Raw genomic sequence first — 72,089 nt, forward strand, 5'->3', positions numbered from 1 at the left:
GAGAATCGCGTGGGACACCCACAGTCTCTAACCTCGGTTTCCTTGCCATAAACTGGCAGAGACCGTGTGAGCTGTGTTCCTGGGGCCCAGAGATTCTAAGAAGGAAAACCTGGGTTTCCAGGGACTGGGATGAGGGCTGGAGGCCGGAAGGGGAGGGGTATGTGGGGACGGCTGGGGGGCAGCCCAGATAAGGCTTTCAATACTGGGTACCAGCATCTACACAGGCGAAGATCCCCGCATCTCACTTCCCGCAGGGCTGACCAGTGGCCAGAGGTGGGACTGGCCAGGCCTGGCCCAACCAAGTCTGGGAGCAGAGGACACTGAGTGAGGGATCCCTGGGGCCACCCTCACTGGCCTGTGGCTCTCCTGACACCACAAGAGAGGTCCAGGAGCTGACCTTGGGTCCTAATGGGGGACATCTTCCTGGCTGCAGGCTGGCAGGGTGGTGTGGTGGTCAGTGTACTGGGCTCTGTGTCTCCGCCCCTACCTGCTGTGTGACGGTGGGCCAGACACCTAACCTCTCTGTGCCTCTATTTCTTCAATGGCGAACAGGGACACTAGCAGCCCCCACATCCAGGCACAGTGGCCTGAAGGTTAAAGGCAAGGGTGGCACGAGACCTACAGCAAGAACTCTGAGCAGGGAGAGCAAGGAGCTGCCCAGAGTTCCACCACCATCTCCCCCCTGGCCGCCGAGGAAACCGAGGCTCATGATGACCTGGCCCAGGTCTGTTGGACTCACAGTTGTTCTCATCCCCAAGATCAGAGGGCTGCCACCAGGGAAGGAGATGGCCCCCAGACACAGCCCAGGAAGCACACAGGGAAGGATGCCCTGGGGACTTCGGTATGTTATTGCAAAAAAAAAACCATTTATTGCTATTTGAACCCTGCTTTCATGCCTCCATTTCCCAGAAAATGAGCCACGGGAGACACCAGGAGAGGGAGGAGACCATCCTCCTTGCACAAAACCCACTCCCTCGGATGCTGTCCTCAGCGAGGGTGGCTGGGGGCCAACCAGGGGGCCCACCCGCAGAGTGGCAGAGGAGGCAGGTTGACCCTGTGGACGTTGAGCTCTGTGGCGAAGGTCCTGGCCTTCTGGTAGAAGAAGAGCGACTTCTCACGGTCCAGGAGGAAGTTGTGGGAGATGGCGGCCGGCCGCGTGTAGATCTTCAGCTGTGCCTTCTTGTTGCCCAGGTCCACGGCGGCTGCCAGTGCCAGCTGGTAGTACCCGGCTGCATCAAACAGGTCCTGAAGGGGACAGGTCATGCTCAGCAAGAGGGGGACTTGGAGCCCGTCTTCCCAGAGGCCGTTCCTGTCTCCAGGTCATTCCACATGTCCAGCCAATGCTGGCTCACCCCATGAACCCCGAAGCCTGTGACACTGCTGTGGTCTCAGCTGCAGGAGGTGGGGACGACACTGACACCCCGGAAGCCTTCCTGACTGCCCCTACGCCCCACTCACCCCAAGTGTCCTGCCCCAGTGCCACCCTCTCTGCAGGCAGTGGCTGCTTTCCCCATGGGCTGAGGTCAGGGCAGATCCTGCCTGCTCTGAGAGTTCCATGCAGGGCCCGTGGCTCCAAGCCACAGCAGGGGCACAGCGTTGAGTGACCCAGGCTCCCCTCTGGCCCCTGTCCATGCTGACCATTTCCAGGCCCTCCACGGGACAGGCCAGGTACAAAACCATCTCACAGGTGTTCTATCTGGCAATGTTCCCTGAAATATTGACGGAGTGTGACTCCCCAGACATCCACTCCCATTTTCAATGCATCTTTGGCTCAAACTCACCATCCCTGGGTTGGGATGCCGTCTCCCAGACCTCCTCCTTGACCCTCCCATCCCCCACCCGGCTTCTCCCCAGGCGCCTCCTCCACATGGGGTCACCCAAGGGACCTCTCTAAGACCCATGCCTAGCCTGTCCCTCTACCATCTCAAGATGACTCCCAGGGCCAAGGACAAAGTCCAAGATGCAGCAGTCCATTCCCCCACTGCCCCGCCCCACACACGGCGCAGGGGCGTGAGAAGGCCCCGAGTCACCGCCACTGCTCATCCAATGCCCCTCGGCCCAGCCGAACACTGGGCTCTGTGCTGGGTGCGTGGCTGAGCCTAACGTCCTTGCTCCCAGTCTGAGGGACCTGGGAGTGAACACTGACCACACAGGGTGGCCCGGGCTGTGGCAGAGGGAAGCCCAGGAGCCTGTGGGGGGCCCAGGAGGCCCCAGACTCAGCCAGGGGTGGAAGGCAAAGGCTTCCTGAAGGGGTGGGGACATCCCAACTAAACAGGAAGGAGCCAGCCAATGCATATGTCTCTGCGTGTGCCTGTGCATGTGTCTGTGCATATGTGGGTGCCTGTGTGTCTGTGCGTGTTTGTGTGCCTGTGTGTGCGTGTCCGTGTGTGTGCCTGTGTGCATGCCTGTGTGTGTGTGCGCGCCTGTGTGTGCGTGTGCCTGTGCCCGTGTGCATTTGCGTGTGCATTTCCATGTGCCTGTAGTGTGTGCAGCAGCTAGTGAGTGGCAGGCTGAGCCAGGACACACCTAATCCTCCCTATTCCAGGGCTCGCTCTCACGTGTAGACTAAAGGGGACCCCTTTTTAGAGGCAATTGGCAAAGATGCCCATTTACCCCTGCCTCTCTGCCAGCCTTCCAGGCCCCATGCAGCCCGGCTTTTTCTCCTACTCCTCTGGGCCCTGGGTCCAGAGCCTACTATACAAGGAGGAGGGTGTAGTCTTGGAAAGACAGCCGCCCTTGGGGAATTCCAAGTGGGCCTCCCTGTGGGAAGCTGGCCTGCGCTGACAGCATAGTCACGATGAGGCCCAGAGGGCTGTGCATGGGAAGGAGGTGAAGGAGGGCTGTGCATGGGAAGGAGGTGAAGGAGGCCTCTGCCCCTCAACCCCAACCGTGGACTTTGGCCTCTCAGGTACTACTTGGCCCTTTCCTTCCTCCTGGGCAAGCGGAGTGGGTGGCAGGCTTGACCAAAAGAGATAAAGGCCTCTTCTGGGAGGCCCGTCCCCCTGGGTCCCAGGCGAGCCCCTGAGCGGTGAGCAGCGTCCCTCTGGGTCTGACACTTGGCACCTCCCTGTCTGGCTGGGACTTGGGAGGCCACAGGGACCACTTCTGACCACCAAGTGTCGCCAGCACTGGGCGGGGGCCTCCCGGGCAGCCCCAGGCCTGCGGTGGGGGATACGGGGTGGGGTCTTAGGGCTGCCCCAGCTCCTCATGTTGTTCTAAGGCCCCCAAGATCTCGGCCCCAGGACTGGAGTGCCCTGGCCCCTCAGCCCATAAGGAGCACTGACGCGGTGCCGGTGCGATGCTGAGGAGGGGCGGTGCCTGCTGGGCAGAGGGGTGGAGACACCCCAGGTCTGAGTCTGACAGTCCCAGCTCTCCACCCCTGCAGGGCTGGGGGCAGAGGGAGCACAGCACCTCCCCTCGAGACAGACCCGACCCAGCAAGGCCTCAGCCTGGCTGGCTCAGGCCCCACCGCACCTGCCCCGAGCTGGGGTTTCCCTGTCTGTGAACCCAATGGTAAGACACTGGTCCCACCCCACCCTTCCTGGGTGATGTGAAGATTCAAGGTGTCTCGGGGCTCCAGGAGGGAGTTGCTCAGTGCAGGCTGGCACCCTGGGCAGGCTTCCTAGACGAGGCGCCAGGATTTGGGTTGGATCTTGCAACGTTGATTCAATGTGAGGATGATGCCGTCCTCCGAAATGTCCTTCTCCCGACCCTGTTTTCTTTGTTAAATGCAACTTGACACTTGACTGTCAAGAATCAGCTTTGGTGTCATCTCCTCCAGGAGGGCCCCCCGACTACAATCCTCCTTCTTTACCCAGAGGACACCATTGCCCACTCATGTGTCAGCCTCCCGGGCTGAGACTGAGTTCTTGAGGGTGGGGCCTGGCCAGCTTGGGAGCTGGGTTGTATCTGCTGACCTTGCCGGCTCCTCCAGCCACGTGCAGAGCTCCAGGGAGGCCACTGGGCCATTCCTAAGGAAGGCTGGAACCCAGGCCTCTGGGGTCTGGGTGGAGATCCCACTCCAAGGGGGCCAGGAACACCCCAAGCCCTGCCCCTCCCCACCCACCTTCAGGTCGTAGAAGATGATGTCACCGAGCACCAGGTACACCTTCACGTAGTAGAGGGTCTCCTCGTCGAACTCTAGCGGCGAGTTGCAGAGCTACAGGACCTTGAGGTAGAAGTGCTTTGCCAGCTTGCCATGACCCAGCTGATGGTGCAGGGCGGCCAGCCGGTGGTAGGCCATGCGCTCGTTCAGCTGGTCCCCTGGGGTGCAGGCCAAAGGGGCAGGTGTGAGGACGTGGCTCCCTGGGGCAGGGAGGGCACAGGCCCCTCAGGAGCAGGTATGCAGACCCCAGGCAGCACACCTGGCTTGCCTCCAGGCACCTGCGGTCACCTGGGCAGCTCTGGCCAGTCCCTTCTGGGTTCCCAGACTCACTTTCCCATCTGCAAAGCAGAATTAATAAGGCCTGCCCCTGTCTACTGTGAGGCTTTGGCAAAGTCGGACTTGGATGGCCCAGCTCTGTGCCTACACATAGCCACCTGCCTATGCTCACTGGTTTTAACCAGGGGAGCCCAAAAGCCATGCAGTCCAGGTGCTCCCAGGCACCCCAGCTCCAGGCAACCCACAGACATAACATCCGACTCCTCCTGGGTGTGTCACAATCAGAGCCCCCTACTTTGGGGAGTCAGCTGCACACCTACTGTGTACTGGGCCACAGGGCACAAGGCGCTGGGGCATGTGGCCTGCCTAGGGTTCCCTGTCTCTGGAGGGGGACAGATGACCCTGGCACAGCACCAGGGGATGCCCGGCCTTAAGGGGCAGACTGTTGGAAGGGGAACTGGGATTTTATCAGCCAGAGAGCTGTGTGGTTGATGAGGGTGGGAAGGGTACAAGAGAAAGGGAATATGCCACTCGGCCTGGCACATACAGGGACCAACGAGATGCCTGGCATGTCTGGAAGGCAGAGGGCACACTGGGCGGCCCTTGTGGTCAGCAGCGGGAACAGGCAGAGGAAACAGAGCTCAGTCAGGCAGGGAGCTCTGCGCTGCGTGAGAGACCTCGGGCAGTGCCCCACAGCCGGACGGGGAAGCCAGTTGGGTAGATCTGCCTGCCTGGACAGGAGACCAGGAAAATCCAGCAGCTGTTTCAGCTCCTGCCCTGCAGACCTGGAGGCTGGGCTCTGGCAAAGTGTGGGTCCTGGCAGGGTGGGGGCTCAGGGGACTTACCCAGAGTGATGCTGAGTGCTAGGGCCACGTAGGCAAACTCCAAGCACTCCTGGGGATTTTCCAGTGTGGCCAGCAGTGCCACCAGCTTGTTGCACAGCTGTAGCTGCAGCGCCGCCTTGCGGTTGCCCGTAGTCATTGCCAGGGCCAGGACCCGGTCCTACCACACAGGCAGGTGGCTCAGGTTTCCCGTAGCACCCACCTTGCCCAGCGCCCTCCTCAGAGCTCAAACATGTGCTTGGAGCTTCCCACACCCCAGCTACCCCTGCACCTCCACACAGCTCTGTGCTCTGGGATAACACACAGTTCAGACACCCAAGTTGGGGGCTGAAGAATCACCTGAGGCCCATCCAGCTACACCCGGCAGCCTCAGACCCGTCTCTCCCACCTGGGCACCGGGGGTCTGACTCAGGGGAGCCAGCACTCCTCTCTGCTCTAAAAACACCACATTTATCTGTGCCCAGGGCTGAGCCACACCGTGAGCTCAGAGGAAGGGAGAAGCCATCCCACTTCCGGGTGCATGCAGACCTGGGCCTCCCACTGACATGCTGTGTGTCCTCTGACATGTCCCTGTGCCTCTCTGAGCCTCAGTTTCCTCATCTGAAAGATGGGGACAGAACTTTCCGCTCATGGTTGCTTGAGATCATCAGGTACAAGGGTAGAGCCATTGTCACATCCAGGCCCCGAGCGTTTTTCCCGGGCAGGGGCACGGTCAATATCATGCCCGGTGAGACCACTTGGAAACTAGCATGTGCATGGGTGGCCCTGCCTCCAGGTGGGAGGCCTCTGCCCTGCCACACCTGTGCCTCAGCCCTCCAGGTGCCCCCCTGAGGCCCACCCACATCAGCCCACAGGCCAGCTCACCCACATCAGCCCACAGGCCAGCTCACCCGGTAGAAGGACACAGCTTTCTCCCGCTCCCAGGCCCCACTGACGAAGATGTCTCCAGCTGCCTCAAACAGCTCCAGCCCCAGGTTGGGGTCGCCTGTGTACAGGAACACATTCTGTGCCACCTGAAAGGAGACAGAAGTTCCCTCAAGACCCACACCTGGTGAGGTAGCCACGCCCACCTTTTCCAGCCTCCTTCCTCTCACACACTACAGGTACACCTGAGCATTTTTCAGACCCTGTGCATTAGGGCTGCCCCCACCACTGGCATGAGGACAATGAACTGATGCACCTGAGTGCCAGGAGATGACTGAGCAGCTGCAGCCCAGGAGCCCGACACCTGTGAATCCTACCACCAGGGCTAGCCGTAGCCCACTCCCCCTGCACTCAAACCAGTCTCCGTGGCCCCCAGATTGCTGGGAGCCCATCCCCTGGCTCCTTTCTGCGTTGCCACATCCCTGCCACATCAACAGTGTTTGTGGGTGGGCCTGGTCCCCTCTTGGCCATGAGCTCTTGATCCCTCTCCTCAGCTCAAGGAGGTATACAGCAGGTGCTCAGTAATGAAAGCTTCACCAGGCTTGTGGGCTTCACAATTTGTTCCAGATCACACTGTGTTTGGGAAAGCCTCTGAAAACAGCCACTATGATAGATTCATTTTGTAAGGAAATGTGCCACCTGGTGCTTGGAGCAAGTTCTTCTGTGTGTTAACTGAGTGGTCACATTATTTGAGCATGTGCTGTATTTGAGCAGGTGCTGGGCACTGTGAGGGGCCGCGCCTCTGCCCTCAGGGAGAAGATGCTGGCCACTGGGGGAGGATATGAGGGAACCAGTTGGAGGGAGGAAAAAGGCACACAACAGGTGCTCAGCAGTGGCTTAGGAATGAGTGGATGGATGGATGAATGGATGAGGAGATGTAGACACATGGATGGATGGATGAGTGTGTAGATAGATTAATGCTGGGATGGATGGATGGATGGATGGATGGATGGATGGATGGATGGATGGACGGACGGACGGGTGGGTGGATGGATGGGTGGATGGGTGGATGGATGGATGGATGGATGGATGGATGGATGGATGGATGGATGGGTGGAATGATGTGTGTATGTCTGTATGTATGTATGGGTGGGTAGATAATGTATGGATGGGTGGAGGGTAGATGATGTATGTGCATATGGATGGATAGATGGTGGATAGATGAATGTATGGATAAACAAACTGACAGATAGATGAATGGAGGGATGGATTAATAGGTAGATTGGTGGGTGGATGGATGAATGATGGATGGATGGACGAACAGTGAATGGATGGATGGGAGAAAGGATGGATGATGGAAGGATGGATGGATGGATGAATGGATGATGGATGGATGGAAGGATGAACAGGTGGATGGATGGATGATGGAAGCATGGATGGATGATGGAAGCATGGATGGATGATGGATGGATGGATGAATGGATAAAAGGATATGTGGATGGATGATGGATGGATGGAAGGATAAACAGGTGAATGGATGGATGATGGAAGGATGAACAGACAGATGGATGGAACAACAGGTGAATGGATGGATAGACGGGTGAATGGATGGATAAAAGGATGGGTGAATGATGGATGGATGAATGGACAGATGGATGGACAGATGGATGGATGAATGGACAGATGGATGGATGATGGATGGATGGATGGATGGATGGATGGATGATGGATGGATGAACAGATGAATGGATGGATGATGGAAGGATGGATGGATGAATGGATAAATGGATAGATGGATGAATGATGGATGGATGAACAAGAGGTGAGTGGATGGTTGATGGAAGGATGGATGGATGACAGATGGATATATGGATGAATGGATAAATGGATGAATGGATAAATGGATGAATGGATAAATGGATGAATGGATGAATGATGGATGAATGGTGGATGGATGAATGGTAGATGGATGGAAGGATGAACAGGTGGATGGATGGAAGGAGGAACAGGTGAATGGATGGTTGATGGAAGGATGAATGGACGGATGGATGGATGAACAGGTGAATGGATGGATAGACAGGTGAATGGATGGATGATAAATGGATGGATGATAAAAGGATGGATGATAAAAGGATGGATGGATGAATGGACAGATGGATGGATGATGGCTGGATGGATGATGGATGGGTGGATAAATGGATGGATGGATGGATGATGGATAGATGGAAGGATGAACAGATGAATAGATGGATGATGGAAGGATAGATGATGGAAAGATGGGTGGATGATGGAAGGATGGATGGATGGATGAATGGATAAATGGATGGATGGAAGGATGAACAGGAGGTGAGTGGATGGATGATGGAAGGATAGATGGATGATAGATGGATGGATGGATATATGGATGAATGGATAAATGGATGGATGGATGGATGAATGATGGATGGATGGAAGGATGAACAGGTGAATGGATGGATGATGGAAGGATGGATGGATGAATGGACGAACAGGTGGATGGATGGTGGCTGAATGAATGGATGATAAAAGAATGGATGAATGATGGATGGACGAATGGATGGATGGATGGATGGACGATAGATGGATGAATGGAAGGATGAACAGGTGAATGGAAGGATGAACAGGTGAATGGATGTATGATAGAAGGATGGATGGATGGATGGAAGGATGAGCAGGTGAGTGGATGAATGATGGAAGGATGGATGGATGATGGATAGATGGAAGAATGAACAGGTGAATGGATGACGGAATGATGGAAGAATGGACGGAGAGATGGATGAACAGGTGAATGGATGGATGGATGATAAAAGGATGGATGATGAATGAATGGATGGATGGATGGACAGCTGAATGAAAGCATCATGGATGGATGGAAGATGGTTGGATGGATAATGGAAAGACGGATGGAAGGATGGATGGAAGGATGGACGAACAGGTGAATGGATGGACGAAGAGGTGAACAGAAGCATGATGGATGGATGGATGGATAGAAGGATGAACAGTTGGATGGATGATGGAAAGATAGATGGAAGGATGGATGGATGGACGAACAGGTGAATGGATGGATGGACAGGTGAATGGATGGATGATAAAAGGATGGATGGATGATAGATGGATGGATGGACGGAGGGATGGATGGATGGACGGAGGGATGGATGATGGATTGATGGATGGATGCGTGGAAAGACAAATAGGTGAATGGATGGATGATGGAAGGATGGAAGGATGGATGGATGGATGATAGATGGATAGATGGAAGGACCCACAGGTATATGGGAAGATGATGGAAGAATGGATGGATGATGGATGGATGGATGGAAGGATGAGCAGGTAAACAGATAGATGATGGAAGGATGAATGGATGGGTGGATGGACAGGTGAATGGATGGATAGACGGGTGAATAGATGGATGAGAAAAGGATGGATGAATGATGGATGGATGGATGGATGGATGGATGGATGGACAGATGGATGGATGGATGGATGAACAGGTAAATAGATGATGGAAGGATGAATGGATGGGTGGATGGACAGAGAGTGAACAGCACAGGGGTCCTCCTGCATCCCTTGCCACTCACCTGGATGTACAGGTCCACCAGCTCGCTCTGCTGCAGGCTGTAATAGATCTTCCCTGCTTGCAGCCAGGCACGCGCCTCCTTCTCTTTCTTCTGAAGATCAATGAAAATCCCCAGACTTCATTTAGTGTAGTCCAGAGTGGATTTGTAGGCCCTGGAATCAGACACAGGTGTCAGAACAAGGGCTTTCATCCTCCTGGAACCAGTCTGCCTCCTCCTGTGGGTCTGGTGACAGATGAATCTGGAATGTGCGGACTGGGAACGGCCCTCTTGTGTGTGCAGTGTTCTGCCCTTCCCAAGCTGCTAGGAGGGCCAGGGTGAACACACACAGCATGGAAAAGATGAAGGACATCCTTCTGAGGGAATTGAGCATCATGCTGCCCTGTAGCAGGAGGAGTGTGCTAGTCCATCTCCCCTGCCTCCCAGACATGGCCTGTGTCTTCTCCACACGCACCAGGAGCCGTTAGTGTTCAGAGGCTATCTGGGCCGATGGTTCTCAAGGTGTGCAGGTATCACAGTCACCCGGAGGCCTGTCCCTATAGCTTGCTGGCCCTGCCCACAGAGCTTCCGGCTCCACAGGCCTGGGGCAGGCCCTAGAACTCCCACTTGCCACAGGCTCCTAGGTGACATAGATGCTGCTCTGCTGGTCCAGGGACTACACTTTGAGAAGCATGGCTCTAGCACACTGGCCCATTTTCCTTCTGTGAACCTGAGACCAAGACTGGAGCCAGTCTCCCAGGTCCCCATGGAATCTGGCTCCTTCCCTGCTCTCTCAGTAAGTCCGACACTCGAGGGGGTGTGACTGCAGCAATGTCACTGGGCCCTGTGGGTGGGGTGGCCAGGGCCATGGTTACCCCACCAGGTCAGGATGCTTGGGGGAAGCCGAGTAGGCCACATATGGGATGTGAGACCTTGAAACCCTGCCCCAGGGAAGCAGGTGACACAACTAGCTCTGTCTTCTGTGGGAGAGAAGCCACAGGTGGCTGCTGTGGTCACATTTAAGGGGACAGATGAAGGCCAGGAGTGAAGATTCAGGGCAGGCAGAGGTCAGATGACAAAAGCCACCATAGTAGGAAGAACAGCCCAGAGTGCACGTACTGCCTCTGCTGGGGTGGAGATGACCTTTGACCCAACAAGGGAGGCTCAAGCTGGGACTCACGGGCCAGCAGCAGCCCTGGAACGACCCCAGGCCCACCAGCTCAAAGCATCTGATGCCAAGGAACCAAATGATCAAAAGGAGAGGGGCTGCTAGGGTCCTGGGCCAGCTTTCTTGTGCCCCCCTCCCTGCCCTGCCCGTCCCCACCTCCACCACCGCAAAGCCAGCCCTTACCGCTCGGTACCCAGGGACAGGTAGAGCTGACTGATGGTCTCCAGGGGCTGCCCCTCCAGCACCTTGTCGGCCACCTTGCGGGCCAGGGAGAGCTGGAGCTCATGGTAGATGACACACTGGGCCTCGCTGGGCATGACGGTGCCGTAGAAGTAGCACAGCCGCTGGACGGCCCACAGCTGGCCTGGGCAGAAGACAAAATGGAAGATGTTAGTCTCCCAGCGTCGAAGCGAGGCTGGCTGGGCTCGGAGGCCCCTGCGCCATGCTTGCCTCTTTCACACCTCTGTGAGCCTGGGCCCCATAGGTGGGGAGACTGAGCACAGACAGGCCATGCACCCATTTCAGGACAGATTCCGAACACACAGTCACATGGGCACACCTTGGTGCAGATGCTCATGGTAGAGGCCGGCCTTCTTTACAACTCCCAGGGCCGAGGTCCTGGCCAGGCTCGGCCCCTGCACCAGGCCATCTATTTCTGCTTCACAAAGCCTCTCTGGCCAGGACCACGGCCGCCTTCAGCCTGAGCTGATGAGGCCAGGGGCACAAGTAGCCCCTGTCGCAGATGGAACCCTGAGAGAGCAAAGCCAAGCGTCATGTCTGCCACATACGGCATCATGTTGGGGGAACGGGGTTCAAAGCTGGGCCCTGGCGGTGGAAAGCTTCTGATTTTCTAGTGCCAGAAACATTCCGGAGATTAACACAAGAAACCAGGTACGCCGAATGGACATCTGTTACACACACCACCCAACAACAGCTGAATACACAGTCCTCTCGAGCACCCATGGGACATTCCCCATGACAGACCATGTGCCAGGCCACAAAATGAGCCTCAGTGAATGGAGAAGGTCTGAGACCAAAGCAGAGGTGTTCTTCAGCTGTACTGGCATGAAACTGGAAATCAACAGTGAAGGAAATGTGAGAAATTCAAAAATATGTGGAAATTACACACTCCTAAACAACCAGTGAGTCAAAGAGACCATCAGGGAAACTGAAAACTAATTTGAGAAGAATGCAAACAAATGCACAGCCCGGGCCAGCGCGGTGGCTCACGCCTGTCATCCCAGCACTGTGGGAGGCCGAGGCGGGAGGATCGCTTGAGTCCAGGAGTTTGAGAACAGCCTGGGAAACATGGTGAAATCCCGTCTCTATAAAAAAATAAAATATAAAAATTAGCCGGGTAGGGTGGTGCACGTCTGTAATCCCAGCTACTCGGGAGGCTGAGGCATGAGAATGGCTTGAACCTGGGTAGAAGTTGCAGTGAGCCAAGATTGCACCACTGCACCCCACCCTGGGCAATAGAGCAAAACTCTGTCTTTAAAAAAAAAAAAATAGCACAGTGTACCAAAAATTCCAAGATGCAGCTAAGGCAGTGCTGAAAGGGAAATTTATAACTGTAAATGTCTACATTCAAAGAAAGAAGAAAAATCTCAAATCAAAAACCTAACCTTCCACCTTGAGAAACTAGAAAAAGAATGAACTAAACCCAAAGCAAATAAAAGGAAGAAAATAATAAACATGAGAGTGGAAATGGGAAGTAAAAATACAGAGAATGGAAAAACAAAAGAGATAATCAACAGAACCAAAAGTGGGTTTTTTGAAAATAATAACAAAATTGACAAATCTTTCACCAGACTGACCAAGAAAAGAAAGAGGGACACAAATGACTGAAATCAGAGACTGAGCACCATGGCTCACGCCTGTCATCCCAGCGCTTTGTGAGGCCGAGGTGGAAGGATCACTGAGGCCAGCATTCAAGACCAGCCTGGGGGAACATGATGAGACCCCATCTCTAATAAAAAGAAATAAATAAAAAATTAAAAACCCAAGTTTCTAAAATGAGAAATGAAAGAGGAAACATTATTGCCAACCTGACAGAAATAAAAGGATTCCATGAAAACACTACGAACAACTCTACACCAACAAATCAGACCATCTAGACACAACAGCCAAACTCCTAAAATGACACAAACTACCAAAAATGACTCAAAAATGACCCCAAGTAAGCATGTGGGGTATCAGCCCCGCCCTCGGTCTCCTCGACCGTTCAGCGCAGGGTGGGGAGATAGGGAAGCATGATCCCCGTTCCCTGGCCTGCATTTCCAAGTCTGAATCCCCCAGCACCCTGGGGAGGGCCTCGTAGGAGGAGGTGCCACAGGCTATTGTGCCAGGAGCCACGGGAGGCTGCAGTGGGGGTTGGGGCGCTGGATTCCTGGAGGGTCTCCTTCCAGTCAAAGAATGCCCCTGGGGAAGAAGCCTGGGTCTGAACCTCCCAACCCTCCTTGGGCAGATGTGTGGGACCGGGGCCCCTTCACACGGTCCTTCCCAAAATCTCATCCCTCCTAGGGCCAGGAGTGGGTGCCAGGCCTGTGCTGGGAAATGGGCAGATTTGGCCACAGCCCCTGGGGCTCTGGTCCAGGCCACAGGAGGCAGCTCTGAGTGGTCTCACGATGCCATGACAAAGCGCTGCAAGGCAGAGGGGACCCACAACAGTATCCCTTGTCTCGGCCATTTCCCTGGACTCAACTTCCTCATCTATCCTCTGCGGCCTAGATTTCGGACAGCCCTGCCCACCTACTGTCCATTCACTGCTCAGTCTGCAGTGACTATTGGATAGCACTCCATGGCTCCCCAGTGCTCTTGGGGAAAAGGCCAAGCCACAGCCTGAGGCCCCAGGCCCTGCTTAGCTCTCCAGAAGAGCTTCTCACCATCCAGCACCCAACCCACGCACTCCTAACTCTGCACCTCCCTGCATAAGCCCTGCTCACTCACCCCCGCTCACACCCCACTTATCCCCGCTCACACTTCTGCTCACTCACCCCAATCACACCTCCGCTCACTCACCCCCACTCACTCATCTCCACTCACACTCCCGCTCACTCACCCCATCACACCTCCGCTCACTCACCCCCACTCATCTCCACTCACACTCCCGCTCACTCACCCCCATCACACCTCCGCTCACTCACCCCCACTCAGTCATCCCCGCTCACACTCCTGCTCACTCACCCCCATCACACCTCCACTCACTCACCCCCACTCACTCATCTCCACTCACACTCCCGCTCACTCATCCCCACTCACTCACCACCGCACCCCACTCATCCCAGCTCACACTCCTGCTCACTCACTCCCATCACACCTCTGCTCACTCACCCCCACTCACTCATCCCTGCTCACTCACCCCCATCACACCTCCGCTCACTCACCACCACTCACTCATCCCCGCTCACACTCCCGTTCGCTCACCCCCACTCACTCACCCCCACTCACTCACCCCCACTCAATCACCCCCACTCACTCACCGCCGCTCACACCCCCTTCATCCCCGCTCACTCACCCCCACTCGCTCACCCCTGCTCACACCCCACTCATTCCCGCTCACACTCCCACTCTCTCACCCCCATCACACCTCCACTCACTCACCCCCACTCACTCATCCCCGCTCACTCACCCCCACTCACTCACCACCACTCACCCCCACTAGCTTATCCCTGGTCCTTCACACAGGCTACACCACCAGCCCCTCCCCCACCACCTATTACTTGACTAAATCCTCTCAACCCTCTGGTCCCAGACTAAGAGTCTTCCCTAACCCGGGGCCAAGTGCTGCCCCGCCATCACGCCACTCACCCTTTTGTGGCTTCTCTGGCCTAAAGCTCACATTCTCACGCTCAGTCCCTGCCACCCGAGGACCCCACAAGCCCCATTTATGGGTGGGGCCTGGCACACACTGCACAACGAGCTGCTTTTGCATGAACTGCTCTGCGGCTTTGGGCAATCACCCGCCCCATGTCCTCTGTGAAGTGGGATGACAGGTGCGCAGGCTGCCAACACACCAAGCAGATAACACGGGCACAAGAACCGGCGTTCAGGGCCTGGCTCATGGAGGGGCCCCAAGTCCCAGCTCAGCAGAGCCTGTCTTGATCCCAGGGTTATGGCTAGGGATTCCCAGCATGCAGGACTTTCCGTGCTCAAGGCAGCATGGTCCCTGGGCAAAGTGGGAAGAGCTGGCTGCCCCAGTAGGGCAGAGGGCCTGGCCCTGCGTGGGAACCGCCTGTCTCCAGGGCGCTTGCCAACATCTGCTGCTGGCCATGACTCAGCACTTTCGATGGTAGAAAAACCACCACTTGTTTCTGAATCACAAACCCCAGGTGTGCCCTGACGCGAGTGGCCCCGGAAGGCGCACAGGAGGAACCGGGGCACTCACTCTCCACAAGGCCCATCTCCACAGCGACCAGAAGGGCCCACTCATAGTAGCCCTTGCCCTGCTGGGCCGGACCCTGGTGGGTGCAGAGGTGGCCCAGCTGCAGGAGCACGTGGGTGAAGTCCCGGCCACACTCCCTGCAGGGCAGCCTCGAGAACAGCCTCACGGCCTCCAGGAGGTGGTGCTGGGCCAGCCTGCTGGCACCCGCGTGCAGACATAGGGTCCCGAAGTTGGCCAGCACCACTGCCTGGTTCCTCCGCTGGCCCAGGTCCTGAGCCACCCGCAGGGTACGGTAGTAGCCCTAGGCTGCCTGTCTCATCTGGCCCAGCAGGGCAAGGGCTACTATGCCTTCAGAGCCACGTCTCTCTCTTGTCATCTAACCCATTTAAACTCTCCTTTCAAACTATATGCCAGACCTAACCACTTCTCACCTTTCTCATCATTTCCAACCAGGTCCAGCCCTCATCAGAGCGCTCTGGGTTACTGCAAAAGCCTCCCAATCGCCAGGCACAGTGGCTCATGCTTGTAATCCCAGTACTTTGGTAGACCAAGGCAGGTGGATCATCAGAGGTCAGGAGTTCAAGACCAGCCTGGCCAACATGGTGAAACCCCTCTACTAAAAATACAAAAAATTAGCCAAGCATGGTGGTGGGTGCCTGTAATCCCAGCTATTCGGGAGGCTGAAGCAGGAGAATCACTTGAACACAGAAGGCAGAGGTTACAGTGAGCCGAGATCGTGCCATTGCACTCCAGCCTGGGTGACAAGAGCAAAACTCCATCTCAGAAGGTTTAAAAAAAAAAAAAAAAAAAGCCTCCCAACCTACCTCTCTCCTTCCACCTTTCACCCTGCCCTGCATTCTACCTTCCACTCTCAAACATTTCAGAAAAAAAAAAAAAATTATATCCACAGAGAGAGAAAGAGAAAGTGCAAATGGGGTAAAATGTTTGGGGAATCTGAGGGAAGAGTATATGGGAATTCTCTGTACTATTTTTGCAACTTTTCCATAAGTCTAGATTATTTTGAATTCAAGAGTTAAACAAAGAAAAAACAAAAACCAAAACAAAAACAAAACACTATCTCCCTTTGTGAATCCATCCTGTCTTTCCCCTGGCAACTGAAGGACACTCTCAACTAAGCACATCTATTTTTTCATGAACACTAAAAGAACCCTTGACTAGTTTTGACTTTCTGTGCTTGGCAGTAGAATTTCATATATATGTGTGTGTGTACATATATGTGTGTGGTGTGTGTGTATATACAGAAAGGGAGAAATATATATGTGTATATATATATAAATATATTGTAAATTTACAATGGTAATGTGTATACATATAAATATATGTGTGTGTGTAGATATATATAATACATACCCCATAGCCTGTCCTTAACCAGTTCTAAACTTAGTCGGAAAAACACATACCTAAGCAGAGAATTTCAAAATAATATGATGAACATTTTGATAGAGGGATGTGTTGCTATGGAACATGCTGCTAAGACACAAAACCTCCTAGATGGGGCAAAGAATGAACGAAGTTTTGCACCTATAGGCACCCCCTCTGATATCCCCTCAAACGTTTATATTTATATGCATTTGTTTCCCCCAGGACCCCCGTTTCATAAGGGTTAGTCCTAGAGCCTAGCAAGTTCCTACTACAGCTGGCACACATATGCCATTCAAGAAACAGTGGCTGAGTGAATGACGAGTTAAGAACCATTTGTCAGCCAGTGCTCAGTAATACAAAATGCACTGGTATGCAAATTATATTTTTGTTGAAAGCAAGGGCAGGATCACAAATTATCTTTCCAGAGAGAGCAAACCTCAAAAGCTTCTTTACCCTACTAAAGCACGTTATAAGAAGCTCCCCTTATATAAAAGAAAACCTCCTCATTCGTTATCAATGGCATGGAAACCTAATAAGCCTTCACCTCTGATGACATCTCTTCCATCCCCAGGGCTAGAAGAAGGAGGTTCCGGAAACCCTGGTAGTTGTGAAGGTGGCTCCCAGCTCTGACAGTCTTGAACCCTGTGGGTGCGGGGGTCACACAGCAGAAGAACAACAGAGGGAAGCATCATCAGGCTTTGAATATGTTTGAACCAGAGATGGCAAATAGGCTGCAGCCAACTGAAAACACCAGAGATTCATGGTGGCCACCTGAGGGGTTGTGCTCTTAAAAAACAAAAATTAAAATTAAAAATTAAAAAATTAAAAAAGGAAGGGGTCAAGAATCCATCAGGTCTGACTGAGATGTGTATCAGTGACTAACACCCCATATGGCAAAAGTACTCCGGTGCGCTTTGGGTACTCACAGCTTCAGCAGTATTCAAAGGCGTGTGCTTCCCTAAGACTAAGCCACGGGAATACCCCCAGCAACAATGCCAGGAGAAATGTCTAACATGGATTTGGCTAGAAATACAGTTGTCTTTAACAAATTAACACTGAATAAATCCTGACTTATTAGAGCCTGCGAGAATGACATTCTCAATGATAACAGTTATCACTACAATCTCCAAACATCTGCGATCCTGCGAGGAGGAACTGTGACAGCGCAGGCCACGTGTCCAGACTGCTTCCCAGACTGCCTGTTACAGAATAAAAGAAATGAAACCCCCCCTAAGAATGTCTTCACTCACATTTAGCCAGTTGTTCCTTTGTGTGCATCTCTGTGCTAAAATGGCCATTCTTCCCCACAGCCTGAAGTCATACGCTAAAATAAATGAGACTCACATGAAGCCAGAAATGTGCAGATGCCAAGGAAACCAACACAAACAAAATGGGCTGGAGAGTGTGGCCAGGAGGATGGTACTTCCCAGGAAGCAATTACTTCATCTCTGCCCATGAAGCAGGCAGCTGTCACTGTCCCCCAGGCCCACGCCAGCCACTCGAAGTAGGTTCTAACCAAACTACCTCCAACAATCAACATAAATACACCACACAATTGGCTTCTGAAAGGACACCTTGCAACCAACAAGAAACTGCTAGCACAACTTTGAAAAACTGTGCAACTAAAATCCTTGGAAAGGGATCAACACTGCCACATTTTGACTCAAATACTGTTTCGTGGTAGCACTGCAATAATTCACTGAAACAAAAGAATGAATGAGGAACATTATATAAATGAATATAAAAGAATGAATGAAGAATGAACATTATATAAATGAATGTTTATATAGGAATCAGAGGAAGCATGACTAATCATTTAAAGAAATAGGTCAAGAAACTGCTAGGTTCAGATGCTACCGTGAGACACTGTCAGGGCCTTAGGCAAATTCACTTCTCTTGGTCCTGTTTCTAGGTTCATCAAAAATCAGCTTCGGATTAGGGAATCTGTTGCTTTCCAATGCCTTCCTTCTGCGATTCCAGCCCAGATTTTAGGACTGCTCTCCCACTTGGTATATGAAAGCACTTTCTATGTATAATAGCAAGAGTACATTTCTGTGTTGAATGCGGTTTGGGACCTACTCTATGAGGCAGAATATCATCATATAATTTTAAGCATGACAACAAGACACATTCTAGATAAGGATAACACATAAGGCGTGGCCATACACCTGTGCGTGCCTGGCAGGGAGATGGGGAAGTCTCATTTAATGAAGCCGGGGTGCCTGTTGCACCTTAACATCCTCAGTCCACATCAAGTTCACAACGTCCTTCTGACATCAAACCACAGGTATCACATACTTTTCCATACTTTCCACCCAAGATTAAAATATGCAGAGCACCGTGATAAACACACCTCCATCCCCAGCATGTGGGCTCACATTCTGTAGAATTACATACTTTCGGGGCAAAATGGTGACCAGGTTGTAGCGGCAAGCAAGACTGGGCTCCGTGGGGACAGCAGGCCCTGCAGCAGCCATCACTCCTGTCGCCACAGTCTGATGCAGCTGCAGAGAAGCTGTGGCTGAGGCCATTCACTTTGTGAGAGAACCGCACAGGAGGGAAAAGGTAGGGAAGAGGGCAATGTCAGGCTTCTGAGCCCAAGCCAAGCCATCGCATCCCCTGTGACTTGCACATATATGCCCAGATGGCCTGAAGTAACTGAAGAATCACAAAAGAAGTGCAAATGCCCTGTCCCGCCTTAACTGATGACATTCCACCACAAAAGAAGTGAAAATGGCCGGTTCTTGCCTTAAGTGATGATATTATCTTGTGAAATTCCTTTTCCTGGCTCATCCTGGCTCAAAAAGCTCCCACACTGAGCACCTTGTGACCCCCACTCCTGCCCACCAGAGAACAACCCCCCTTTGACTGTAATTTTCCTTTACCTACCCAAATCCTATAAAACGGCCCCACCCTTATCTCCCTCCACTGACTCTCCTTTAGGACTCAGCCCGCCTGCACCCAGGTGATTAAAAAGCTTTATTGCTCACACAAAGCCTGTTTGGTGGTCTCTTCACACGGACATACATGACAGGCAGGTGCAGAGCCAGGGAAGGATCTGTGATGAGAACAGAAAGGAATGCGCCTCCCTGTACACACACTCGGATTTTATGACAATGTGGGTAGGGGGCTGAACTGGATGCCTGAGAACATTCCTCCAAGTTCCTTTGCTGATTTTCTAAATATTGGTGTAAAATCTGAATTCAGAAAATTTTTTTAAATCGCTTCAATCAACATCTTTGTCTGGTGCTCAGCATCAGGTCTACATGATTATCTAGAAAACCAACTTCAGTTCTAAGGCTCACGTCCTCCTACAGTGTCCCAGGGATTTTACAAGGGAACGCACCTCTCATTCGCATCAAGAACACACACAACTACCATTAAATAAATGCTTAATTTGCTTACACAATTTTTTAAACACCCAGATTTGAAATACAATAAAGAAGACAACTTTTTGATAGCTCTGCTTGCCAACTGGGAACTGCAGGTGGAGAAAATAACCTGCCATGATTTCTAACCAGTCAACCACCTGTCTTCCCTGGCTGCAGTAGGAGCAATCTTTCTGAGCTCAGGATGAAAAAGAACCCAGCTGGTTAAGGGACAGATAATCATCAGTTCTCAGCAGGCCTCCCAGGAATCCCCATGTGATACGTAGAAGTAAAAAGCTATCAATGACCAAGCATCTGGACGCTTATCCCACCTTGCCATCTGCTTCTCCTGCCATGCAAATATAAAATTAATAAGCCTGCTATTAGAGAACAGAGTTGGTGCTGCATCTGTCTTCCTAAAATTACGGATAATTACCAGCCCACAATGGCTTCTAATCAGATTTGAGTGGTCCCTTAGACAGGAAGCTAAAGTGCCTCAGCCCTAAACTGAGAAGAAAACAGAAACTGGAATGTTCTAGGTTTGATTTTTTCCCCCTTGTTCTAAAGTTGCTGTTCCCAAATCTCCTTCTACTGTCTTGTTTATAAAATGTATGAGAAACAGGGAAATTAAAAGACACTATAGAAATGGCCACTTTTTCTAGGTACAAACTTCGTTAACATGATTTTCAGTTGCTGGGCTTTTTCTCCACAAACTGTGAGCCTGGAGTACATTTTTCTCCCTCGTGGTTACACATTCAGAGTCAGGGAAAGTGGCTTTAGCAGTAAAGAGGGGAGTGCAGTGAGAAGTGACTGGGCACTGAGAAGGGCAGACAGGGACTCTACCTCGGTGTCCTGCAGCATTCCTGGGCCTCGGCCTTTACTTTTCTATCTGAACAAGGGATCTAAAGGCCCGTGATTCTAGGCCACGACAGCTCTTCATACACACATACGCAAATATCACACGCCTATGTGAAAAGCTGTGACACTTGGCTGATTCCCTGAAGAAGTTATCTTGTATCATTTCTACTCAAGTACTCCACCTCCTTCCAGACAAGTATCTGAGGATGATGGGCTATCCCACAGCAATGTGTGTAACCTCTCCTGCTTATGATCCCTGTTCACATAGCATTTTCCAAAAGCATTTGGTGTGAAGTGACAGAAGAAAGAAGAAGAAGGTTCTTTTAGCCCATTCATTCATTCATTCATTCATTCAACAAATATTGACTGACTACGTGCCAGGCACTGGTGATATAACAAGGAACATATATATTTTTGTAGGTAGAGACAGACAACCAAAAAGTATGTTAAAGAGTGATCAATGCTGTAGAGGAAAATACACCAGGAAACAGGAAAGAAGAATACCCCTAGCCACCCTACACTGGGGTGATGCCAGCGTTACAAAATGGAAACAGCGGCCTGGCACGGTGGCTCACACCTGTAATCTCAGCTCTTTGGGAGACTGACGCAGGCAGATCATCTGAGTTCAGGAGTTCAAGATCAGCCTGACCAATACGGCAAAACTCTGTCTCTACTAAAAACATAAAAATTAGCTGGAGGTGGTGGCACACACCTGTAATCCCAGTTACTCAGGAAGCTGAGGCACAAGAATCACTTGAACCTGGGAGGCAGAGGTTGGAGTGAGCCGAGGTCGCGCCACTGCACTCCAGCCTGGGTGACAGAGCAAGACTCTGTCTCAAAAACAGTAAAAATAAAAATAAAATGTAAACAGAGAATAAGATACCAAAAGAAAGAATGTGAACGATTAATTGTAACAAAAGCCTTTGTAAGCTGATACTTTCCTTCCTGGATCCTTGTACCTTACAAATGGAAAAAAACGGTGGGTAGGGGTAGCATCAAAATGATGGTGATGTTTTAAGATGGCTTTGGGTTTCAGATGTCTGACAGCCATACTTGAAAGGACACAAAGATAGATGTGTACCCGCCCCCCATCCGCTACACCCTTGTTCTGCTCTCTAATCTTTGCACATACCAGAGATTTCGTAAGTTCTGTGAGTACCTGGTTTTCTGCACGTACCAGAGATTTTGTTTTGCACATACCAGAGATTTTGTAAGTTCTGAGGCAAGGTCACAAGACGTGTTTAAGTAAGATAAACTCTTGCTGCCATAAACCTGCTCTCCCGCCTCAAAGTTTGAACCAAAATATCAGAAATGGCAGGAACCAATCATAGTTAGCCAAATCGCCTTGTTCAAACACTAGCCAATCATATATCTGATTTGTATAATAACTCTATGCCCACTTTTCTTAGACTATATAACATTGTTCGGAGCTGAGTGGGGGAGCTTTCCTGCCCGTCTCGTTTCACGAGCGAGGGAGAGTTCCAGGTTCGAACCTGTAATAAAGATCCTTGCTGCTTAGCTTTGACTCTGGACTCTGGTGGTCTTCTTCGGGGAATAAATGGTCTGGGCATAACATACTCATGTACTTCAAGGAGAAAGCTCTAGCTCTATAAGCCATCTGGGCAATGGTTTAATGTCTTTTTTTTTTTTCAGAGGGTTTTTAAAGTACAGGAAAACGTGTGTGTTTATTTGGCTGCTCTGTGCCTGCACACGTGCAAGCTGTGCTAACAGGTTTTTCCATGTTTTGCTGAATTTGCCAGCTTGCCATAAACAGGCTTCCATGTCTTAATTGTCTATAAATGGCACAAACACACAAAAATGCAAATCAAGACAAGCTGTCCCTTCAACTGCTGCTGCCATGATGACAGCGAGCGACAATTGGCCAAATCAATACATGGAGACTGAAGCTGTCCGGCAGAGAGCACAGGGCCGACTGCTTTTCCCATAGCATTTAAAGAAACAAGCGGAAACAGCTCTCCACACAGGACAGACACGTCCTTTGTTCTTTGAATAAATGCTGCCAATGCCCAAAATACTTTCTCCATCACACTATCTATATGGAATTCAAGTTCCTTCCAATACCATGAGTAACGCCAGTGATAGACTATGTTTAGCCATAATGACCCATTAGCATTCTTTTTCCTCTAAAATGTTGAAATAATAACATTGAGTGTGCACTCACGAGGTGCCAGGCTCTGAGTTTGATCTCGTTTAGTTCTCATTGAAATCCGGTAAGATCAGTACCATATTCTCTCATTTTTCATAGATGAGGAAACTGAGTCACAGAAAGGCTAAGTAAGTTGTCCATGGTCACAGGTTATTTAGGAACTTTTCTCCAAACTTTCAAAAGTTAACTACTGCCACTATTACAAATGGGTTTCTGTTTGTTTGTTTTTCTTTTTTTTTTGAGACAGGGTCTTGCTCTGACCAGACGAGTGCAGTGGCGTGATGATGTTTCACTGCAGCCTCAACTTCCCGGACTCAAGTGATTCTCGCACCTCAGCCTCTCCAGTAGCTGGGATTACAGGCATGAGCCACCACACCTGGCTAATTTTTTAATTTTTATTTTTTGCAGGGATGGGGCTTCACCATGTTGCCCAGACTGGTTCCGAACTCTGGGCTCAAGAGATCCTCCCAGGTCGGCCTCCCAAAGTGCTGGGATTACAGGTGTAAACCACTGTGCACAGCCCTACAAATGCGACTTGTACAAAGTCAGAGCAGTGAGCAGGAAGAGAACAGAGACTTCAGTGAGTCTCCTGGATGTTGCAACACCATATCCCTCCTCCATACCGTAATGTGTCTACACCCACCAAGCTCCTAGACGTTGAAGGCAGGCCAGCTCAGAGACGAAACAGCAGTAAAGAAAGAGAAGATGCAGACATGCGTCTTGATTTCAGTTCGAGCGTGCGTCTCTCCCCTGCAGCTGCACAGGCAGAAACCAGGGGCCGTGAGTCTGAGGCAGTGTGTTTGGTTCCTGGCAGGTAATCTTTTGGGAGACCATCCCATACAATTAGTGTTACACTTCTCAAAAAGGAAGTGAGACTTTTATAGAAAAATCGAGAAAGGTCTAATAAAACCACAAAAGGATAATATAACAACAAATTAAATTCATCTGTCCAAACTGAAATCCCAAAGCCCTCTGGGCACACAGCTGCTTTTCTGAGCTGAAATTCAGCTCCAGCTAAGAAACAGGTCAACTTTTCTAAAAAGATTTCTTTTTCACATGCCTTCAATAATAATTCCTTTCCCTCACTTGTCATTTTCCAGATTTAATGGCTCCGTTGGCCTTCCTCTTATTTAGGCCATGAGCACTGACTGCATGTCTGCTACGGCCGGGACTCCAAGGGAGGCACCCTAGGGAACACAGATGACGGCAGCACAGCGACACCCTCAAGGAGCACACACGGGGAAGGCAAGACGATACCATCGCAGCCTTCAAACAGAAAAGAACTTGGCCTCCATACCCCGTCCCATTTCTAGAAAACAACGATGCTGAGTCAGTAACATTTACCGAACAGCCTGCAGTGTGGAGGCAGGCACGAGGGGGCTCCATGCGGGGAAGAGCACCTTCAGAAGGGGGCATGCAAGCAACGTGGAGGCAGGAGACACTCCCACGCACAAGGGCCAGCCTGGGGGCCTGCAGAAATGCCCATGCATCTGGGAGGAGGGAGAGAGGACAAGATACTTAAATGCTCCAAAATGAATAGAAGCCTCCCAAGAACCTCCCCCAAAATGGGGCAGGGATTTACAAAAGATCAAACCGAGCATGCGCAGTTACCTGAGCATAGCGCCACCAGAGCGAGCTATCGAGGAAGAAACAGGGTCACTAGAAGCCTGAGCCTCTACTCCCAGCTCTGCAACTCATTCACCCTATGACCTTGGTGAAGGCTCTTAGCTTCTGTGAGCCACAAGAGAATCACGGGAAAACAGAAGATAGGAAAACTGCTCTGCCTTTTTCACAGAACTGCTGAGGGAATAAAATCAGATAATGGATTTTTAAATTCTCTGTGAATTACGAAGCAAAATACAAACGTATGAAATCATTCTTACCATTAATAACAGCACTGTAAAATTAAGAGCAGAGTTAAGACCACAGCATTTTCCACCCCCCGACTCCCGAGAGAAATAGTGAGTCCAGCTGATGTATTTGGGCAACCCCAGTATCTAGGCCTTGAGAGCCTCAAACAGCTCAGGAACTCTGACAGTATCACTCCAGCCCAGTGCTCATTAAGTTCTCCAAGACAGCCACTGACATAAAATACTACAGCTTTTTCAGCTGGGCTTGAAGCCCTCCAAGCTCACAGCACAGCTAAACAATGAAGAAGAGGTTTTCTGCTACTAGGCTCAAAAGCTGGCTTTTGTAGATTCCCATAGAAAGAACATTCAAGGCCAGGCGTGGTGGCTCATGCCTGTAATCCCAGCAATTTGGGAAGCCGAGGCAGGAGGATCACCTGAGGTCAGAAGTTCAAGAACAGCCTGGCCAATATGGTGAAGCCCCGTCTGTACTAAAACTACAAAAATTAGCCGGGGCATGCTGGCGAGCACCTGTAATCCCAGCTACTCGGGAGGCTGAGGCAGGAAAATCGCTTGAACTCAGGAGGCCGAGGTTGCAGTGAGCTGAGATCACGCCACTGCACTCCAGCCTGAGGGACAAGAGCGAAACTCCACCTCAAAGAAGAAAAAATAAAGAGCATTCTTTTTTGCTGATGTTAAATTTCCTGTGCTTAATACAGAGAAATCATACAACACTGAAATCCTGAAAAACATATCATAAAAAGCATTTAGTGACTGAAAAGACATTCAATATAACCTGTAACAGTGAGTTCCCCTCCTCTTTCCAGCCAGCTCCACTAATGCTGTGACCCTTAACAATGCTTTCACTAACACAGAGAAAAATTAATAGGACCGCTTACCCCTCTCAGCTGACAGCTAAACCAGTGCTTCTCCCTGGGCTCACTAAAGATGACCTTTACCTAAAACCAGGCTGCAACGACCCTGTAGATGTTGACTAACAATTTCAAAATTCCCATATTCTTTGTCCACTCCTAAGGAAGATGAACTGAAGCCAGGTGTCTCCAAGTCAGAACTAACAGAGGCCTTAAACATCAGATGGCCCATCCCCTTCTTTGACAACCAGGGGATCTAAAGCTGAGCTTATGGAAGAAAACAGCCTGGTTAGGAACAAAGCGGATACCAAAGCCTAGTCACTTAACCTCTGGTCCAGAACTCCTGCGACAATCCAGCACCCATATAGGATGAGTCTCCCTAACCAGAAACACCGAAATCCACAAGTGTGGATTTTGAGTGCCGACGTGACGCTCAAAGAAATGTTCATTGGAGCAGCTCAGATTCTGGATTTTTGAATTCAGGATGCTCAACCAGCAAGTATAATACAAATATTCAAAAATCCAAAAATGCAAAAAAATCTGAGACACTTCTGGTTCCAAGCAGTTTGGATGAGGGATATTCAACCTGCATTTTTTTTTTTCCTCTAATGAAGGAAATTAAAAATGAGGACCGAGCAAAGTCATTCAATCCATACTAAAGTCATTCAATAGTTTAATTAGTACCCATTTAAAGTTAAGTGCTACCCGCAGATATTTAAAAGGATGAACACATACATGCCTATAATCCCAGAACTTTGGAAGGCCGAGACGGGAGGATCACCTGATGTCAGGAGTTCAAAACCAGCACAGCTAGCATGGTGAAACTCCATCTCTACTAAAAATGCAAAAATTAGCCAGGCATGGTGGCGCACACCTGTTATCCCAGCTACTCGGGGGGCTGAAGCAGGAGAATCGCTTGAACCTGGGGGGAGCACGTTGCAGTGAGCCGAGATCACACCACTGTACTCTAGCCTGGATGACAAAGCAAGACTCTGTCTCAAAAAAAAAAAAAGAAAAAAGAAAATTAATTTAAATTGTGTTTTCACATCGAGCCCATGTTCCCAGAACACAAGCCCTGCTCTATGCTCCAAGGGCACACAGGGTGCCCCTTTATCAATACTCACCATATTCCATGGCAGCCATTGGCACATGTCTGTCCATCACACTAGACTTCCTGTGCATGAGGCAGGGATCATATATTATTACCTTTCTGTCCCCAATGTCTGGCCTAGAAGACACTCAGTAAATGATTACTGAACTAAGTCAGTTACTAAGACATGTTTAACTTGTATTAACAAAATTGATTCAATACGTTTGCCAATGCAGCGTTCATACCACACAGCTTAAATCTCAACCTGCGGATTTATCTTGTGTTCTGCTAGATTATCACCTATTAACATTCAGGAGGCACCTAGTATGTGCTAGGCATTACTAATTGCTGGGGACCTAGCAGTGACAAAACAACATTCCTTGTTCAAAGAGGAGTTCTAATATAAAGAGGAATAGAAGGAACAGGCTAGATTGATGAGAGAGCTAAGAAAAGGACAGGCTGCCATGGGAAGCACCTGGTCTTGTCTGGATGGTACATAGTTAACGAAGTCTGAGTGCTTCATATGGCATAAGATCATCTCCTCCAAAGAAGCGAATGAAGCTTTGACTCCCCAGTACCGGAAGTCACCATAAAGGTGCACACAGCCACATGCTTAGTGTAGGAAGTGAAACCAACCAACCAAACAAAGCTCCAACTTCCAGAGGCAACAGTCCAATTATGAAATCCTCTGGCTACGTTCAATTGAAATTCAAGGTATTCAAGAGGCTAATATTTAAGTGATAAATTAACCCAACCACTTAAAACTAAACTAGTCTTTGGTTCAAGGGGTAAGGGTATATGCTACCTTTACAAATTTATTAGCTCTTAATATTTACATTTAAATATGATGATGATGGTGTAATAATAACTTTACTTAGTTACTATGTGTTAGGCACCAAACTAAGCACTTTACACACACATTTGCACAATCCTGTGAGATGATAATGACTCCTTGTCATCCCATTTCATAGCTGAAAGTCAGGTTTATATAAGCTTAAAAACTTGCCCCAGATGACACAGCTAGTTAGCAAGACCCAGGCAGCCTGACTCCATAGGCCTTGCTTAAAGAAGTAATATTTATAAACTGTCCAGCACAGCGGTGGTACAAACAAGAGTTTAATAAATGCCTAAAGAGTACTTCATACCCAAAATTGTTTCCCACCAATCAAACTACACTTACTCTGGTTCTGTGTAACCAACTGTCAAATCATTGTTCCATGAAGAAAAGGTGGAAAGGGTAGAGATCAGAATAGAGTGAATAACTGGTAAATATACTTCATGGCAGGTAGTAACAGGAGGTGGCATTTACGCTATTTCTACATTTGTTTGCATAAGACTTTTTTTCACAGTTCTAAAGCACAAGAACCATTCTAAGCTGGTGAAAGCATAAGGCATGTCTATGATCCAGGACTCCAATTCACTGTGGATCAGTGGATCTCAACTTTTATGGTATATCAGTTTTTAACAGCACTATAGCTGCCCAGGCTCCATTCCTGCAGATTCTATTTCAACTGGTCTGGAGTAAGCACGCATGCTTTTTTCAGTCCCCCAGATGCAGCTAGGTTTGCAAACCACTGTCCAAGATGCTCTCACACTTCCGCTCAGTTCAACACACACTCACTGAGATTCTAAGCACTATGAATTGGGCTAAGTTAACAAGTCAGGCTTGACTCCCTAATAATATTGGCAAAGAAACCAATATCAGAAATTTATTCCAGTCCAAACCAAATAAATTGCCGGGTGAAAAAAATGCCCAGGCAAAGTTTGCCACACAAAACAACTTCCTGTATCTTCCCGGTCCGTAGCCTAGAGACTGACTCTGAGCCATGAGAATTCAGAATCAGGGGAAAATGCCAGTCTGAGGCATCTGCCACACTCCTAGCACACCCCCAAAAGCGCCCAGCTACATTTCACATCCACTGTCCTAACAGGGGTCGAAATAGGGAAGAGCAGTGCAATACAGAAAACAGAGCCTGCTGGGTGCCAAAAGGCTGGGGAATTCCAGTCCTAGCCCTGCTACCAATCAGTCTGGTCACTTCTCTCTGGTCCTGGTGTGGCCAACAGTTACGCGAGAGGGTGAGGCATAAAAACACAGATGTCAGGCAAGCTCCAGCATCCAAAATACATAGAAATTAAAAAGCATTAAGGTGATATCAAGGAATATATGCCATCAACCAGAAAAGTAACTGAAGTATTCCTTTTCCCATTCATAAGAAATCAAATGTGGAAGCAGAAAATTGAGCAATCAGCCTACCAAGTTGACTGGGGCAACAGAATACACTCACGGATTCTGTTCAAAACAGCGGGGGTGACAGACCAAAAGGAGAATGGCAGAGTGTCCCTCTCTCCTCTGTCCACCCATGCCACCAGCACGTGAGTGCGTCCACACGCAGCGCCCAGTCTCCTGTTCCACTGACGCCAGCGTCCACTCACCGCAAGCCTACTAAGTGCCACATCTGCTCTGATGCTCCCTCATCTCATCACCATAGACATCCCTGCTGGAGGTGAGTATGTGACAGACGAAAATCACAGAGGCCTAGGGAGGTTGAGACCCGCATTCCCACTGCGGTGAGGGTGTGCTTGAGAGGGACCCCACGGCTGGGCTCTCCATGCTGCTCTCCTCAGTAATCACTCCCAGACCAGAGCAGCAAGGGGGAATTTTCTTCCTCTCACTATTTTCAGCCCCTTGGCTGACCCAGCATTCCCCAGAAAGCTATCGAGTTCTGGAAGCTCTGAGGCCACAAAGCCATAAACGCAGGGGACACACAGCCCATCTGTCTCTAACGGGTCTTTTACTTGTCATGCTGGTCATTTCTAAGAGCAGATGGGTTAAGAAACACTTGGCAAGTTACCACGAAATGACCCCTCCACTCCTCCCTGGGGGAAGGCTGATTAGCGAGCAGTCAGGCCGGCTTTCTTCCCCCACTCCCTGCATTCCTGTCCCTAAGGAGCCACAGACAATCCCACCAAATATAGGCAGGAGACAGCCACCACCTTCCTACAGCTGGAGGGGGGAAGGGTCCTCTCGGGCCTTTCTAACTGCATGAAAACCAAACTGTGAGCCGTACTGACCCGGGCCTCACCCATGTTGCAGGCATGTACAACACAGGCACCCAGTGGTATCATCAGGCAGAACTATGAATGTGCTTTCCATCATTTTCATACAATGATTCCAGAACCGCTATTCACACAGCTCCACTTCTCACACATACGACGTGCTTCACGGATTACACAGCATTTTCACCATGCCCCTCATCCGCTCCTCCCAGCAGCCTTGTGTGATCCCTTCAGTATGCTTCCTCATCTCCATTTCTTAAGAAATGGAGTTTCTGAGGTTATGAAACCAAAACTTTCCCAAGAACATCCAGCTAGTGTTAGAACCAGGATATGAGGGCTTCTGATTCTACAACCAGTATTTGTGCCACTATTCCACATGGGCCCCTCCAGGGATTTCTGCCTGATCTTAAAATGCAGACAGCAAATCCGTCTCTCTAGAGTCCTGGGGTTCCCTATAGACAAGAACTAAAACTTCTAACAGGAAGTTTATACTTATTTGGAAGGCTACCTGGGATATTTCTTTTAAGTTAGTTTGTTCATGTTTTGGAAAGATTGTTCCAATGACAATGCGGGGCATGAATTGTAGAAAGGATTCCATGATGAGGCAGAGTAACAGTTTGGTGGCTCTTACAATAGTTCAAATGAGGCATGAGGCGCAACCAGAAAGGACAGAGGGAAAACGCATTGGAAAGAAATGCAAAATGAAGTCCACTCAGACCCAGGATGGAAAAAAGGGGATTAAGCATGATAGTGGTTTCTAGTTTGAAAGACTGATGAACAACGATGTCATTAACTACTGCAGAGTGGTATCTGGGGCCTGGGTGCACCAGTTTGTTTAACCATTCACCTGCTGAACAGTCTCCAGGCTGTTTCCAGGTTCTAGCCTTTATAAATAATGCTGCTATGAACAGATACATAAAGGCTTTTGTGTGAACATAAGTCTTCATTTCTCTGGGATAACTGCCCATGAATGTGAGTGCTACATCCTATGGCAATTGCACATTTAGTTTTTTCAGAAACTGTCAGCTGTTTTCCAGAATGGCTGTACCATCTTCCATTCCCACCAGCCAAGTGTGAGTGATCCCATTTCCTTGCATCCTCACCAGCACTGGTCTTGTTACTACTTTTTATTTTAGGCATTCTGATAGGTGTATAGTGATGTGGCTTTAGTGTGCATTTTTCTGATGGCTCATGATGTTGAACATCTTTTCCTGTGCTTATATGTTATCTGAAATGTCTCTTCAGGTCTTTTATTCATTTTCAAAGTAGATGATTTGGTTTCACTGTTGAATTTTGATAGTTCTTTATGTATTATAGATATGAGTCCTTTATCAGACATGTGGTTTGCAAATAGTTTATCCCAGTCTCTAACTCCTCTTTTCATCTTTATTTTGCACTGTACATTTTAGTCCATGATCCATTCTGAGTTAATTTTTGTACGAGGTATGAGGTTTAGATCAGAGTTCAGGTTTTTTTCCTATGAATAATCAGGTAGCCAGTAACTTTTTTTAAGAGACAAGGTCTCACTCTGTCACCCAGGCTGGAATGCAATGACAAGAACAGAGCTCACTGCAGCTTTGACTCCTGGGCTCAAGTTATCCTCCTGCCTCAGCCTCCTGGAGTAGCTGGGACCACAGGCAGGTGCTACCAAGACCAGTAAATTTTTTAGTTCTTGTAGAGACAGGGTCTTGAGCCATGTTACCCAGGCTGGTGTGGAACTCCTAGGCTAAAGTCATCATCCCACTTATATGGGGCCAGGCAGTGGCACATGACTGTAATCACAACACTTTGGGAGGATGAAGCAGGAGAATCACTTAAACCCAGGTATTCCAGATCAGCCTGAGCAACAGAGGGAGGCCCTGTCTCTGCAAAAAATTTTAAACATTAGCTGGGCATGGTGTTGTACACCTGTGGTCCCAGCTACTTGGGAGGCTGAGGTGGGAGGATCTCTCGAGCCTATGAGGCTGAGGCTGTAGTGAGCCATGATTGCACCACTACATTCCAGCCTGGGAGAAAGTGAGACGCTGTCTCCAAAAAACAAACAAACAAACAAACAAACAAACAAACAAAAAATGCTAGAGCATCACCCATATGAGACAGGTATTGTCTTTTTGAAAATTTAATTACAGTTATATAATAGACATGTAAAATGTCCACTTTGAAAGCTTGAAAAATATATAACTCTAAGTATTCTTACCTTAAAATTCTGATTCCTACCTAAGATATCGCATACTGTTTACATAAGTATCACAATGCCTGGACAACAACTAAAAATGTGTACGAGGGAGAAAAATGAGCATGTATGCCTATTAATTAAGGTATATTTCCCCCTCATTACACAAAAAGTCATCACGGCAAACCCCTGTGACTGTATCTAAAGCAAGCCTACAGTTTTACTTCTCTGTATACTAAAATGCAAGGCTAAAATTCAAATACTAAACATTTCCTGAAGCCAAGGGTAGTTTACTTAAAATAAATGTCCAGGGTCTATATCAAAAATATGAAAAAGCTAGCTACTTAGCCATTGCAATCTAAGTTCAGCTTTTTCTTTTTAAATTGACACATAATTGTGCACTCTACATATGTATGGAGTACACATAGTGATGTTATAATACATGTAATGTATGTGATCAGCGTAATTAGCATATCCACCATCTCAAACATTTATCATTTCTTTGTGTTGGTAACGTTCAATACCCTTCCTCCAATTATCTGGAAATATATATATATACACATATATATATATATATATATATATATATATTTTTTTTTTTTTTTTTTTTTTTTTTTGAGACAAAGTCTTGCTCTGTTGCCCAGGCTGGAGTGCAGTGGTGTGATCTCAGCTTACTGCAACATCTGCTTCCCAGGTTCAAGCTATTCTCCTGCCTCCGCCTCCCTGGTAGCTGGGGTTACAGGCACCCACCACTATGCCCGGCTAATTTTTGTATTTTTAGTAGAGATGGGGTTTCCCCACATTGGCCAGGCTGCTCTCAAACTCCTGACTTCAGGTGATCCACCCACCTCAGCCTCCCAAAGTGCTAGGATTACATGCATGAGCCATGGTGCCCAGCCTGAAACTATATATACTTGTTAACTATAGTCGTCCTATGTTATAAAACACTAGAACTTACTCCTATCCAGCTATAATTTTGCATCCTTTAACAAATTTCTCCCTATCTCCCTCTTCCCCCACCCTTCCAACACTCTAGGATCCTCTGTCTACTTTCAACTTCCATGAGATCTACTCCTTTTGCCTTCCACATAAGAGAACATATGCTGTGTAACTTTCTGTCCCTGGCTTATTTCACATAATATCTTCCAGTTCTATCCACATTGTTGAGAATAACAGGACTTCATCCTGTGTTATGGCTGAATAGTACTCCACTGTGTATAAAGACTACATTTTCTCTATCCATCATCTGCTGTTGGACACCGAGGCTGATTCCATACTTTGGCTATGGTGAACAGTGCTGCAGGAAACACAGAGGCGTGGATGCCCCTCCAACACTGATTTCCTTTTCTTTGGGTATCTACACTGTAGTAGGACTGCTGGATCACACTGTAATTTCATTTACAGTTTTCTGAGGGACTTCCATACTGTTTACCATAGTGGGTGCCCTAGCTTACTCTTACTCTTTTTCATTTTTCTCTTTGAGACAGAGTCTCACTGTTGTCCAAGCTGGAGTACAGTGGTGCAATCTCGGCTTGCTCACTGTAGCATCCGCCTCCCGGGTTCCAGTGGTTCTCATGCCTCGGCCTCCTGAGTATCGGGGATTACGGGCGCCTGCTACCGCACCTGGCAAATTTTTGTATTTTTTAGTAGAGATGCGGTTTCACCACGTTGGCCAGGCTGGTCTTGAACTCCTGGCCTCAAGTGATCCGCCCACCTCAGTCGCCCAACAGTGCTGGGATTACAGGTGTGATCCACCATGCCCAGATAATTTTTGTGTTTTTAGTAGAGACGGGGTTTCACCATGTTGGCCAAGCTGGTTTCAAACTCCTGACATCAGGTGATCTGCCCGTCTCGGCCTCCCAAAGTGCTGGGATGTCCGCGTGCACCCCGTGCCCAGCCAGCTGCTCTAGTTTACACCCCCCTACACCCTGTAAGAGCTCCCTTGTCTCCATATCCTTGTCAGCACTTGTTATTTTTTGTCTTTTTGATAATACCCATCCTAATCGGTGAGATGATACCTCACTGCGGTTTTGATTTGCATTTCTCTGATTATAAGTGATACTGAACATTTTTTTCACATATTTTTTGGCCATTTGTATGTCTTCTTTCAAGAAATGTCTGTTCGGTTGGGTGTGGTGACACAAACCTGTAAGCCCAGCACTCAGAACGCTAAGGCAGGAGGACAGCTTGAGCCTAGACCAGCCTAGGCAGCATAGCAAAACCCTAGCTCAAAAAGAAAAAAAAAAAGAAATATCTGTGTCTGTTCAGCTTTTTGACCTCCAAAAATTAAGAGCCCATTTTGGAATCGGACGACCTGCCTGATTCAGAGACAATCTGTGGGCCGGGCGCGGTGGCTCAAGCCTGTAATCCCAGCATTTTGAGAGGCCGAGACGGGCGGATCACGAGGTCAGCAGATCGAGACCATCCTGGCTAACCCGGTGAAACCCCGTCTCTACTAAAAAATACAAAAAAACTAGCCGGGCAAGGTGGCGGGCGCTTGTAGTCCCAGCTACTCGGGAGGCTGAGGCAGGAGAATGGCGTAAACCCGGGAGGTGGAGCTTGCAGTGAGCTGAGATCCGGCCTGGGCGACAGAGCGAGACTCCGTCTCAAAAAAAACAAAACAAAACAAAACAGAGACAATCTGTGTTTGGTTCTACTCTGCTACTTCCTATGTGACTTTGGGAAGTTCCCTTAGCCACTTTGAGCTCAACTTCCTCAACATTAACCAGGAATAAGTACCACCTGCCTCTGCTGGTTAATGCTGAGGACTGAAAGGAGAACCTCAACGCCACTTGACCATGCTGCCTGGCGGAAGCCCTTCAATGCGAGACTGGTAGGATCATCTGAAGCTAAGTACAACTTTCCTTTCCACTGTCCTAGGCTCACTCTGCATGCGATTAGAAAGGAATAGCGAATAAAGGAAACCAAAATAATTGCTTAATTTTTAATAAGAAATTTTTAAAAAGTGGGGGTGGTGGCAAAATAGGAGGGAGAGGAGGGGAAGGAAAAGCAGCCAGTCACAAGTTCTAGTCCAGGGCTCATCCCCGGCCTCCTCACTCAGGCAATCACCAGTCCCCACCTCCTGGGGAGGAGTACTTTCTCCGCTGGCTTCACCTATAGGGAAGGCACTGACACAGGTGTTCAGAAACCAGGAGCACCTTGAAATGGGCAATATGCTTTGGGTAGGAGACCTACAATTTCCCCAAAGAAACCACGGCACAAAAGTGACCCACATAGGAGGGACCAATGGCTGTAAATACTTGGTGGCAAAAACTGATGTCATACCTTCTGTACAGGAGACAAACACCCAAATAAAATTTGCCAAAATAGCAGAGAAAAAAATACAGCAGACATCCAGTGCCATTCTGTTACAGAAATATTTATATTCCAAAGCCAGGGACCTCTCTGGAACACTGTCTTTATTTCTACGTTTCATGGAAGATGTTTGAGTGCACTCACGTGTGTCTCAACAAACCTCCAGTCCCTGCTCTAAACCCTGTGACTCCTCAGCAAAACCCAAAAACAAGTATCAGTTTTCCTTCCAAATGGGAAATTTCCTGACACAGTGAAACCAGCATCAAATCCACGTATTATGAGATAGCTGATTACAGGCGAAGCCCTCTAGTCCCAGGATGACTCCTCTCCTGCAGGAGCGGGAAGGATGGGCATAGCACTGGCCTTCCAGACCACATCTCCAGGCAGTTTGAAACCATGGCTGTTCAGGTGAGCCATGATAAAAATCAAACCAAGTATCTCTGAAAAGTGTACATGTCAAGAACCAGACCTCGGACCAGACTCAGCAGAAATGGATGTTGCAAGGTTTGTTCAGAGACCTCCTCTCCATACCCCCTTCTCCCCGGGACCTCCCTCCTTGCACTAGCGGTCCAGGGCCAACGGACCGCTCCCTTACCTCTAGCCCAGTGCATTTTCAGGACCAGCTCCCAGACTGTACCAGACCCTGAAATGTATTCGCTGAATGCACTATTTCTTGAAATGATCATAAATCACCTGACTATAACAACAATTGTTTTAAAAGTGTTCTCTCTCTCTCAAGAATCGTGCCATGAGTTTGAGCAAGCAGCTTTGCTTCTCTCTACTGCAATTCTATCATTTGCAAAATGTTAACAATTACTGTGTTCACCCATAGCATTGTTGTAAAAAGCCTTAAGACCCACTTCATGTAGCCTGCCTGGAGCACAGACCCTGCCACATGGTAAATGCCCACTGAAGGTGAGTTATCTGTAGCTATTATTACCTGCCACTCCAGCGAACAAAAGGAGTCGATCAGGTCTCATCGTATCACCCTGAAAGGATGTCCATGTAGACTGCGGAGTGGGAGTAGGGGAACTCAATGTCTATCAGGTACTATTTTGTTTTTTACTATGTGTACATGTATATTTGTAGGTACACTGGAAAAGATCTGGAAGGAAATACACCCAGTGTTAATAGTGACTACCCCAAAGACACATTCATCCAAACACACAGGAGAAAAACACTCACTATCTTTCTGTCTTCCAAATCATTTGAACTATTTTCAATAAGCATCTATGGCTTTTGTAAAGTTTTTGAAAGGAATTTATTGCATTTTTTTTCTGGAGAAACAAGCAGGAGCACGAAAAAGGTGGAAACAGAAGGTAAAATGGAATGGGACTCAATGGAATTGAGTCCCAGCCAGGCTCAGCAGGCTCACAAACCACGCACCTCTCACTACAACTCAACACCAGCTCTCTCTTCTGTTGGTCCAATGACCCAAGACTTAGAGATAAAATGTTTATTGTGATCACATCAATCACACCAAGGAGCTTGGAACCACCCTTTCAAACTCCTCTGGTTCTGTGTACCTGCCCAGGGCTGTTAGCTTTCCTCCTGTGTCTTTGGCTGGCCTATAATCCCCTAGTGGTGGAAATGCATCCTGACACTTAGCCATCATCCCCACAACACTCAGCACCGCATAGAGACCAGGGCAGTGATGCCCACTCGGACTGTGATTCTACTTATAAAGCAAAGGACCAGGGGCCAGATGCGACTTGTCTTTGGTAACTCACCAGCTGTTGCTTGAACCAGAACAAAGCCAGGTCTCCTGATGTCCAGAAAAGAGCTAGTGCCTGTCCTGCTAGAAACATGGTGAAAATGTTTTGCTTGCTGTGAAAAGACGCACTACTGGAGAAGATGGGTGCAACTTCTCATGGAGCCACTCAGCCCAGATCACCAGGAAACAGGGCTGCCGGATAAGACACTAAGCCCAGATCACCAGGAAACAGGACTGCCGGATGAGACACTAAGCCCAGATCACCAGGAAACAGGACAGCCGGATGAGACACTTGGCCCAGATCACCAGGAAACAGGACTGCCGGATGAGACACTAAGCCCGTCCACTGGAAAGGAAATCTGGCTGGGCAGTAGAGGGAAATTCACACAGGTTACCCCGGCCCAACGGCAGCAACAACGTGAACAAAACAAAAAATACCTGACTGGAAAGCCGTAGCCTGGCTAGCAAATTCAAAACAGAGCCACAATCCTAGCAGCACATATCACTGCAACACAGAGCTTCAGTCAGTGTGCGCACACTTTAAGTAGAAAGGTAAAATGTCCATGTTTTTGGAACAAAGGACTATTTTTATGTGTGTGTGTGATGTCAGAAGAAACTGTTGGCAAGGAAATAGAAATAGGCGCCCTTACACATTGACAGTGAGATAACAGTATGGCCCTAACAGAAGGGAATTGAGCAACACCCATCAACATTTAAAATGTGCAGAACCCTGGATCCCACAATTCCATTCCTAGCAATGCATCCTATGAATATATTGATGCAAATATGCAAGAATTATGTACAACTCAGCATTGATTAATCCAAACGGTTGGGAATAACCTAAATATTTACCAGTGGGGAACTGGTGGAGAACACTGTTTATCTTATGCCAACACCTGTGTTTTAAAAAGAAGATACATAGGCTGGGTGCAGTCGCTCACACATGTAATCCCAGCACCTTGAGAGGCTGAGGCAGGTGGATCAAGAGGCCAAGATATCCAGACCATCCTGGCCAACACGGTGAAACCCTGTCTCTACTAAAAATACAAAAATAATCTGGGCATGGTGACGCGCGCCCATATCCCAGCTACTCAGGAGGTTGAGGCAGGAGAATCGCTTGAACCCAGGAGGTGGAGGTTGCAGTGAGCTGAGATCACGCCAGCCTGGTGACAGAGCAAGACTCCATCTTGGAAAAACAAACAAGCAAACAAACAAAACTGGCAACAGTGGTCACAGAGCAGTGATGGGAGTAGGACTGCCTTTCACTCTCCAGGACCTTTTGAATGTCGCTCATATTACATACTCAAAATATATGACTACAGTAAATATTTTCAGAGTAACTATGAAAAACTGGGGAAATAATATCTAACACACAGGACTGCTGCATAAAGGATGAAAAACATTAATCACTATCAGAGTTCAAAGGAAGAAAGATTAATTCTAGCTTGGATGTCAGAGCGGGGATCATGTAAAGGAAGTGAGTATTTCAAGTCTTGAAGGATGGAGAAGATTTAAAGAGGCAGAAGTGTGGAGATGATGTCCCAGATGGAGATAAGAACATAGGCGAAGACGATGTCCCAGGTGGAGATAAGAACACAGGCAAAGACGATGTCCCAGACGGAAATAAGAACACAGGCAAAGACGATGTCCCAGACGGAAATAAGAACACAGGTAAAGACGATGTCCCAGACGGAAATAAGAACACAGGTAAAGACGATGTCCCAGACGGAAATAAGAACACAGGTAAAGACGATGTCCCAGACGGAAATAAGAACACAGGTGAAGACGATGTCCCAGATGGAGATAAGAACATAGGCAAAGAAGATGAAGAGATGAGAAGGTATAAATTCTAAATGCAGCTCTCAGGCTGGGCTTCAGAACAGGGCTTAGGCAACAAGTTGGAATGCAAGGCTGATGGCGGGAACGGAAACACTGAAACCCAACTTGCATATCACGCCCAGATCATGAGCCTTGAATGCCAAGCCAGGGAACCCATCCTTGATCTTAACAACAAAAAATCACTGGGGTGGGTGTGGAGGCTCATGCCTGTAATCCAGTGCTTTGAGAGGCTGAGGTGAGAAGACTGCTTGAGGACAGGAGTTTGAAACCACTCTCGACAACACAGCAAGACTCTGTCCTTACAAAAAATTTAAACATTAGCTAGGCAGGATAGCACACCTGTAATCCCAGCTACTCAGGAGGCTGAGGCGGGAGGATCACTTGAGCCCAGGAATTTAGGGTTACCGTGAGCTGTGATTCTGTTGCTGCATTCCAGCCTGAGCAACAGAGCAAGGGCATGTCTCAAAAATAAAATGAAATAAAATCACTAAAAGTTTGTATAGACATAAAGTATAAAATCATACCATATATGATTTAATCCAGATATATAATATAAATTAGAGGGGGAAAAGAGAAATTAGGAAGCTATTATAAGAAGACAAGACTCAACTAAGACATGAGCAAAGGCCCTTGGCTCACAGCGCTATCTTTATATAAAGGAATAAACTACCACATTTATTTTCATGGCATCACCAACTTAGATACAGGCTACAGTATTCTGGAACCATCTCTGTATCAGTCAAATCAGATGGCCATAATACTATAGGCAAATACCATAAAAAACACCATAAAAATACTATAGGCAAATACCATAAAAAAATGTAAAAACTGTGTGGTTTAAACATTAGTTTATTTCTCCCAGCTCTGGAGGCTGGAAGTTCAAGATCAAGGTGTCGGCCAACTCAGTTCTGGGAAAGGGACCTCTTCCTGGCTTGCAGATAGCCACCTTTCTTCTTGTTTCCTCACACCAGGGCAGTGGGAGCTCTCTGCTTTCTCTTTTTTTTTTGAGACAGAGTCTCACTCTGTCACCAGGCTGGAGTGCAGTGACACAATCTCAGCTCACTGCAACTTCCGACACCCTGGTTCAAGCAACTCTCCTGACTCAGCCTCCCGAGTAGCTGGGATTACAGGCACGTGCCACCACACCCAACTAATTTTTGTATTTTTAGTAGAAACGGTTTCAGGATGGTCTCAATCTCCTGATGTCGTGATCTGCCCACCTCGGCCTCCCAAAGTGCTGAGATTACAGGTGTGAGCCACCACACCCGGCCTGGTTTCTCTACTTCTAAGGGCACTAATCCTGTCAGACCAGGGCCCACGCTCATGACCTCATCTAACCCTAATCACCTCTCAAAGGTCCTATCCCCTAATACCATCACACTGGCAGTTAGGGCTCCAGTACAAGAATCTGGAGGGGACATAAACATTCGGTTTATAACAATGTCTTTTCAATCCTGTTGAAAAAAACAACCAAATGAGTAGGCGACAAAGTACCTTATATGTAAACAAGTCAGAACTTTTCATATTTCTGCGAACACATTAAGGTCAATTTAAAATGTCTGATAACAAGAGTCAGAAGCAGAGATAAATGAAAGTTAAGTTACTCTGCATTTTAGGGCCACCTTGAGTTGTCTTCCAATGACATTGTGGCACAAAGAACACTGCTTTCTATTCTTGGTTTTGCCACCAAAGAAGCTGGAACATTTCCCTGTATTTCCGTTTATCTTGAAAATCACTGGGCTGACCTAGCAGACCTCCAAGGTCCCTTCCATTCACAAATTCCACAAATAGCTTCCTACCAACAGAGGCTACACAAATAAACTACACTGACCAAGGGGAAAGCTAACACTAGCAAACAATGAGATGCACACAAGACAAGACGTATAGAGAAGTGGATCAACCACAAACTGGTGGACGATGAGCCGGCGGGGGATAAAAACACATTCCCTAACGATGGACAGACAGGCAATGGCGCTGAGGTAGTATTGTTGAAGATTTCCTATTTTACAACTTCAAGATAAATGGCCCAATTGTTTATATTCATTCTGATTAAATGTGAACGTGAAAACTTCCTCCAGGGGACACAGACATCTAAAAAGTTCCCAATGTATCCAATTTGTCATTTGATATTTTTACTGACAAGAAAAATGAGGGACTGAATATACAAACAGAACATGCCTGATCATATGTATAAAGACAGAACTCAGACCACAACCTGTAGCTGCCCACCCAGGAAACCAATCCCCTATCTACAGTAAACAGCCAGGAGGCCAGCCAGGCTAGCACATCAGACAGGAAGCCGAACTGCTCTCTCTCCACAACCCAGAAACTAAACCATGATTCTGACCCACGTGGCCAGGACTTGACTCAAAACTGACATCCACCCTAATTTTGGCCCCTATTTCCATTTAGGATAATTCAAAGAAAGCCAAATACGCCCCTAACGAATCACATAGGACACCCCACTTCTGCACAGCCGCCTCCAGCCCCCACAACAGCCTCCACTGAGAGCCGTTCTTTTCCATCCTGAAGCTTCCCCACTCCTCATCTGCCACTCACTTGCATGTCAGTCTCTGTCACACGCAAGTGATGGTGCCGACTCCCTTGCCACAGCAGCTCTGAGAAAGTCATCTCTGCCTGTCTCATGTGGGCGGCCTTCCTTTATTTTCCCCAAATAATCAGTCTTAAATGAGGGGCTTCTCTCTATATGGCCCAGCTACACAATTCAGAAGCCCAGCATGGCAATTCCAAGCCTGGAAAGACCATACACCCCTCAGGTCTTCTTTCCACAAAACACAGCTTCCTTGAGTTCTTCAGTCACTCCCCACCAACCAGGGAAGGAACCACGTGTTATGGAAAGATCAAGGGTCTTGAAGTCAAACTTCTGAGTTCATCAAGTACTTCATCTTTCCACTTAACAAATTACATGGCCTTGGCCAGGCGTGGTGGCTCACACCTGTAATCCCAGCACTTTGGGAGGCCGAGTTGGGCGGATCACCCAAGGTTGAGAGTTCAAGACCAGCCTAACCAACATGGAAAAATCCCGTCCCTACTAAAAATATGAAATCAGCCTGGTGTGGTGGCTCATGCCTGTCATCCCAGCTACTCGGGAGGCTGAGGCAGGAGAATCACTGGAACTTGGGAAGCAGAGGTTGTGGTGAGCCAAGATCATGCCATTGCATTCCAGCCTAGACAAGAAGAGCAAAACTCTGTCTCAAAAAAAAAAAAAAAATGACGTGAACTTTAACAATTTTCTTAACTTCTCTAAGCCTCTATCTTCATCTTCAATAAAATAATTTTACCTCTAAGATTGCATTAAATGGAATCCCACATGTAAAACAGCTGACAAATATTAGGGGCCCAACAGCTGTGCGCTCCTACTGCCGCCCCACTTTACCCCAAGGGAGAAGCGCAAGATGTCCAGAAAAAGCCTGTTGATCCCTACACCTCAGCATCCTGTGTTCACACAAGGCGCAGTGGCATCCAGACTTACCTGGGTCACCCAAAGACAAGCCATGTTTTGATTTGTCAACTTAGGTACACGTGGCTTCTAACGTTCACCATATATGATCCATAATTTAGAAGAGATTTTCCTACACTACCCCGCGGTTCTATTTTAGCAGACTTAGATGTGCCATAATAGCTCACTCTCTTAAGCCCTCTTCAGTATCAAAAACGAAACTTTAATCTGTAACACAGTTATCAGCCGTGAAAGTGGAAAAGGTACCTATGAGTCAAAATGACCCTCTGCCCCCCTCCGTCCCACCCTACAAAAAGCTGTTCAGGAGTATTTGGGCTGCTTACGAGAATGCTGTCTGTATTCCCAGGGACAGACAAATGCCTACCCTGGTTAGAAGCTGCACTGCTCAGCCTCCAGGGTAGAAAGCTCCCCACACCCTCTACCCAAGGAGAAGAGAAGCAAATGGGGTGGCCAGGCTCCAGGACGTGGACTGTTTAGTGTGGTTTCTGCAGTCCAGGTCACCGCCATGGGTGAAGCTTTTCCTTCCTTCTTTTCCAACCAAGTGGCCAAGGTCCTACGGCTGCTGTAGGGCCTCTTCCCCAGGATGAGACAGCCCAGCCATTCCCCTTCCCTCTTTTTTTTTTTGAGATGGAGTCTCACTCTGTCACCCAATCTGCACTGCAGTGGTGCAATCTTAGCTCACTGCCACCTCTGCCTCCCGGGTTCAAACAATTCTCCTGCCTCAGCCTCCCTGGTAGCTGGGGTTACAGGCGCCCAGCACCACGCCCAGCTAATTTTTATATTTTTAGTAGAGATGGAGTTTCAACTTGTTGGCCAGGCTGCTCTCGAACTCCCGACCTCAGGTGATCCACCTGCCTCGGCCTCCCAAAGTGCTGGGATTACAGGCATGAGCCACCACATCTGGCCGAGTCAGCCCAGCCATCCTGACTTTTTGTTCTGGCAAAATTACTCTCTTCCACGTCTGCCTTCCAAGTAGCTAAATCAGAGATCTGGCCTTGGGGCAGGCTTGAAGAATCCCTGTGTTTTGGTCCTCAAGAGGTCCTACCACGGTCTGGGACAATTCCAAGACTTGTGTTCTTAAAGAGGAAAGAAACCTCACATACACGGCTCTCGCAGAGCTCAGGCAGAGCTCAGGCAAGCCTTGGGAGGCGGCCCTAAGGTTTGGGTGTGCCATCTATGATAACAGCTAAGAGATCTGAAGCCAGCTGTCTGGGTTCCAACCTCAATTCCAACAGCACTGGCTGTGTGATGTTAGACAACGTCCCCAGCCTCTCTGTGGTTCAGTTTCCTCACTCTAAAAGGGCCACAATAATAGAGCTGCTCTAAAAATTAAGTGAATTGGTGCATATAAGGTATTCAGAACAATGCTTGGCACATGGGGGAGTTCAATAGACACGTAATGAACAGAGTAACTTAGCAATTAGTAAATATACTCATCCAGGCCAGGCGCGGTGGCTCACGCCTGTAATTCCAAAACTTTGGGAGGCTGAGGCGAGAGGATCACTTGAGCCCAGGAGTTTGAGACTAGCATGGGCAACACAGCAATATTCCATCTCTACAAATGTGTTTCTGTAACATATATGTATATATAGACTCATATATTCACAGTGTATTTATAATACACAAAATAGCGGAATACAGACTTAACTATTCACAATGGTTACTTCTAGAGAAGGGGAAATGCAAGTTTCAGCTTTTTATGCTACACATATATTCTTGTATCATCTGAAATATTTAAGCAAATTGTATGTATAAATTTGCCCCCAAACACATAGCAGAACAATGTAGTTTTGACTCAAAAATCTTCAAATCATGATGGAATTGTCCTGTGAAAGTAAAGTTATAGAGATGAAAAGTCTCCCTCCAGCCTAAATGCTCTTTCATATGACCTATATTACACACACCAATGCAGATGCCCCAATCCTTTCTCCACTGTCATAAGAATTTTTCAGTGAACTGTATACCCCTTTACAAACTAGATGATAGTTAGAGTTACCAGGCAAGAACGTGGATCCAGTTCTGCTTTTTCAAAGCCCAATGTTCCTCACATAATAGCAATGCATTCTTCAACCGGTCAACTGCCCCCAACACCTGAGCTCTCTGTTGTACACAACTCAGCGAGGCCTGGGAGAAAGCAGGTGCAAATTTCACTTACTCAGTAACAACACATCCCACCTGATTCCTCTGCTGGGCTAGTTCTCAAGTCATCTTTTTCTAAGCTTTCATTCAGCTCTACCACATGTACCTAGGCTGGGTAAAATACTTTACCAGGCTTTTTTTTTTTTTTTTGAGATGGAGTTTCACTCTCTAGCCCAGGCTGGAGTGCAGTGACACCATCTCGGCTCACTGTAACCTCCACCTCCCGGGTTCAAACGATTCTCCTGCTTCAGCCTCTCAAGTAGCTGGGACTACAGGCACACCCAGGACTACCACCACACCCAGCTAATTTTTGTATTTTTAGTAAAGATGGGGTTTCATCACATTGGCCAGGCTGGTCTCAAACTCCTGACCTCATGATCCGCCCGCCTTGGCCTCCCAAAGTGCTGGGAATACAGGCGTAAATCACCGCACCTGGCCTACTTTACCAATTTTATTCCTGAATTAAACCTGTTATTACTATCAATAATGTCAATCAGTGCCATTTCATTCACCGTATGACACACACAAAGCACTCCATACTCGCTCCACCTATCTGCTTTTCTGCAATGGCCACAGTGTTCCCCATCTTACATGAGAGGCACAGACAAAGACAATGACTTCTCCAAGGTTTTGTAATTCACAATCAGTGGCAGAACCAACATGACCAACCACGTCTGGCCAAGGCCTGTGTTTCAGCCACACCATCTGGTTGCTGCCCCTAAGGCTCAATGGGCAAGTAACAGATCACTCCGATTGCAGAGGCTTCAGAAATGCCTTCCACCATGGTACAATGGACGGTTCGCTCTCAGAAGGGGAGGCAGGGGTGGGAATCAGCACACAGTTCTGCTAGGTTTCTCATACAGGGCACAGACTATGTATTTTGTGCCTTGCTTTGCAGGTGAAATGTCTCCTGCCCCCTGTACAACAGCTTTCTTTGTCCTCTCCACATAAAAGTACAACTGAGTTCCTCAGGGAAAGGCAGTGATCACTGCCCTGTGCCACACCTGACTGATGTCCAAACAAGTGGACACACAGGCTCTTCTCTTATGGCCCAGGCTGCCCCCATCTGCTAAGCATCAAAAACTACACGTAGGATTTGCAGAACATGAATGACATGGAGGTGACTGCTTTATCTCTGTTGAAAACTTACTGCACTCTCTTAAAAAAAGGGAATTCAGGAAAAACTGAACATTTGAGGCTGGCTGGCTGTAATCTTCAGCTGCTGAGAAAGCCTCAGCTGCTCGGTTCCACTGTGGAAATCCAACTCCTCCCTCAAAGTCCAACTCAAGTACACCTCCTCTGCGGAGGCAGTACTTGACTGCCCCTTCCTCCCTTTCACAAGCATGTGTTCCCTCTGCAGTCCCAGAGCATTCTATCACCACCTCTGGAGCCACGCTGTCCCAGCCTACAGCCAGCTCAGTGCACAGCTGCCTCTCCCTTTGTGTACCTGCAGGCCCCACCTGGGCTGCAAGGCTGCCTTCTTCTCCTCCACACAGGCGGCACTCAGGAACTACTGAATGAGGGAGGGAGTGGATGAGCAAGATCAGCCAAGGGCTACAGGGAGTGACCTGCAGCTCCCAGCAGGAACAGCCCCTGCCCTGCCAATCCGGAGGTGCTGGCTCTGTTCTCAGCAGGGCTGCTAAAAGCTCCCTTATAACAGCTCTAGGCCACAATGGTCAACTTGGTGTCAGGCCCTAGAGACACCGAAACTCCTAACAAATAAAGAGGCCACGTATGCAGCATGCTCGCTAAAAGCACAGGCTTCGGGCCGGGCGCGGTGGCTCAAGCCTGTAATCCCAGCACTTTGGGAGGCCGAGACGGCGGGATCACGAGGTCAGGAGATCGAGATCATCCTGGCTAACACGGTGAAACCCCGTCTCTACTAAAAAATACAAAAATCTAGCCGGGCGAGGTGGCGGATGCCTGTAGTCCCAGCTACTTGGGAGGCTGAGGCAGGAGAATGGTGTAAACCCGGGAGGTGGAGCTTGCAGTGAGCTGAGATCCAGCCACTGCACTCCAGCCTGGGCGACAGAGCGAGACTCTGTCTCAAAAAAAAAAAAAAAAAAAAAAAAAAGCACAGGCTTTGGAGTCAGAGCTTGAATTCCGCTTATTATGTGACCTTGAGCAAGTTACTCAATGCATCAGTCTCATTTTGTCACCGGCAAAATGAGGACATTATCTGCCACACAGTGTTGCTGAAAAAGTAAGAGAGGTGACAGACGCAAAGTGCTTGGCACTTACTTACTCTTATTGGTTTATTACAAAGAAGAGAACACGGGAACAGCCAAATGCAAGAGAGGCACAGGGCACACCACGGGGCAGAGAGGTCGGGGCTCCCATGCCGTCCCTGGAAGTGCCACCTCCCCAGCACCAAATGAGTTCACCAAACCAGAAGCTCCCCAAACCCAGTATTTAGAGGGTTTTATGGAGTTTTAATAACATCAACATGATTAAGTCACTGGCTACCCATGACTAGCTCAATCTCCAGCCTGTCTCGTCTCCCCTCCCAGAGGTAGGTGTGGGGCTGACATGTCCAACTCTATAATCATGACTCATCTTTCTGGCAACCAGCCCTGATCCTGAACCTGTCTAGGGGCCGAAGCCCCCTGTCATCTCATTATCATACAAAAGACACTCCTATCACCCCAGAGATTCCCAAAGTCTTAGAAGCTCTTGTGTCAGGGATTGAAACCTAAGACCAAATATTATAACCAATGATGTTCCTATCACTCAGGAAATTACAAGGGTTTTAGAAGCTGTGGGCCAAAAACCAGGAAGAATACTAAATATATACACTATTATACTATGTATCCCACTATCAAAATAATTTTTTTGAGACAGAATCTACCTCTGTTGCCCAGGTTGGAGTGCAGTGGTGCAATCTCAGCTTATGGTGCGATCTCAGCTCACTGCAACCTCCACCTCTCAGGTTCAAGCAATTCTTGTGCCTCATCCTCCTGAGTAGCTGGAACTACAGGTGTGCAACACTACAACTGACTAATTTTTGTATTTTTTAGTAGAGACGGAGTTTCACTGTGTTGGCCAGGCTGGCCTTCAACTCCTGGCCTCAAGTGATCTGCCCACCTCGGCCTCCCAAAAATCTGGGATAAGTCACGAGCCACCGTGCCTGGCCTCACTATCACAATAATTATACTGAGAGGATGGGGGAGAAAAACGTGGGCAACAGGAGGAGCGGGGAAGGTAAGCAGCCTGAATCCTTGTCTTCCATAGTAGGACACCTCCCTGTCTTTCACACAATCTAGAAGAACGAGCTAAAACATAAACACAGTAACCTCCAAGGAGCAGGGATCAGAGTGGAGAAGGGTAAGGTGGGGGATTGCTGGGTTTTGTCCTAAGCCTTGTTAATTTCTGACTCTTAGAGCTGTAGGCCTGTACAACTTTGCTAAAAATGAGTATTTACCTGTAATCCCAGCACTTTGGGAAGCCAAGGTGGGCGGATCACGAGGTCAGGAGATCGAGACCATCCTGGCTAACACGGTGAAACCCCGTCTCTACTAAAAATACAAAATACTAGCCAGGCGTGGTGGCAGGCGCCTGTAGTCCCAGCTACTCAGGAGGTTGAGGCAGGAGAATGGTGTGAACCCAGGAGGCGGAGCTTGCAGTGAGCTGAGACTATGCCACTGCACTCCAGCCTGGGCGACAGAGCGAGACTCCATCTCAAAAAAAAAAAAAGAGTATTTAGTTTTTAAACAAAATCTGATACTTGACCAACAACAATAGTATATTAAGAGATATGGTTTTTTGTTTTTGTTTTTGTTTGAGAGAGGGTCTTGCTCTGTTGCCCGGGCTGGAGTGCGGTGGTATAATTCTAACTTACTACAGCCTCAAATTATTGGGATCAGGTGATCAACCTCTCGAGCAGCTAGAACCACAGGTGTGCACCACCATGCCCAGCATTCTTTCTCTCTTTTTTTTTTTTTTGGTAGAGGTGGAGGTCTCGCTATGTTGCTGGTCTTAAATTGCTGACCTCAGTGGATCCTACTGCCTCAGCCTCCCTAAGTTCTGGGATTACAGGTGTGAGCCACTACACTAGGCCAAAGTGGTGTATTCTAAAATTTTTTGGAATCCAACCACTTTGAAAAAGTATGGAGAACTATAAATCATCTCCCCATAAACACACATGGATGCAGATACACAAAATTGTTGCACAGGATTTTGGGGACTTCACAAAGTCCTGAAAGCAAGGTTAAAAACCTTAGGATTATACATTCTGGTTTCTTTTTTTTTTTTCTTTTCTTTTTTTTTTTTTTTTTTTTTTTTGAGACAGTCTTGCTTTGTCATTCAGGCTGGAGTGCAGTGGCGTGATCTCCGCTCACTGCAAGGTCTGCGTCCCAGGTTCACGCCATTCTCCTGCCTCAGCCTCCCGAGTACCTGGGACTACAGGTGCCCGCCACCATGCCTGGCTAATTTTTTGTATTTTTAGTAGAGGCAGGGTTTCACCATAGCCAGGATGGTCTCAATCTCCTGACCTCGTGATCCACCCTCCTTGGTCTCCCAAAGTCTGGGATTACAGGCGTGAGCCACCGCGCCCGGCCCTAGATTCTGGTTTATTAAAGGAAATGCATTTCAAGTCAGAGTTTGTAATTTATTGCACAGGAAAATAAAAACTTAGTTAAGAAAATCAAAAACACCCACATGATAAAATGAGGTCCTACTTGGTTTTAAACTACTTGGTGACCACCATCAGTTGTTTGCTTGACCACAGGATGCACCTAATTCCTAACTACGAATAAAGGTACAAACATTGTTTATTGGGCTTTTGGCTTCAGCCTTGAAACAATCAGATTCTCTCAAACTCAGGAATGTGAATCGCTGTTGGGTTGATGCAGCTGTTTCCATTCTAGAAATGGACCTGGAATCATGTACTTTTCGCCCATGAAGAGTCCTTTGTGTAAAACTTGAAAAGGGAAGGTCCCAAATTCCCCATATGGTGTTTCTTCCAGTAGAGGAATTACTCTAATGACTTCTTAGCAAAACTTACATGATCAGGGCAGGCCATCAAAATACTCCAGAAAACAAAGTTTAGCTTCATTTCTGATGGACCTGTCTCCACTGCTATCAGTCTCACCAACAACCTCACATCACGTCAGAGGAACGGTTTTTTCATTTAAGAAGGATCTTCATGGCTGGGTGTGGTCGCTCACGCCTGTAATCCCAGCACTTTGGGAGGCCAAGGCGGGCGGATCACGAGGTCAGGAGTTTGTGACCAGCCTGGCCAACATACTGAAACCCCGTCTGTACTAAAAATACAAAAATTAGCCAGGCTTGGTGGTACATGCCTGTGGTTCCAGCTACTCAGGAGGCTGAGGCAGGAGAACTGCTTGAACCTGGGAGGTGGAAGTTGTGGTGAGCCAAGACTGCACCACTGCACTTCAGCCCGGGCAAGAGAATGAGACTCCGTCTCAAAAAAAAAAAAAGGATCTTCATGTTCCTGCCAATTTGCAAAACAAACAAACAAACAAAAGATATCTGTTAACCAGAGGCAACAAAAAGCACCTCCCAGGCTGCTGTAGTAAGTGGATCAGTAACTGTGGTGGGAGATTCCAGCCCCCGAGACCTGTGACTATGTCGTGCAGCAAAAGGGCTTTGCCACAGGCCTTAGGAAGAGTATCCTGGGCTATCCAGGGAGGTCCAATCTAATCCCATGAGCCTCTAAGAGCATAGAACTGGCCAGGCGCAGTGGCTCACACCTGTAATCTCCACACTTTGGAAGGCTAAGGCAGGCGGATCACGAGATCAAGAGATGGAGACCATCCTGGCTAAAATGGTGAAACCCATCTCTACTAAAAATACAAAAATTAGTCGGGTGTCGTCGCGGGCAACTGTAGTCCCAGCTACTCAGGAGGCTGAAGCAGGAGAATCACTTGAACTCAGGAGGTAGAGGTTGCAGTGAGCTGAGATCACGCTACTGCACTCCAGCCTGGGCAACAGTGCGAGATTCCATCTCAAAAAAATATTTTAAAATAGGGAATAGAACTTTCTCCGAGTGCAAGAAGAGAAATGCACACAGGGGAACTGGAGAGCCTGACCAGGTCCCTGGCCTACCTAGTCTTGAGCTGATGGGATTACGTGCAAAGACCAGATAGAGGCCTCAGGAGCTGAGGGCAGCTCCCAACAGATGGAGAGCAAGGGAACAGACACCTCAGTCCTGCAACCACAGGGAACTATATTTGGCCAAAAGCACTTGGAAACAATTCTCCAGTGAGGAATGCAGCCCAGCCCACATGGTGATTTTTGCCCAGTCACATCCACGTCAGCCTTCTGCCCCACAGAACTGTGAGATGATACAATTTCAATTGTTTTAAGTCACTAAATTTGTGGAAATGTGGTAAAGCAGCAACAGAAATGAATACAGTGATTCACGTGGAAACCCCTAGAAGAGTGTCTGGCACAGTGTTGACACCTGACAAGCGTTTCCTGATTTCCTTACATCGCAAGGCAGGGCTGGCCACACTCCATCCAAAACAATAAATGATAGACTTGTTCTGACAAAACAGATTCAGTGAATTATAAATGGCCCAGAATACCTACAAATTTTAGGTTTCAGGTAAGTGATTGCCTTTCTTTTCACTTAGAAGCCTCCCAACGCTCATCTTACTGATAAACTCTAAGTACCAGGCAGGAGACTAAACACCAGACAAACCCAGCCCCAGATGCCCCAAGGGAGCCCATCCCAGCACTCACTCCGCTGCACTGAAATGATGTCCAGGTCAGTTTATCCCACTAGACCAAGAACTCCAGCTCTCCATGTGAGTCACCAGTGTTGCCTCTGCATCTCTGCTTCTAGGATGGTGCTTCTGCACTTCACAGGAAATCTGTATCAATGTTTGTCAACACTATATATGGCAGTGTCACTTAATATCTGCACAGAAAACATAAATTCTTTGAGGACCAGGGCCGGGTTTATTAGCCTTTGTACTCCTACTGCCACTGTCTGAGACATCAGAGGCACTCGGTAGAAGTTGGTGAAGAGAAAGAAAAGGCAGAGGAGAGACAGGAAAGCAGGACCAACACCGCAGACACAGATTCTGAGGTGGCTGGAGGAGAGGCAGGGCAGAGAAACTTCCTGGATGCTGGAATGGGGTTCACTGTGATACCTGCTGCTGGATTTCAAACGTCAAAGGTGACGCTTTGCTGACCTTGACCTCTGACTGCCCTTTAGCTTTCCCAACCTCAACACAGGGCACTTAGAAACTGAGATGTCAAGAAATTATGCTTCATTGAACCATGGGAATGTTATGTACATGGACGTTCATTACTGCATTTTTTACATGGGAATGTAAATAATTGAAGAGATTGTTAAAGGCTAAATCATGCACATTCAATAACTTTGTAAAATATTAATGATAACTGAAACACAAATTTTGATGTTCCCCAAAAATGCTAACATATAAAACAATACTGGCCAATTAAAGATAGAAAACAATCCTAATGAAGCTCCCCAACAGACACATTAAAACTTCTCTGTACATTAAACATTTGGGATTTCAAAGGAAAACCCAGATTCATTCCATTCTTAATACGTCGTTTAAAAAAAAAAATCTTAGGTAATACAATATTTCATTTAAAATTTACAAAATTCCATTACATTCATAATTTCGTTTGATCCTCAAAACAATCTCCTGAGTTAGGCAGAACAGGTATTACTAACAACTAACTCCATTTTACAGGTAAGGGAACTGAAGTTCAGAAAGTACTTGGACTTAACAAAAGCTTTAATAGGGCCACATATCGAAACCAAATCCTCTGCTCAAAAGAACTAGAATAAGTTATCTTTTACATATTATTCATACTTATATCCTGTCAATATCCAAAGATGTTTTGAAGTAGGCTGCAATAATAGACACCTATCCAATAAAAACATTAAAATGAAAAACAGGGGGAAAAAAAAACAGCAGGTGACATGGGAGACAGACGAAGGTAGATAGCAAAGACTGAGACTTATAATCTAAGAAAACTTCATCTCTGACCTTCCAGTTCCAGGGAGATAACGCTAAAGGAAACAAGATGGTTTATAGACTCAAACTGACAAAAGAGAGGTTGCATCAGTTCTTAACTCTGAAACACTCCTAGCAGCCACAGCAAATCTCTAGGACAACATACCAATGGCATCAAAGCAAGAGTATACTTCAGTGATAGAGTGAATTAAGTTCCCTGTTTGGGACCCAGGCCAGGGCTAGAGAAAAGAACTCTGAAATGTAGAGCTCAAAAATACATCCTCTGTCGGCCAGGCGCAGTGGCTCACACCTGTAATCCCCAGCACTCTGGAAGGCCGAGGCGGGCAGATCACGAAGTCAGGAGTTGGAGACCATCCTGCCTAGCACAGTGAAATCCTGTTTCTACTAAAAATACAAAAAATTAGCCGGGCATGGTGGCAGGCTGCGGTAGGAGAATGGAGTGAACCCAGGTGGCGGAGCTTACAGTGAGCCGAGATCCTGCCACTGCACTCCAGCCTGGGCAACAGAGCAAAACTCCGTCTCCAAAAAAAAAAAAAAAAAAATATATATATATATATATATATACACACACACACCCTCTGTCTTCTCCATACCCTTGTGTCCCCTTCCGTGAGAGACTTCCTTTCATTTAATGCATATAAAAATCAAGCCTACTCTAAATGAAAAATACTTTGACACAGAAGCAGCATTAACTAGTTAAGTTTTATTAAGACATTAATAAAATCTAGAAAACCATAAAGAAAATCTGGTCGTGTTTTGAAGCCCTCTCCTAAGATCAGATTCCCCAAAAGAACAAAGTGCATGGGGCATATAGCAAAGATCTTTTCCTAAACTAAGATAAGAATGCAAATCAAAATAAAGGCAAAATCCTACTGAGTGAAGCAATAATTGTAATTCAGTAGCTCAAGACTTGACCAAATGGCTATTTTTAATCCCTATAATCATCCAAATACCTAGGAATAGCAGAGAAAATTGTGTCTCCTTTCTACAAAGACACATGGTTTTAAGAAACTCAAGCACATCAAATTCCCACCTTACCAAACAGATAAATTGGAAAGGAGCTTAGTATTTTATTTTTAAATTATTTATTTACCTTTTTATCTTTTAGACAAAGGGTTTCACTCCGTCACACAGACAGGAGTGCAGTGGTATGATTACAGCTCACTGCAGCTTCTAATCTTGGGCTCAAGTGATCCTCGCACCTTAGCCTCCTAAAGCGCTGGCATTACAGGTATAAACCACAGCACCCGGCCTGACTATTTTAAAGAATTAATTACCATATTCCTTAGAATTGTAACTCCTTTATAGGTCATTCAACATGTGATGCAATTTTTTATAAGTGGTTTTTTTTTTTTTTTTTTTTTTTTTTTTTTTTTTTTTTTTGAGATGGAGTCTCACTCTGTCACCCAGGCTGGAGTGCAGTGGTGCAACCTCGGCTCACTGCAAGCTCCACCTCCCGGGTTCAAGTGATTCTCCTGCCTCAGCCTCCCGAGTAGCTGAGACTACAGGTGTGTGCCACCACATTCAGCTAATTTTTTGTTATTTTAGTGGAGACGGGGTTTCACCGTGTTAGCCAGGATGGTCTCCATCTTCTAACCTCGTGATCTGCCTGCCTTGCCCTCCCAAAGTGTTGGGATTACAGGTGTGAGCTACCACACCCGGCCACAAGTGGTAATTTTAAACTATGCTTCAAACCATTACACAAAGCCAAGTACATCTACTCAAGGCACTCTCAAATTTCCATTTACTCCCATTTTACTCACCAAAAAAAAAAAAAGTTAAATTGGAACGTATTTCACATGACACTTAAAAGATCAACAAACTGCTCCTGAAAAGGTCTGAGCTCAACAACTCCATTAATGAGAAAAAAAACAAACCAACTGGATATAGGGAAGATGCTACACATAAAACACAATTGTGAAGAATATGCAAGATATTGCCAAAAAGCTGCTTAAGCTTTCATCATAGATACTTGTCCTCAACTCTGAGATAAAGTATATACTCATGTAACTAAACTCGTTTAAAAGGAAACAAAGGGGAAGAAGAAAAAGAACTTCCACTTTAGAATCCGCATTTTCAAAGGCCTCCATTATTTACACCATTGCGGGGAAGAGAATTTTTCTCTGCTATATTTGCTTGAAAGAATTAAAGGTGTGGGGCAAAAATTCTTGGAAATTATGTAGTTTATGATCCTCAAAAGTGAGAAAAATGAAGCCCAGAAGAGAAGGCCTTCCAGGAGAATTCCAGAGCCGGAGGTAGACCCAGTACATTGTTTTTGTTTTTGTTTTGAGAGGAAGTCTCACTCTATGGCCCAGGCTGGAGTGCAGTGGAGCCATTTCACTCACTGCAACCTCCGCCTCCTGGGTTCAAGCTATTCTCCTGCCTCAGCCTCCTGAGGAGCTGCGATTACAGGCGCCCACCACCACGCCCAACTAATTTTTGTATTTTTAGTAGAGACAGGGTTTCACCATGTTGGCCAGGTTGGTCTCGAACTCCTGACCTCAAGTGATCCGCCTGCCTAGACCTCCCAAAGTCCTCGGATTACAGGCGTGAGCCACCGCACCCGGCCGACCTGGTAAGTTTTAATCAAGTACTCTGAACTATGCAACAAACACTAGGAAGTAATAGAAAAAAAATTAATCTAAAAACCCTCTGGAGAGTCAAAGAATTGCAGATTTAAAAGAGCATGAATAGTTGGATTCATGGTATTGAAAAAGGACCTCGCATTTACCAGCATGCACAAACTGCCTGCGCACCTCTATCAGAGCATTTTTCAAGCTGTGCTACAGTTAACTTGTACTACCCAAAGCCAATCTGTCCCTGCAGATCATAAGCTCTTAAAGACCAGGACTTCAGGAGAACAAGCAAAACTTCAGAGAGAAGGGAGCCACAGAAACAGAGTTCATAGCAATGGGTCGGCAGGAGCTGATGACTGGAGGTGCGCGGTAGCCTTGGGGTCTGGGACAGCGGAGGGCAGAGAAGGCAAAAGGGCCTGCATGACATGCTACAGGGCTAGGAGCCACAGCTGCGGTCATTAGTTCAGTTTTGTCTCCTATGCCTGTTACTTATACACCATCTTTTGTTCAGAAAGAACTTCAGGTTGAGTATTTGGACTCCTTGAGCCTTCTGCTGTTTGTCTCCGGGACGTTTAACACTCTTAAAAGGGGAAAACTGTCCAGTTCGATTTTCCTTCCTGGGACATTACAGGTTTTTCAAAAGTTTGATGAAAGCATTCACTAAGGAGTGATTCCACTTTCTTTGGTGTCTGAGAAATACACGTCTGAGGGGCAGCATCAGGTCTCCCCACCCACGGACCTCACCCTGGCTCTCCCCTCATAAATCTGACCTCTAACTGTAACTGCCTTGGCCTCATTCCGTGGGTGTGGATGCTCCTGCTTGAAACGCATTTTCCAGCCCGCCAAATTCTTGGGAGAGTTTCTTCCACTCTCCAAGCGCTGAGAGCTACAAAGTTCAATCTGGCTTTCCAGATTTTTTTTCCTTACCATTACTAACGGAAGAAATCAAGAAGCGCGGGGCAGAAGGGCCCTGCTCCCTCCAATCAGAGCCTAGCCCGGGGCCAGAGCAGGAAGCGCGGCGGTGGGACGCGCGGTGACAGCCCCTCGCCCCCCGGGACCCGCCAGCCAGGGCAGAGGTCAGTGCGGTCTGTGTGGCCGCTGCGCGACAGCTCTGGGCCCGCGCCTCTCGCTTCCTCCCGCCAGGCAAGTGAGAGGATAAACCATGGGGCGGGGGCAGTGCGCCCCCACCAACCGCGCCCCCCGCGCACGGACCCCCACTACACGCGCGTCCCAGGCGGGGTCGACCCAGACGAGCCACGGAGCGGCGCGCAGCCCCACTAGCAGGGCGGCCAGGACCCACGCGCGCGGGTCCACGCAGCCACCTATATAGGTGACAAAACACTCAGGAAGCCGTCATGCGGGGCCGGGAAAGAGCCCCCACCCTGAGTCACGGACTCCCTCGTCCGAAGGTTCGCGCAGTCCCCTCGGTGAGTCTGGCGAAGCAGTCTCGCTGCCAGGGAGGGCAGGGAGGGCGGCGGAGTCTCCCACTCGCGGTGACCCGGCCCCGCCCCACGAGTGGGACCTCGCAGGGCCCCCTCTGCCGTACGCGGGGACCAGCCACGCCGCGGGGGACCGGGCAGAAGCCAGCGCCCGGGTCCATGCAGCCCCCTCCGCGACAGACGCGGGGAGCCGAGGAGCAGTAGGGACCGGCCCCCACCCGCAGGGCGACCAGGACCCCCGCGCGGGCCCACCCGGTATCGCAGCAGGCGCGAAGCCCCCGGTGCCACCCGAGCCCGAGACAAAGCCCAGGCGCAAGGACCCCGGATCCCGACCTCGGACCCTGCGGAGCCCAGCTTGGAGCCGCCACGCCCGGGGCAGAGACCCCCGCCCGGTCCGGAGACCCCGTCGCCCGTCCCGCCGTCTCACCTCAAGCCGCCGCCTCGCAGCGCTAGCTCCTCGCCGCGGCGCCTGGGCCGACTGGAGCGCAGCTGAGCAGCCGACAGAGCCGCCGCAGCCTCAACAATGGAGCCCCGGGGCGGGGCCGCCGCCGCCGCTTCAGCCCGTGTTCCCCGCTCAGGATCCGGCTCGGATCAAGGAGCTGCACCTGGCGCGGGGCCCCGGCCGGGAAACACACCGCGCAGGTGCACACCGTCCCGCCCGCCGCCCCGCCCCCAGCGGTGCCGGTCGCCCAGGGCCCGCCCCCCGACCAATGGGGAGCGAGCTGCGCGGAGAGGGCGGGGCCTGGGGGGAACAAAGGGAGGTTGGGCGGGGCGGCGCTGGGACTGGGCGTGCGGGGTCCTAGGGGAGGACCGGACGCAAGAGCTGGCCGGATCCTGGCCTCCTAGAAGACCCAGCTCAACGTCCACCTGGAGTCTGCTCTACAGGACGCGCTCATCTCAAGCCCAGAACTCAGGCTTTTAGGGCAGAGAGCGAGAGACAGGCTTGCTTTACAAAAAGGGAAACTGAGGTCCAAGGAATAGGATGGCCTGCTGCCCGAAGTCACGTAGTCCCATTCACTCGTTCACCTTGTCATTCAGCAAACATTTGGAAGCACGTATGGTGGGCGTTAGGAGTGAAGTAGGGCCGGGCGCGGTGGCTCAGCACCTGTAATCCCAGCACTTTGTGGGGCCCAGGCAGGTGGATCACTTGAGGCCAGGAGTTCGAAACCAGCCTGGCCAACAAGATGAAACCCAATCTCTGCTAAAAATACAAAAACTTAGCCGATCGTGGTGGCGCGTACCTGTGGTTCCAGCTACTGGGAAGGCTGAGGCAGGAGAATCGTTTGAACCCGGGAGGTGGAGGTTGTAGTGAACTGAGATGGTGCCACTGCATGCGCTCCTGCCTGGGCGACAGAATGAGACTCTGTCTCCAAAGAAAAAAAAAAAATTAATAGATGGGAAGTAGAAGCGAACTTAGGGCTTCCCTGAAGGAGCTTGGCCAAGGAGTACCTGAAATGTCTCTGCATCTCTTTAAGGTCTGATAAAGGAACCAGGAGCGAGCGCTAATCACTTCCCTTTCCTGCCTCAAAGCTTTCATGTGTTTGCTGTTCCCCGCCTGAAATGCCAAGTTCCAATGGTATTTATTTATTTATAGAAATGGGGTCTCCCTATGTTGCTCAGGCTGGTCTCAAACTCCTGGCCTCAAGCTACCCTCTCGTCTCAGCCTCCCAAAGTGTTGGGATTACAGGCATGAACCACTGTCCCCAGCCCTGATCGTCTTTAAAAACGTCTTTCCTCATCTTATTTGAGCTTCCTGCTTCATGTGCCCCCACACACTTGGTTTCCCTGTACTTCCATAGCTGCTCCTCGGTGGGTCCCGGGGACCCACCCCCTTCTCTGCCCAACTTGTATATGTCTGGGCTCAGGCCAAATGCCCTTCCATTTGCAGTGGGCACTGCCACAGGAAATCTCATGCCCTTCTGGGCTTCACAAACCATCCACATGCTCTGCTGCCTGCCAGAGACATCTATCCCAGTCAGATGCCCAGCCCTGACCTTTCCCAAAGCCCCAGCTGGACACAGGGAAGCATCTCAAATTTTCTGCGGGCCAAAACAGAGTGCTTTATTAGTGTCCTAACCTGCTCATCCACATTCTTCTGATTCTCTGTAAACAGCCCCTCCATCCACCCAGCTGCTCAGGTGAAAATCTCAAATCCTCCTCCAGTCCTTCCTCCCCGAACCTCTCATGCAGCCCTCTGCCTTCCTAGGACGCTGAGCACCCCTCACTCCCAGCGCCAGCTGGGGTGCTGTCTGAGTGGCTGCCACCCACGTGGCATGAAGTGTGACCTTTCGCCCGGTGTGGTGGCTTATGCCCGTAGTCACAGCACTTTGGGAGGCTGAGGCGGGCAGATCGCTTGAGGCCAGGAGACTGGGACCAGCCTGGCCAATACGGTGAAACTAAAATACAACAATTAGCCAGGCATGGTAATGCGTGCCTATCATCCCAGCTACCCTACCCAGGAGGCTGAGGCAGGAAAATTGCTCAAACCTGGGAGGCAGAGGTTGCAGTGAGCCAAGGTGACACCACTGTGCTCCAGCCTGGGCAACAGAGTGAGACTCTGTCACAAATTAAAAAAAAAAAAAAAAAAAAAAGAAGAAAGAGAAGAAGTGTGACCTCTCTAAGGCAAGGCAGTGTCCCACTCTGATTCACTTCCATGTGTAAAACAGGACCTGCACCCTGAAGGCACTCACTCAGGGAGGCTGCTGGGATGGGTGGATGCACAGTTCAGGTCTTCATGGTGGTTGGGCCTGACCCCATCCCCATCGCTCTTCCCACACACACCTGCACACTCATCACTCCCACGCTCGCACCCACCACTGAAAACCTGGCCCCTAATCTGATTTGCCTAACAAGGTCCCCGGATGAACAACACATGCTTCCCTACCTCTCCCCTGCTAGGGCCCCACCGTGTTCTGGGATGTACTCAGGGATCAGGAGAACAAAACCTCAGGGGGTGAAAGGACATTCCAGGGTGCAGGCCTCTGCATCCCCCTCCATGCCCTCACCCCTGCCTGACACACCCTCACCCCTGTACTTGGCCAGCTCCTACCAACCCTTAAAGTCTCACCAAGTTCAGTGGTGACAGCCACACCCTAAAGTGACTGACCCCCCAATGACCTATGCCCTTGCATAGTCTTCCTGACCTTGGGTACGAGCAAAACCGGTGACTGGCTTCTAACCCATAGAGCCTGGCAAAAGCAATGGGATGTCATTGTCACAGTGCATCACCTTCCCACACTAGAGAGAAAGGTTCCGTCTGCAGGCGCTACAGGAGGGAGATGCTGTGCTGAGAAAGGACCTTTGGAGGGGCCCCGTAGGCAAGGAAGCAAAAAGCTGGGCCCTTGCTAAGCGGGTCCGAGGAAATGAATTCTGCCAGTAACCTCGGCAGACCTGGAAATGGATTCTGCCCTGGTGGAGCCTCAGATGAGGATGCAGCCCAGCTGCTTAGCGTGAGATCCCCAGCACAGGACCCACTAAAATGTGCTCAACTCCTAGCTTGCCAAAATTGGCTTAAAGGTGTGTGTTGTTTTAAGCTTCTAAGTGTTTAGTTATTGCCTATGAAAGTGTTAAAATATGAGACAATAACTTAGGTCCCCTACCCATCACACACATTCTGCTTTCTGGCATTCATCACAATTATACTTATTGATTTAAAATCTCCCTCTTGACTGGGTGCAGTGGCTCAGGAGTTCCAGACCAGCCTGGCCAACATGGTGAAACCCCATCTCTACTAAAAATACAAAAATTAGCTAGATGTGGTGGTGCAATCCTGTAATCCCAGCTACTCGGAAGGCTGAGGCAGGAGAATTGCTTAAATCCAGGAGGCAGAAGTTGCAGTGAGCCGAGATTACACCATTGCCCTCCAGACTGAGTGACAAGAACAAAACTCTGTCTCAAAAAAAAAAAAAAAAAAAAAAAAAAAAAATTGTCTCTTGCCACTAGCATGAAGGTCCCATGAGAAGAAAAATGGAAACTCTTGCTGATAACAGTGCCCCCAAATGCCCAGCACCGTGTAGCTCTAGGGCAGTTGGTCGATGGTGGACGCTGCTGGTTGGAGGGCCCAGCTGGCCCCCCCAGCTGCCTTCTCTCTGGTCATGTTCCATTATAGAGAACAGAATAGTTTCTTGCCTTTCCAGAGTCCCTCTTAGTGGGAATTGGCCAAGTGACATTGTCCTGCCCCGGGAGAAATAAGTGGAAGTTGGCCGAAAGGTTTCTAGCCTTGGTGTGCTAGGACGATTTGAACCAGGACATGACAGCTGACCGTCCATTGTTCGGGAATTCTGCAAGTTGGTTGTTCAACACATTCGGTACTTCAAAATATTAAATAATATAAACTTGCAAATTAAAAAATGCATTAGACCAGATGCAGTGGCCCACGTCTAACACATTGGAAGCCTGAGGCAGGAAGATCACTTGAGCCCAGGAGTTCAAGACCAGCTTAGGCAAAAAAGGAAGACCCTGTCTCTACAAAAAATTTTAAAATTCGCTAGGCATGGTGGTGTATGCATGCAATCCTAGCCACTCAGGAGGCTGAGATGGGAGGATCGCTTGAGCCATCTGTTCAAGGCTCCAATGAGCTATGATAGTGTCACTGCACTCCAGCCTGGGTGACAGAGCCAGACCCTGTCTCAGAAATAAATGTATTTCATATATTAATAAATTTATAATAAATGTATGTATATACACATTTATGTATTATAATTATATATTTAGATATAAATATATATTTCTTGTTTTATTTATTTATTTATTTATTTATTTTGAGATGGAGTTTAACCCTTGCCGCCCAGGCTGGAGTGCAATGACACAATCTGGGCTCACCACAACCTCCATCTCCCGGGTTCAAGTGATTTTCCTGCCTCAGTCTCCTGAGTACCTGGGATTACAGGCACGCACCACCATGCCTAGCTAATTTTTGTATCTTTAGTAGAGATGGGGTTTCTCCATGTTGGTCAGGCTAGTCTCGAACTTCTGACCTCAGGTGATCTGCCCACCTCGGCCTCCCAAATTGCTGGGATTACAGGTATAAGCCACTGTGCTCAGCCTATATATTTACATATTATAATTATGTATATTAATTTTATATAATTATATATAAATATAAATATAAAAACTTTCCTTGCGTTCTCTTGTTTCTAACTATAGTCAGTCCCATGACTTCAAATGCTATCTACATGTGATAATTTTAAATGTATATATATATATATACACACACATATATATATATACACACATATATATATATATATATATATATAGTTTTTTTTGAAACAGAGTCTCACCCTGTTGCCAGGCTGCAGTACAATGGCGCAGTCTCAGCTCACTGCAACCTCTGACTCCCAGGTTCAAGCGATTCTCCTGCCTCAGCCTCCCAAGTGGCTGGGCTTATAGGCGCCCACCACGACGTCCAGCTAATTTTTGTATTTTTAGTAGGGACAGGGTTTTGCCATGTTGGCTAGGTTGGTGTCGAACTCCTGACCTTAACTGATCGCCCACCTCGGCCTCCTAAAGTGCTGGGAATACAGGCGTGAGCCACCTTGGCCAAAATATTTTTCTGTTTCCAAACATTTTACATGAGAGGAAAGCGGAGACTAAATCATCTGACACTCGACTGTAAAAAAAAAATCTTTGTACCTCTCTTCTTTTCATCTTTCCTAAGTGTACATATTACCAAAATGTCTTTAGGTTGAGGTCGCCCCGTGAAAACTTTACAGGGCGTTGTGTCCTCAGCCACACTCCTGTCTTTTCCTAGTCCTGGCATTTTAGAACTGTCTGGGGATGACCCAGGATACCCACAGTGGCCATGTCTATTGGAGGGTCTAGTGAGTATCAGCCCCAGGGTCATCTCATCTCCAAGGACAGCCTGAGGTAGGGGGTAGAGTCTCTCAGGGGAGCAGCTGGATGCTCTTGGCCTTAGAGGAATCTCCTGGTATAATTTCATCTAAAATGGTGACCCCTTAGGGTTATTAAAATTTTAGGACATTAAAATTAATAGACAATTCAACGTAGGATCCACGGTGGACACACAGCGTGTTTATGATTTTGTGAGTAATATCATCTCCCCCTCTAGACATTACGAACAGTATCAAAGGCAAGTGTACACCCTCTGCAATATAGGGAGGAATATCATCCTCTCCCCACCTGGATATTAGGAACAATATCAAAGGAGTGTTTTTGACCCCTGCGATATTGGGAGTAATATCATCCTCTCCCAGGTGGAAATTAGGAACAGTATCACCGGGGGCGTGTACACCCCCTGCCATATTGAAAGTAATGTCATCCTCTTCCCTCCTGGGTCATGGGAACAACATCACTGGGGGGTGTACATTTTCTGTGATAATGGGAGTAATATCATCTTCTGTGCCTTGGAATATTGAGGACAATATCACGGGGGGACGTGTACATCTTCTGCAATATTGGGAATGAAATTATCCTCTCTCCCCCTGCATATTAGGAAAGATATCACAGAGTGGGTGTTCACCTCCTGCGATATGGGGATTAATACCATCTTCTCCCCTTCCGGATATCAGGAAGAGTATCACACAGGGGTGTACAGTGTCTGCGATACTGGGAGTAATATCAACCTCTTGGCCTTGAAATATTAAGAAGAATATCACAGGGTGGATGTTCACTCCCTGGCATATTGGGAGTAATATCAGCCTCTCCCCTCCATGGATATTAGGAACAATATCCCAGGCTGGGTGTACACCTCCTGCTCTATGGGGAGTAATATCATCCTCTCCCTTCTAGGATACTCATAACAATATCACAGGGTAGGTGAACACAGCCTGCGATACTGGAATTATTGTCATGCTCTCCCCCTCCGAATACTACGAACAATATCACAGAAGAGCTGTACCCTCCCTGCAATATTGGGAGTAATATCATACGCTGCTTCTGTGGATATTAGGAGCAATATCACCAGGTGGCTGTCCCTTCATTGCTATGTTGGGAGTCATGTTTTGAGAAATTCAGAAATGCTTTCTCAAAAATGAATAAAGTGAGATTGTCACCTCAAGTAAAATAACAAAGAGTATCTGTTGCCAAAGATAAAATCTGAACTCAAGAGAAAATAAAAACTATAGAAAACTTATGTCTATCACAGTGAGCTTGACAGTTTCCTTATAGAGACTATTCTGATGAGATTGGTGGTAATATTGTTAAAAAATGATTTTTGACGTTGTATAAAAAAATTCGTTGAAATTGAAAGATCTATATAACTCAGTGAACCAGTATCTTCCAAATGTTACAAAATCATGCATAGATAAAATGTATTCAAAGTGCAGAATAAATCAGTGGAATTCCTGTAACAGAAGAAAAAGTCCATTGTTAAAGTTGCACAAAACTCCATTGTTAAGGCTGCAGATTCCACACTGAAATTAACTTCTAAGAAACTAGTACTTACGGAACTTAGGTATAGTATCACACCAGAAGCACCAATACCTGAAAAAGCTATTAAAATATTTCTCCCCTACACAGAGGCTGATTTTTCTTCACGAACTTCCACTAAAACAAGTTATTACAACAGGCTGAGTGTAGAAGCGGAGTGGATATGAGAATCCAGCTGTTTTCTATTAAGCTAGACATTAAAGAGATCTGTAAACTGTAAATGACATCACTCTCCTCACCACATTTTTGTTTTGTTTTGGAAAATGCATTTTTCATAAACTGTGTTATTTATATTAACATATAATATATTACTTTTACTTTTATATGAATAAATAATTTAAGACTTCCCCAGTATTATTATTTAATTTATTTTATTTTGAGATTGAGTCTCACTCTGTCACCCAGGCTAACGTGCAGTGGCACGATCTCAGCTTACTGCGACCTCACCTCCCATGTTCAAGCGATTCTCCTGTCTCAGCCTCCCAACTAGGTGGGATTACAAGCGTGCACCACTATGCCCAGCTAATTTTTTTATTTTTAGTAGAGATGGAATTTCTCCATGTTGGCCAGGCTAGTCTTGAACTCCTGACATCAAGTGATCTGCCCACCTCGGCTTCCCATAGTGCTGGGATTACAGGTGTGAGCTACCGTGCCCAACCCTGAGTATTATTTGTGAATATAGTAAATATCAATAAGCCACACTTCAAAAGCCATTTGGAATCCTCAATTTTTAAGAAAGTAGGTGGGTTCTGAGACCAAAATATTTGAGAACTTCAGATGTAGATTAGGCCTAAGAGAACTCGCCAGTGGCTCCACTGTACACGAGGCATTTTCCTCTCACTTTTCTCTTTGAGGCCCAAGTCCACACAAATTAAACAAAATAGAAAAATTAAATGGGGCCGGCCGTGGTGGCTCATCCCTGTAACCCCAACACTTTGGGAGACTGAGACAGGTGGATCGTTCGACTCCAGGAGTTCAAGATCAGCCTGGGCGACATGGTGAAACCTCGTCTCTACAAAAAATACAAAAATTAGCTGTGTGTGGTGTCACACCTGTAGTCCCAGATACTTGGGAGGCTGAGGTGGGAGGATCACCTGAGCCCAGGGAGGTTGAGGCTCCTGTGAGCCATGATTCTGCCACTGCATTCTAGTCAGGGTGACAGAAGGAGACCCTGTCTCAGGAAAAAAAAAAAAAAAAATATATATATATATATATATATATATGTGTGTGTAAAACTTAAATATATATGTAATATTTACTATACATAATTTTTATATAATTATATATAATACTGTCTAAAATTTAATATATATAAATATATATTAAATATTTAATAATTACTAAATATACATATATGTCTGAAAGAAACGGCTAATATTTCCTGGTGTGTCTTCATGCCATAGAACATTGACTCTCATTTTCACCTCAGAACTATTCTGGAAGGCAATAGTTGATCAATCTCATTTTGGTAGAGGAAGGAAGAGGCTCAGAACAGTTAAGTAAGTTACCCAAGGTTACAGAGCTAGTAAGTGGATAGTAGCCCCATAGATTTTCTCAGCATTTCCCATGAGGCCAGGATGCATCTGATGATTATCGGAAATATTTAGGTCCAAAATACTTTTGCCTAAAGTATAAGCACAATTGAGGTGAAATACGGCTTTGATTTGTTTGAATTATCCCCATAACTGCCTTGGTATGGCTACTTTCCTGGGCCAGGGAAGACAATGGCATCACAGAGGTCCCCAAATTTCCTGCAAAATTCTATAAACCAGCTGGGCCTCTCTTTAAACTTCTTGGTATAAATCCTCTTCCAAAGGAAAAGGAGGGTTGGAGTTATTTTTTTTCTTTTCCTTCTGTTTTTGTTCTGGCATTCTCTTGTGAGTATGGAACTGATTACTAAATAGGGTCAAACAGCTTGAGTCGGGCTTCCTGTGTGAATGTGAACAGTGCTGATTTCTAGCCTTGCATTTGATATGTTATCTGTGGCGGCTGTGCCCGACGTTGAAGTTTCAGATGGCTTCCTTCAATTTCCTGTATTGTTGTAATTGTGGCTGTGTGTGCACATGTGCAGGTGTGGGCAGAGAAAGCAGTGAAGACAGAAGAGAGGATGTTTCTCTGTGTTTACTTGGATTTTGTGAAAGGTTTTTAGTTACATAGTGAGAGGGCCACATGTTTCAATGGAAAGAGCCCTGGTTAGCAAAAAGGAAGGTCCTCTCTTGTCTGCCACTAATTGCCTGTGTGGTTTTTGGCAACTATTTAGTCCTCGGGCCCAATTCTGCTTCCTCATAAGGCCCCTTCCAGCTCTGAAATTTTTTAACTCTGGTTTCTACTCAGAGCTTCACTTTCCAACTCCCCACACTTGGCTGTTCTAAAACGTTTGTTTTGCCTCCTGATTTTACTTTCCATGCCTTTTTTGTTCTCCTCCACTTCTCATTACTATCCCATAGCCTTTCGGATTTAAGTTCTTCTAGAAAAGTTCCTCCTTCCTCAGCAATTATTTTTCAGCTTCCGTTGTCTCTGGAAAAAAAAATACTATAAAAGGTCGCCTTTATCTTGGAAAGAAGATTCAGAATGTGTTGGCTTCCTGTTTTGTTGGTGAGATGTGTAGAGCTTGGAGATTGGACTGTGGGTCAGGATTCTCCGCTAAGCCTTACATGAGAGCTCAGAGCTGCTGGTCTGCCAGCCATTTCTCTCTCTGCTCTGTTTTTATTAAACTCAAATAAGTTCAAATATGCATGATAGGCCAGGCGCGGTGGCTCACGCCTGTAATCCCAGCACTTTGGGAGGCCAAGGCTGGTGGATCACGAGCTCAGGAGTTCGAGACTAGCCTGACCAACATGGTAAAACCCCGTCTCTACTAAAAATACAAAATTTAGCCGGATGTGGTGGTGCGTGCCTGTAATCCCAGCCACTGAGGAGGCTGAGGCAGGAGAATCGATTGAACCCGGAGGCGGAGGTTGCAGTGAATTGAGATCCCGCCAGTGCACTCCAGCCTGGGTGACAGAGCGAGACTCTGTCTATCTCTCTCTTTCTCTCTCTCTCTCTCTCTATATATATATAAAATAAAATATAAATATATATATTCAGGATAATGGCATATCTAATTCATCTGCTTTTATGGCCCAGGATGAACGTTTAAATGGAACCCGGAAATGAAACTTCTCGTTTTTCGTCAGCTTCTAGTCCCAAGCTGATGGCGACCCCAGAGCCTCCACAAGTGGGTCTGGCGCCATCTGGTGGTGGGATGCGCTGATGCTTTGCTGCCTGATGGACAGAAAACGCAGTGCGTAATGAAGAAAACCTGCTGACTGAAATACACGCAGAGACTTAAACAAAGGACCGGTGACATTTGCAGCACATGACTCAGTAGCCCAAAAGTTCAAATTTGTTATTAAATATGCAAATTTGTGAAAGTTACAGAATCTTTGGGACCATGCAAAGTGAAGATTGATAATAGGTGTGTGCACTTTAGGCATGAGGCATGTTCAGTTTGTAACTTTGTAGTGAGATGCTTGTTCTTAGTATGGAATCCAGATGTTGTCTGCTGGTAATTTATGCTCCTGTGCAAAACGTGGGCAAATTGATTAATTTTTATCAATCTCATTTCATCTCGTTCTCATCTGTAAAAGATCATGTCTAAGGACCCTTACACGCTTTAAAAACTTTCAAGGAACCCCAAACATTGCAATATTCTGATTTCCTCTAGTGATTGTATGTGCTTCACATCCATGCTTTCTTCCATCCTCCAAGAGTTTAATGTTATCAGGAGGTGTGGAGGTAATACTAAGAATTGTCATTTATTGGATGCTGCTATGTTTTTTATACTATCTTAGGTAGTTTAACATTTTTAAAATTCTGGCTTACAAAAGTCTGTAACGTAAGTATCACTGTGCTCATTTTACAGATAAGGCATGTAAAGCTTACCGCACTCTGCTTTCCATGTTTACAAACTAAAAGATAAATGAGAAACAAGGAAGAAATATGCTAATTGTCTTTATAATTCAGCACAACACCATTTATAGTGTATTTACAGCTCAGTGCAATTTGCCACTTTGCAACAATACAAAATGTCAAGTATCCAAGCCACATCATCGCTCTGTCTTCACATACTGATAAAGCTGCTGCCACACCGAAAGTGTAGGAAGAGTTTTAAAAATGCCTTTTCCAGGGTGCCAGGGGAAACAAATATTTACCAAGACCAGAGCTGGTATTTCACAAATCTCTTTTCTGTGAGCTGAGGAGTGAGGAGAGGTGGAGTGACAAGCTGTCAAGTGTAATGACCATGTCCCAGATGCTGATGCAGGGATGGCGAGTGGCAGAGGACTATTGGCAGGTGTCTCGGGCATGGCACTAGAGCAGCACTCCATTTCTGTTGACCGGTTTGTTTGGGTCTTCCTTCTAAAAGTCAGTCATCCTTTTCCAAAGTGTGCTCTGTAAGGCATTCATACATTTTATATGGAAAATAAAGCTTTTGAGGCCGGGCGCGGTGGCTCAAGCCTGTAATCCCAGCACTTTGGGAGGCCGAGACAGGCGGATCACGAGGTCAGGAGATCGAGACCATCCTGGTTAACACGGTGAAACCCCGTCTCTACTAAAAAATACAAAAAACACCTAGCCAGGCGAGGTAGCGGGCGCCTGTAGTCCCAGCTACTCGGGAGGCTGAGGCAGGAGAATGGTGTAAACCCAGGAGGCGGAGCTTGCAGTGAGCTGAGATCTGGCCACTGCACTCCAGCCTGGGTGACAGAGCGAGAATCTGTCTCAAAAAAAAAAAAAAAAAAAAAAAAAAAAAAAAAAAAAAAAAAAAAGAAAAGAAAGCTTTTGAATGAAATACTGTGAGAAACAAGGGGCTGAATACAGTTAAATGAGTTTCTTTGCTCTAGTATAGGATTTCTTGAAACCTTTCATGTGTCAATGTGTACTTTTAACCTAATTTATAAATTAAATGTATTTTATTGTGTAAATTAAATACAGGTGATAGGGTTTGGCTGTGTCCCCACCCAAATCTCATCTTGAATTGTAGTTCTCATAATCCCCATGTGAGTCGGGAGGGACCTGGTAGGAGGTAATTGAATCATGGGGGTGATTGACCCCATGCTATTCTCATGATAGTGAGTTCTCACGAGATCTGATGGTTTTATAAGGGGCTTTCCCGTTCTCTCAGCTTACATTCTTCTCCTTGCTGTTACCATGTGAAGAAGGACATGTTTGCTTCCCCTTCCACCATAATTGTAAGTTTCCTGAGGCCTCCCTAGCCATGTAGAACTGTGAGTCAATGAAACTTCTTTCCTTTATAAATTACCCAGTCTCAGATATGTCTTTATTAGTAGTGTGAGAATGGACTAATCCAACAGGTCAAGGTTAAATAATTCAAATAACCCCAATAGCTGGGGAGCTGGGGATAAGGCAAAAAATGTAACCTTTCTCCCAGAGCTAGGAATCCTTCACCCTAACTACTTTAGCAGACTTGTGTGTGTGTAAATTTCTAAAACCTACCCTAGTAGCATCACCTTGCTTATGTGGTATCATAGTGCATTAAATCTGATGAATGTTGAAATAATGCTCTGTAGACGTCAAACAGCAACCCTGGTCCACACTTACATAGGGCAACAATGAACCCAGAAACAGCTTCTCTTTTGAGGAGGGCTTGTGCTCTCTAGGTGGTACACCCTCCTGCCATTGCAACCTTAGGTGACCCACCTGGCTCCTCGAGACATTGGGGTTTGTTTCCAATGGTTGAAATGAATGATCAAACCCACACTGACTTGATATCCAGACAGACTTTCCTATATCATAGATATTAGTCATCAACATTTTAGGGCATAAATTATGTTTCAGAAGTCTGTTGAGAATTCCTAGGCTGCTAAACACTTGGGAAAATCCCAGACCCTGATGCATTGCATCTTACCATTTGCTTTGTTTTGTTTTTTGTTTTTTGAGATGGAGTCTCACCTCATCACCCAGGCTGAAGTGCAGTGGCGCGATCTCATCTCACTGCAACCTCTGCCTCCTGGATTCAAACAATCCTCCTGTCCCAGCCTCCCGAGCAGCGCCCGCCATCACGCTGGCTAATTTTTAGTAGAGATGAGGTTTCACCATCTTGGCCAGGCTTATCTTGAACTCCTGACCTCGTGATCCACCCGCCTCGGCCTCCCAAAGTGCTGAGATTGCAGGCATGAGCTACTGCGCCCAGCCACATCTTACCATTTTAATAGCAACATCTTTACTTTGTGCCTGGAACTTTACAGGCAGGAACTTCATGAAGCCTCCCGGCAGCCCTATAAAGGTAGGGACATGTAACATCTTTGATGTATAGAAGATGAACTGAGTCAGAGAGTCGTTAAGCAACTTTCATCCCTAGACAACTTCCAGAATCTCTTAGTGACTCCTACTGTTTCCCCTAGTTAGCTTTTGATTCTCTCCATGAGATCTGCTCTCAGAACTTCAGCTGATCCTGATGCAGCCTTGCTGACCTATGGAATTTCCCCTCCTTTTCCAGTGCTTACCTCTCATTAGGACCTATGAGTCATTCCTCTGAGCATGACACACTGGGGCAAATGTCCGTGTCAAACTCTGTTAGAAGTTTCTATATTAAGATATAAAGAGAAAGAAGCAGAAAGCAAACTTTTATGTACACTCTGACTTCAGTTATGGGAAATGCATGGAAAAGAAAGCTGGAAGGAAGGACGGTGATGACATTGCATTAGAGTTGTAGGACAATGGATAGTTTTTTCTATTTTCTTAGTTTTATGAAATATGGTATATCAGTTATTAAATGAGAAAGGTTTACCTTCTTACTAATTTAAATATTTCTTTCCGAAAACTGAAATACGTCTATCAACTCAGATGGTTACCAGGCAATATCACAAAATTTGCATTTTTTTTTTTTTTTGAGATGGAGTCTTGATCTGTTGCCCAGGCTGGAGTGCACTGGTGCAATCTCCGCTCACTGCAAGGTCCACCTCCTGGGTTCACACCATTCTCCTGCCTCAGCCTCCCAAGTAGCTGGGACTACAGGTGTGTGCCACCACGCCTGGCTAATTTTTTGTATTTTTAGTAGAGATAGGAGTTCACTGTCTTAGCTAGGATGGTCTCGATCTCCTGACTTTGTGATCCGCCCATCTCAGCCTCCCAAAGTGCTGGGACTACAGGCATGAACCACCATGCCCGGCCAATATGCAATATTCTTTAAAATAGTTACCATTTATCAATTGCTAAATAATTGTATCTTACATATGTAACCTTGAACCCCTGTAAGAACTGACCAAAGCAGCTATTATTATTATTATTATTATTATTATTATTGAGATGGAGTGTCACTCTGTCGCCCAGGCTGGAGTGCAATGGCACGATCTTGGTTCATGGCAACTTCTGCCTCCGGGGTTCAAGTGATTCTTTTGCCTCAGCCTCCTGAGTAGCTGGGACTACAGGTGCAAGCCATCACGCCTGGCTAATTTTTGTATTTTTAGTAGAGACAGGTTTCACCATATTGGCCAGGCTGGTCTGGAACTCCTGACCTTGTGCTCTGCCCTTCTCGGCCTCCCAAAGTGCTGGGATTAGAGGCATGAGCCACTGCGCCCAGCCCAAAGCAGTTATTATTATACACTTTTTGAAGCTGAGGAAACCAAGGCCTAGAGAAGGGCAGTGATTTTTTTCCAAGAACACATTGCTGGATTTGCACGGCCAGGCTCATGTTACTTCAAAGTGACCATCATCACCTAATCATTCACCTGGTTGAAACTTATTCTTTCCATTTTCAGGGTACCCAGAAATTTTGTTACTGTATCAAGATCACAGGAAGAGTGTTTGAGACATCACCAGAATCTACAGCCTCTGCTGGTGCTCCTGGGTTCAGCTTCTAGCATTACAGGTGTGCTAGCTTGTCTCCAAGATGGCACCCATGAGCCCTAAATTCCTGGATTGATGCTCTTGCCTAGTCCTCTATTGTGTCATATCAGGATTGTTCCAAGTAACCAATAGAACACAGCAGAGGTGATGGCATGTCACAAAGTTAGGTCATAAAGGACATCATGGTTTCCATGTTGCTGGCTTCCTCTTAGATAATTTTCTCTGGAGGAAACCCAACTGTGTGTTGTGAGAAGATTTAAGCCATCCAGGGAGAGATCCACATGGTAAGGAATGGAGGCCACCAGCCGACAACCATGCCGGTGAGGGATTTTTAGAGGCAGATCCTC

General features: G+C 47.6%; 1 protein-coding gene across 2 annotated transcripts; it reads right to left on the bottom strand.

Annotated features, from left to right (window-relative positions):
• Positions 1-844: 844 nt before the first annotated feature.
• On the bottom strand, positions 845-57,120 carry LOC106995931 (SH3 domain and tetratricopeptide repeat-containing protein 1). 2 transcript variants are annotated; one of them, XM_077994206.1, is made up of 7 exons: positions 56,936-57,120; positions 11,011-11,191; positions 9,684-9,834; positions 6,114-6,236; positions 5,227-5,383; positions 4,067-4,263; positions 845-1,245 (listed from the first exon to the last, which is right to left on the bottom strand). In XM_077994206.1, exons 5-6 carry the CDS (start codon positions 5,360-5,362, stop codon positions 4,160-4,162), a joined length of 240 nt encoding a protein of 79 aa, XP_077850332.1. In that variant the 5' UTR covers positions 5,363-5,383; positions 6,114-6,236; positions 9,684-9,834; positions 11,011-11,191; positions 56,936-57,120; the 3' UTR covers positions 845-1,245; positions 4,067-4,159. The 2 variants fall into 2 exon arrangements, with proteins under 2 accessions (XP_077850332.1, XP_077850331.1); XM_077994205.1 differs by lacking the exon at positions 5,227-5,383 and having other exon boundaries at positions 11,021-11,191.
• Between the last annotated feature and the right edge of the window lie 14,969 nt (positions 57,121-72,089).

The sequence above is a fragment of the Macaca mulatta genome, chromosome 2, assembly GCF_049350105.2.
Source record: "Macaca mulatta isolate MMU2019108-1 chromosome 2, T2T-MMU8v2.0, whole genome shotgun sequence".
NCBI lineage: Eukaryota > Metazoa > Chordata > Mammalia > Primates > Cercopithecidae > Macaca > Macaca mulatta.

Coding starts and splice junctions, on each gene's coding strand:
- LOC106995931 (XM_077994205.1), bottom strand. CDS start 11,144: ATGCCCAGCGAGGCCCAGTGTGTCATCTACCATGAGCTCCAGCTCTCC. Junction 9,835..11,020: donor TCAGCTCTACCTGTCCCTGG/GTACCGAGCGGT, acceptor GTCTGATTCCAG/GGCCTACAAATCCACTCTGG. Junction 6,237..9,683: donor TGGTGGACCTGTACATCCAG/GTGAGTGGCAAG, acceptor GTCTCCTTTCAG/GTGGCACAGAATGTGTTCCT.